Source organism: Helicoverpa zea, chromosome 8, assembly GCF_022581195.2.
Source record: "Helicoverpa zea isolate HzStark_Cry1AcR chromosome 8, ilHelZeax1.1, whole genome shotgun sequence".
Classification (NCBI taxonomy): Eukaryota; Metazoa; Arthropoda; class Insecta; order Lepidoptera; family Noctuidae; genus Helicoverpa; species Helicoverpa zea.
Genome location: NC_061459.1, coordinates 11472485 through 11544573, shown reverse-complemented (window position 1 = coordinate 11544573; position 72089 = coordinate 11472485). Strand labels below are relative to the sequence as shown.

The following is a 72089-nucleotide window of genomic DNA, read 5'->3' as shown; positions in this document are numbered from 1 at the left end:
ATTCATTAGTAATAGGTTTCTTAGGTAGTTTCGATATCTAGGTATATAACGTTTCTAATCAATATAGCTTAACCGATATAATAAATAATTTGAAACATTAGGTACAGGCCTACTGGAAGAGATTTCTCATGACATAAGCTGTGCCTTTGTACCATGTGTTCTATTTTTCTTCTTCTCTGTATTCTGTGTTTGTAACTGTGTATGTACATAAAAAATAAATAAATATATTTCAATATCTTTAGATCTCATAATCTAATGTACTTGACTTGGCGGGTTTTGATACTTTTCTGATAACAGGATTTTCTACAAGATATGTCTACTACCTAAATATATAATTAACAATTATAGTCTACTGTACCTACCTATGTTAGCATAAAATAAAATATTCCTATAACTAAAAAATACACAATCCTTCCAATACTAAGTAATAAAAATAAATAAAGTACAGAGCGCCCACGCCTACATGAACACTGAGAAACAATAATGACATTATTACGGCACAACCATTAGGAAAGAAATACACTCAAGCAGGCGAAAGGATTTGTTAGAAAAGTATCTATTTCTATTGTGAGCTTTATTTAGTGTTCTTTGTGTTTATATACTAGAAGATTATTTTATTTTTATGGTCTATTTTTCAAGTATTTTGGTCATGAAATGGTTTTAGATTTTTTTTATTTGACGCGGTGTCCATTTTCATGTCAAGCACACCTAGAAAAAACAGTAAAAATGAATACTATATAGAAATTATTTTTATTATCAAGTCCACATTACATTGAGAAACTTTTTTCTAGTTTTAGTCTCCCTTATTATCTGTAACTTTGTCCAAAATTTTTGGTTTTATAATGCAAAATATTAGTTTTTCATAAATGTTATGTGTAATTTTCTTGTCCACTCTTAGCATATTTACCTAAGAATCGACAAGGTAAGGAGGGATGAAGGTAAATCATTAATTTATTGAAACTAAAGAAATGCATATGCAAATAATGCAATATTTATGATTATCGCGATTTATGACGAGATCATAATTACATAACATCACATGAATAATAAAACAAAAAGAGTAGAAACCACAGGGAAAAGTTAGGTTGACAACTAGGTTGCAAACATAATTACTGTGGCTAGACACAATACCGTGTCTAAAGAATCGTCGAAGATTGTCGATAACAACTTAATACTGGAAAACAAAACACTATCGTATTTGTCTCGTCGAAGCCGTCTCAACAACTTCTAAGGCCGTAGTATCTACAACTTATTTATAGAAAGAAAGATATTTTTTGCTTATTTGTAGTTCTTAAAGAAAAATATCAAGATTATTCGAATAAATAATTCTAGAAAGTACGATTTTAGTCCTTTATATTGATGGTTTGACATTGGGTCGTATCCCTTCTCTTATAAGATTTATTCAAAGGTTTGAACGGGGTCAATGCTCGTGGTTTTATATTCTTGTTGGTTGCATCTGAATCATATTTTCATCTGAAAAATTCGACTTTAAGTGCTCAAATCCTTAATCCCTACTTAATGTAGTAACATTCCTTAATGAACTCGTAAATAAATTCCCATAATCAAGGCTCGCTGATACTATTCAGTAATCATCAAATTATCGGGGCTCGTGTGATTTGTTTGTGTGACAAACATGATTAAAATTTTAGGTGATTACTCTGGCTTCTACCAACTGATATTTTGTGAATTCACTCGCGTCTTGTGGAAATACAACTCATGTTTCAAAAAAAATCGCTTTTGTAAGACTATAATAAAAAAAAAATCTGTACCTCACTCAACACAATAAGATAACCAAGACAATATTCTATATACCTATATATATATACATATAATATTATATACCTCAAAAACACAAACAGCGAAACTATATAACCCGTACATTAAGCCTAAAAACCAAAAAACGTATTCGGGAACCACTAAACCCCGCATTTCGCCGAGGATTTGCAAAACACGAACGGTTTTAAACGCATTACATTTTTTGGCCCGAAAACACATTTAAAGTCGTGAACAAATCAGTTAATACTGAAAACATTATGGAGAACAAAATGACAAGTGGAGGAGCCATTACGGGAAATCTCCTAAAAAAGTAGCACGCCAAAATGTGGGTGTGTATGAGGAAAGTAACAGTCTGCTAAACGCCTTTTTTGGACCCTGTAATTTTATGTAATACCTACCAAAAATCGTCGACAGATGTCGTTAGTTCATCGTTCGGTCATGCCCACCGTACGTATAGGACTTAGAAAAAGGCGCCTGACCTACCTGCACTATGGTATCTCTGCTCATTATTCCTTATTCCATGGAACACATACATTCGAATTTTCATGTAATGGCTTTTAGCGTACAAAGAATGGTTGCAAGCGGTGCGCATTAAATTGGTGTTATACTGCTAAATATTTTATAGTTGCTAAACTTAATGCAATTTGGTTGTAAATCTGTTGGATGGGTAAATCATTGTGGGTGTTTTTAATACGGCGCTTATTTATCGCTTATTTTATTTGTATTCGAATATTCTTTTGGCGTTTCGTACTTAGTTTAAATCGGAGTATGTTGCCTTTTATTGTCTTTATTGGCATGTGTGTGTTTCTCTTTTTTGGGTTTTCTGTCATTTACAACTACGATAGCATTAAATTGATCTACTTAGACCTTTTATGGTTTATTTATTTATGTTATTTTTTCTAAATATATTACGTTTGTTACCGATATATAAATGGACCTCATATATCATACACGTGGTAAAAATATAAAGTAGGTACCTATACCAACGTTTTTACCTATAACCTATAACATGTTTTCATGTTTTCCTTTGACTGCGCCTGTTTATTTAATTGAAAGAAGTACGAACACAATTGTAATGAGATGTTATTATTTTCAAATTCCTACCCACGTCAGACTAAACAAAATTTTTATCCCAAACAAATTAGCATTATATTGAACCTCCAAATGAAGGATAAATAAGCTAAGATTATGTTCGCCTTGATGTTTTAAACAAGGATAAAAAACTTACCATACTTCTTCCAAAAATAAACAAAAATGCCAATTGAATCGAGTTATTCACGCCGTTAACAGCTAATCCGAATATACTGCAAACTAGTAACTATTAAGTGGAGAAATATGATTTCTGGGGCTCACCCCAGGGGATCGCATAAAGAAAAGTTTAAGGCGCCATTAGCCCCAGTTTTATTTGCCACGAGCCCGCGGGCTAACTGTGAGATTTACGCACGAACCAACGTCAAGATTTAACACAGTACTGCCTATATTTTAAACTGGGTAAATCCCTTTAGAAGTGCTATATTATGTTTTATAGCTTGGTATCAGTAAAGCAGGGCTTTCAATGTGGGATCCATTTTGGATTTTGTTAGCACTTTCGTGGTCTTAAAATCATTCTCTAGCAAGGCCATTAGTTTTCTTCAACGCACTAATGCTGTCCCCATAATTTAGTCTACAATTTAAAGTAAAAAAAGGGATGTTATATTCGATGATCTCCAGACAAAAACGACACAAAATCTTGTAACCCATAAAGCGAAATAAACAGCTCCTTAACAGAATTGAAGCTAATAAAATGCCAATGAAAAGTTCGAGAGCAGTATCGTAGCAAACTTCGCATGTTTATAGCTTCGTGTCTGCTTTTAATATTTTAGGCATAGCGGAACCCTTCGCTATTGTGCCGAGTTTCAACCCTACTTAAGGAAGACGAACTTCTGAATAAATTAAATGTGTCAAAAGTCAGTTCTCTTTGTCCGAAGAGACGTTTCGCCGTTGAAGAATTTAAAAATAGAATTGGAGTTATCTCATTTTTTTTTAGTTTAAAATAATTTGGATTAAGTATATTTTTGGAATTCATAGAATCGTCACATATTTTTGCATATGTAAGGGCTCATTAATTTTAATTACACTTTATTAAATAACACACAATAATAAATAACAAGATTGTTATTCAAAGAGATCTGTAATTTATTTATCAACTCCAAGCAAAATAATAGATACTTAAATTATAAATCAAATTGAAAAATTCAAAGCATAAACTTAAATGTGGTGCTTGACTGAAAATAGCCATGAAATGTGAATAAATAATATTTAGGTCGCGCACGTAGCTAACACTAATGACTGCTTCAAAACATAATAACAATGTGAATAGGTTTAAATTGGGTGTTAATTATTGTAACCATTTATAACTCAAGTCGTTTATTATATCGAGTTTTGTATACGATTTAATTTTTACTAAGAAACATCAATATACTTTGACCCTGAGATTCTATCAATCAATGCTATTGTACAGAATCTATACATATAATAAATCTGTAGAAAAGTAATTTTTGTACATTGAAGAAATTGACAAAAAAAATAGCCAGCATGTTAAAGGATAACTAACAGAACCCATTTCCATCATTTTTGTCATTTTTGTCTGTTTGTCTGTTTATCTGTTTGTTTGTTCGGGATTCACGTAAAACCTACGAATTAAATGCAGACAATGCTTATATACAAAAATTCTACGTAACTTGGGGTATTACTTAGTTTTTGTTTCATCGAAATCGATTCACTCTATCAAAAGATATGATTAATTTTGTGAATTCAAGATGTAAAATATTATGACACGCAATCTATTTGTCAAAACTGTACATTTGAATGTTGTACTTATTAGTTATTATTAGTTGATCGGCCTACTATTAATCTTTACACAGAAAATCACACCTTTATAAGTAACTTCAAAAGAAAAAAAAAATATGAAAATTTTGTTTAGCCAAGGTTAAAGTAGCTCCATCTGTGGTAAATAAAATACATCAAATCTGTCAAAGGAGTGAGGTGGTAAATGACAATATTACCATACATTCTTTATAGAGGATTATTATTTCAACAGATGGAGTTGTGTATTTTCCGTAATTCACCATATTTTAACACGTAGTGTAATTTTTCGATAGACATTTCAATAGTGTTTGTCAGTTTGCCGTGCCACATCAAAATCCAACTATAATTATTACCTTGATGAAAAGAAAATTAATAGTTCTCAGCCAAATTTACAACGGTGCCATCTAAATTATTTTTTGAACATTATGTCAAAAATGATGACTTTAGTGGAACAATTAATTATCATTTAAAGTTACAGATGGAGTTCATATCAGGATTTTTTCATAAACATAGTTTAGCTTATCTTCCACTAATGTGGTGGCCTTAAAACAAATTACTTTGAGTGAGTAGTATTAAGTAGACCTTAATTATTTTTTCTGATGCAAAATATGTAAACTTAATCCTAGAAGAAATGAGGATCTATCTCTCGCAAGCGCTGCTAAGCGTGAGGTAGGTAATGTAGGATTCTGTAGCTTTAAAAACAAGCCCAGATACAAAGTGCAGATAAGAAATGGGAGCTCTCTCTATTTAATACCATACACACGTAAAATGCTTTATGCGTCTGAAAACGTACAAATTACGCGCCGCATACCAGAGACATGCTTACTTTCAACTTCTGATCGCAAATACACTGTTCACGATTACGAACAGTCTCAGTAAGACCCGAGCCAAGTCTAAAAACCCTAAAAAACACCTTTTATATAAAACTACGTATTTAATCACAAAGACAGAATTGTTCTCTGTTGCAAATCCTATCCACCTATATCCTATCCTAATCCAGAATGCATTGCAGGTGTGCATTGCACAAAAACCAATGGTATCCTATTCGAGAAGTCAAAAGAGTTGACCTGCCAACGTCAGCTTCTGCGCTAAGCAAGTGTTCTTAATAGTACCATCAGAATTACATTCATCGTTGAATGAGGTGAATAAATTTTCAGAAACCACAATAACAGTAGGAGCCAAAGCGTATTATCGCTTCATAGAGCTCTGATTGGCCCCAGGTGACCAAGTCAGGTCTGATTTGTTCGTTCATCAGATCTTTGAAAGTGTTTCGGTGGATACTTACTGTCGTCCTGTTTACGTGTGACACAAAATATGGTATATAAACGTCCTCCGCAAGAGCGAAATTTTCCCGGTGTGCGGTAGTGAACTAGTGACGCACAGTATACAACACTTATGTTTCTTTTGATTTGCTGGCTCCACCAAGAAATGACAAATTGCGAGCGTACATTCTGAAAATCTTGGCAAAGCTGCAGGTTTCAAGTACGAACACATGAAGTGGACTCTCACAGATACGTACATTTTGCCTATTCGTGAACTAATGCAAACATTTCGGTGGAGTCCCGGCTTAGGCCTCCCCCACATTAGGCGTGCGCGATCCTCGGGCGTGTGAGTAGCGCGGGCGCCGCGCGTGCGTCGCGAGCGCGTTGCGTGAGCGTCGCGTTTTGCTGCCCTGCGGCATTTGCAGCGCGCTCGCGGCGCGCACGCGCCGCTCTCCTTGACGTTTAACTGCTAAGGCGTTTAGCGGGCGGCGGGGATAGCGGGCGAAGGGGTAAGAACGCAACTCGAGCGCCGCGTGCTCGCCGCAAGCGCGTCGCTTGCACTCTTCACACATGCCGCAGGGCAGCAAAACGCGACGATCGCGCACGCCTAATGTGGGGTCAGCCTTACCATGAGTAAGTGAAACTATCCTACCCTATGCGCCTGCTGATGATGATGACTCATTTTATCATCCATCCAGCTATTCCCCAACTATGTTGGTGTTGGCTTCCAGTCACCGAACTGTTTGAGTACCAATATTTTGCTTGGAGCGACTACCTATCTTCAATCCAGTCAACTACACAAGACGATATCCATATTATGGTAAGACTGACAGACTTTCTGGCTTCTGATTAGTCGCAGCAGCTGCAGAAAATGTACAAATGACAGCTTTGTCAGACTCAAAGCATGTAGACATAGATTATAGCTGTTTCCTGTGAAAATTACTTACGCACCATACGTAATAATTTTCCAAATTGGCTGAACAACGTCACAAACTTTACTTCTTTTGTTTAGATAAATGGTCACATCCACAACACAACCTTGATCAATGAATCTATGCGACTGCTAAGTGCAAATCCTAATTATACTGTCACGTGAAAGAATGCACCTACGGGATAAGTAGTATTTTGACTATTCTATATTGCCCACGCAGACGAAGTTGCGGGCAACAGCTAGTATATACTAATATTATAAAGCTAAAGCGTTTTTTTGTTTGTTTCATAATCTCAAGAATAGTAAATATTTTGAAATAAACATGCACAAAATTATCAAGAGAGGCTATAGACATTTATTGTCCAGTGAAACTAAAGGTAGATGCTATTGGAGACATTTACTATATGAAGACTGTAGTAAAATACTTACTTCCTTTGTAAGCACCACTTTCAAAGACGATGATCTCTCAAATTTTCGAAACTGAACAATTCTACAGCAGACACCCATTTGATTTAAACTTTTGGATACCATTCACACACTAAGACCAGACTTGCTACTCATACACATAGGCACTACGTACATATATAGGTATATATGTCAACAAACACAGCTTTTACCCACAAGCGGCTAGTGAGGCCATTGTTGTTAATATTTACTAAATCCGAGGCTAACAAAGCTTATCACAGTTTATGCATAAATAAAGAGATATAAGTCGTTTCGTATAAAGGACTGCCCTGAATGTACAACGAGCGTGGAGCCATGAGTATTAATTTAGGGAGTGGGCGAATATTGGTGTTTGTGGTGTAAAAATGTTCCGTGAAAATGCATGGTGCAGTTTGCCAACAAAATATTTTTTCCGTCCATTTATCCTTGTATCTTTCTTCATATTATGTTCTGTAATTAAAACTTTACAATTAATCACAGTAATTTTTTTTTAAAGTGTTCATAAGAGTCACATTTGATATAAAAATAAAAAAACATTTTATTGCTACAAATTAAGTCCAAGTTACTTACAAGAATTACATAACATGGGAACCTAAAAAATTATACCAAAAGAATATTATTATTTCCACAATGGACAGAAAAATATATGCCTACATTGCTATACTAAACCATGACAAAGCTACAACAATTCCTATTTCTATTCTCTTCATACCTCAACGTTCATGTCTCAGAAATAATTCACACATCCCTCGAGAACAAAGCGCCGGCTAAAGGGGTATTTTATACATATGAATATAACCAAAGAGTATACACTGTGTAGATTAATATTATAATGTCCCAGCTAGATTCCCAACTAATACAATTAAGATCAAACACTCTGTATAATGTCAATTGTGGAAGTAATAGACCGTTCTTGTTAGCTTTCCATACTTAGTAATGAGTGCATATTAAATACTTATCGTCATCTTAATAGTTAAGCACGATAGGTCTTTCAATTGCTATGACGATAATCCACCAAAATTATTGTAAGCGTACAATTTTGTTCTTACGGACATTTAAGAAATTTTCGCACTCGATTTGATACTGTTTTGCTAGATTGAGTACCGCGGATGAAAATAATGCGTGCGTCACATTGTCGCACACCGGTTCAATTCCGCCATTACAACTTTACGTTTGAAATATAAAAAGAAAAAACAATTCTTAATTACACAAATTAGTTAAAAATCGATTTCTTTGATGTAATATCATTGACACAGTTTACATTTTCACGGCAAAACAAGACAGCATTTCTCTGCTACAACAAATAATGCATACGCCAAGTAAACTCTCATACTTCTAACAATCTACAGTGCATTAGAAAATGTCTGATTCAAATACTTTTAAAGAGGCAAGCGCCATTCGATCTCTGATTGAGTTCCTGCCGAACTATGTCGATCAAAGTTAAGAAGCTTTTGTGATTGCGTTCCATGTCTAGCGCAGTTGAGATGCTCCGTGCTGCCTGAGACCTCATATCTCTCGTAATCAATGTGTGTTATCCAAAGATTTGGAATATTAAATCGAGAGAGGTATAGTTGAGATATTGATAAGGACTTTTGATATAGCTTCACGATAGTCTTCTTCAGGATTCCAGAGATATAGCTTTTAAATTATGTCTCTCATTATTCGATTCGATATGACAGTGACATAAAAATATGCCAGTTTGGAGGTATCTATCTTATTGCTAAAGTTCCAAAAAAACACCGCTTCTAAAACAACAAAAATGAATCAATGTATTCGAAACAGCGGACACCCAACAAAACTTGAGAAGCCCCTAAATCACAGCCAAAAGGAATCCGTTAAAAACAAGTTTGGACCATTCCAAATAACATTCACCTCAGAAACACGTTGTATAAGACATTTTTTGCGGAAACTGACTTTTCTCCAAGTGTGGCGATTTCGCAAAGTTTAAGTGGCCATTAGCGAACTTGTTTACAACTGCCCCAAGGCAACCGGTTCTGTTCCCGGCTACGTTTTATTACTAAAGCGTACGCTTGTCAGGAAATCGAGGGTAAAATAGTAATACAAGTCGATTACTAAGCTTTCCTTAGGCGTACGAAATAAATGTTAATTATGAAAATGGAGGGCCCTTCTGTGTATTAAAGTTGGGTCGTCAGATAGGATCGTTTGGGACTAAGTGCCGAAGCAGGAAACTTTCTGCCTATATCTTCATGATCGTTCCTTCTTGGGGGACGGCAGAATTCTAAGGGGACTAATGTTCCAATACTAATTATGAAGGCTTCGCACTTAACACTCGTTGTTCTAATTGTCTCTGTATAATAATGATCCATAATGGCCTTTAAGTTGGAAAGTGGGCTCTTTTGTGACAATAAAAGTTAATGTTATATTTTTACTTATTTTACGTTTCTGCCTTTATTCCAGCGTTCTTAAAATGAATTAACATAAGTATCTAGTCCTTTCTGTACTTTAATACGTACAATAAATAAGCTACAAACGTGAGAATGACCATGAACATCCATTAATTCCCTTAAAATCTACTCGTCAAATTGGAATTCCTCAAACAGATACCCAAATGACTACAAACTCAAGGGTCCAGCCACGTCAATAGGTTCCGTATAATTTGGCTCGCCAGACGTCCATTACGTCAACAGGCAACGTTTGACTGTTTGTTCTACCGGCCGGTTATGTTGTGATTATATTAGTGGACCAAGGTAAATAAACCTGCTAGGCTTGTGTTAACTAGGTTATGTACGTCGCTTCATATTCGGGGACTGGACTGAGTTAGATCTAATTAACACCTGGGTTAGGTAGATTGTGGTCTGCGTAAGCCTTGTCACCTCTTTTGTATGACTTAAATGAGTGAAATTGTAGGCTGGGTTTATGTTTGCTGTTGTATTTTTGCTTTTAATTTGGTGTTTTAATTTTTCGGCTAGTGAACAAATTAATACCAAAATCTATATATTTTACTTTTAGCTATAAATTGCCATGTGTAGGTAGACTTAATTCTTTTTATTAGAAGCATAACTATAACTAGCAAATATCTTATTACAAACGAGTTATCATGACAAGGATGCCAGTTAAAAATGAGTAGGTACCTACGAGTATTTGAGATCTAAAACACCTACACGTCATACTCAGAATATCATATCCCGTACTCAAAAACAAGAACCATTCTAATAAAATCTAAAAATACGACACTCGAACACCTTTCCTAGGAAATCAAATACGAAAAAAAATCCCGATGGGAAATGAAAAAAATAATCTATTTATTCGTGAAAAATATTGAATATCTGGTGACGACAAGCGTATTGCGTAGCGGGGCTTCGACGAGTAATCGGTGTCGATTATATCACATGATATCGGAAATCTGTCACGATCACGTTGCTTCCGCAACATATGTTTAAAAATCGCGAGACTTCGCTTTAAGGCGTGTTTACATCGCATCCGCCCTCCGGATGCAGAAGCCAGGGAAGCAGAGCTGTACGAGGGATACAGAGCTGCGAAGACCGCCCTCCAATTGGCCATCATCCAGGCCAAGGAGGTGGCCAATGCGGAGCTGCTGGGGTCTCTGGACAGGGACCCGTGGGGGCGCCCGTACAAAATGGTGCGGGGCAAGCTCCGCCCATGGGCCCCCCCGCTGACCCAGAGTCTTCGGCCTCAGCTGGTGGAGGAGGTGGTGAGCGCTCTGTTCCCTTCGCGCGGGGAACACTCTCCCCCGCCCATGGCTCTGCAACCCGCGGTGTCAACGACGGACCACACTTCCGACGACGACGATGTCCCCGAGGTGACTGGGGTGGACCTGAGAGTGGCGGTGGCTAGGCTGAAAGCCAAAAACACCGCCCCAGGGCCTGACGGCCTGCCTGGCAAGGCCTGGGTCCTGGCCCTTGAGGCTCTCGGGCCTCGACTTAGGGGGCTTCTCAGCGCATGCTTGGAGAGGGGCCAGTTCCCACTTCGTTGGAAGACAGGGAAACTGGTCCTCATACGGAAGCCGGGGCGCCCTGCGGACTCTCCGTCCGCATACCGGCCTATCGTGCTGCTCGACGAGGTGGGCAAGCTCTTTGAGCGAGTTGTCGCACACCGCCTCGTCGCGCACCTTGGGGGGATAGGGCCGGACCTTGCGGACCACCAGTTCGGTTTCCGCAAGGGGCGCTCAACGGTGGACGCCATCATGCGCGTGAGAGCTCTCACGACGGGGGATGCTGTGTCCCGGGGGGGGGTCGTCTTGGCGGTGTCTCTTGACATCGCCAACGCCTTCAACACCCTTCCCTGGAGTTGCATTAGGGAGGCACTCCGGTATCACCGGGTGCCGACCTACCTTCGTCGCGTGGTCGAGGCCTATCTGTCGGATAGGTCCATCATTTACCCCGGTCACAATGGGGAATGGAACCGGCGAGAGATGTCGTGCAGGGCACGCCACCATCGTGGCGGTAAGTCCCCTCTTTGAGGAGTGGCTCGGGAGGAGTCACGGCGCCCTCACGTACCGCATGACGCAGGTCCTCACCGGACACGGTTGTTTCGGGAGGTACCTGCACCGCATCGGTCGTGAGGAGGCGCCCGGGTGTCACCATTGTGCGGACAGCCCCGAGGACACGGTGGACCACACAGTCCAGGTGTGCCCCGCATGGGAGGGGCACCGCCGGGTCCTCGTTGAGGCTTTGGGCGGCGGCGACCTCTCGCGTCCGGCCCTGGTTCAGGCCATGGTCCGGGGCGAGAGGGAATGGGATGCCGTCGCCTCCTTCTGCGAAGCGGTCATGCTCGAGAAGGAGGAGGCGGAACGCCAGAGAGTTCGCACCTCTCATCCCGGCCGCCGCGCTGGACCAGGTAGACACCATGGGCGCCGGGTGTCGCGAGATGACTCCCGGCCACCGTAGGCGTGGGTCTGTGGGCGGTGAGTTCGGGTGGCTCATCGTCCCTCTGTCTTTCTAGACGACAGACCCGTGTCGACGGCGCGCGTTGTTCCACGCGCTCCTCAAAGAGATGTCAGCAACCCCAGCGGTTCCCAGCAGGGCCAAGGCCTGCCGGGGCTGCGGGTTGTTCGAAAGAGATACCGCGGCCCTGGTACATAAAAGGCCTATGACGGAACACGACGATTTTAGTCAGTAAGAGTCTGACACTCCCTCACCGCTGCTAACCCACAGCGGGAGGGGTCATTTGATGATTTTACGTCGATAAAAAAAAAAAAAAAAAAAAAAAGGCGTGTTTACATTTTGTTTTTAATAGTGTTTTCTTGCTGTAGACATTGTTTGTAATTTTCGAAAAAGTATATTTCTTATTACACAATTTTTTTTTAAATTACGTCACCAAACAACAAAAACAGACAATTTAAAGGGTAGTTTGATGTCCCTTATCTTTTTGTACCTACCCTTAAAATCCCTCCAAATACGTACCTACTATATTGATACACGTCAAAAGAACCCTCGAGTTTTACTACAAAAATTAAAAACAACAACATCCCAAAAGCCATCACCATAACAAATCGACAGCAAAGCATGATCGTCCAAAATCCAATATTGACCCTCAGGATTTTACGCGAAAGTCAATGTGTTATAACCCTAACACAGAGCACGTGCCCCTTCACATGACATGGCGTTCGACGCTGATTAAATTTGAAACCATAAAAAATCATGAACATAACGCGACCTGTTACCGGTTGCGTGTTCATACATTGTTAAATAAATTGTACCTTTTACTCCGGCCAAAGGTAAACATTGGGATCGTTGCATGTCCCCCAGCAGTATTTGGCTTCAGTTACTAATTCTAGATTGAATGATATTTTTTTTTATAGATTCCGAATTACGCAAGTGGTTTTTTTAGGGTTAAGTTTGTTTGGGAGTGGTAGGTTGTTTTTCTGTTTTCGTGCATTGCGAGTGCGTTTGTTATGTATCTACATCATATCCCGAAGCCTTGTCCCAACTATGTTAGTGATGGCTTCCTGTCTCACCGGCTGCAGATAAGTACCAGTGTTTTACAAGGAGCGACTGCCTATCTGACGTCAAACCAGTTACCCGGTTACCCCCAAACCCCTGTTATGTATCTGCGTCAATGCAAATTCTACAAAAAGATACTCACAAAAAAATCGCGTATCCATAAGTTTATAATTTCAAAAATTTGAAAATTCCCGAATTTGAAAAAAAAAAACCCTTAGCAAACATTATTGAACCTATGTATAATGATTTACAACACACATCGACCCCACTATATTAATATCACGAACCAACACACACTAATGTATATTTATAAACTTATACTGTATACCTCTAACAGAATACCATACGATGCAAATATGCAGTTTGTCGGCGTTTGGCGACCTAATGGCGTGTTTGCTTTAATAGATAACACTGTTGATATTTTGTTTGTGGGTAAAATGACCCTTGCATAGTTGTAGCAGAACATAAATATGCACGAAAATTCAGAAATTAATATTTGATACAAGTACCTTAATAAATTTTGTTGCCAAAGAAAATTGTCTAATAGGAAGAAACAGTGCCTATAACGCTTGTGGTTTGGAAAATATTGAATTGATCCGAAAACAATCTCTTTACGACTCTTTTGTCATTCATAAAAAAATCTTCCGTAAGTTTCCTTTAACTTTGTAATGATATCCAAAATTGGTAACTGAATTGCCTGTTATACCAAAATAATGTATTGCAGTTTTAAGTGATGTGACATCACTTCTATGCAATGTTACAAAATAAAACAATTCATGCGCCTATTTGGTTTAACATAATAACTTCATATTCAACTGTCTGCTTCCAAAACTACATCGCCCATACCTGCCGGCTTAAAATCACACCATGACAAACTTCATGCACAAAAATTTAAAACAACTCATGCATAATAAACTTTTAGAATATATTTTCATGAAATATTTTTGTTTTGAACGAAAAAAAAAAGAACTAAAAAGTTTTGGTACAAACGCACGCCTCCCGTTTCTGACGTCACCGAGTCTAGTAAAAATAATTTATCGTTCAGTTCAGACTCAACACTGACTTTGCATTTGGCCTGGCTCGAATAAGCACCGCAGAATTCAAGATATACGGCCCTATACTAGCTATTACAAAGCTGAAATATTTCCGTCTCGTTTAAGTGAATTGTGTGATTATTTTGGGCGAAATTTTGCTATGCATAACGTGTGAAAATGTGATTCTTAATCCAACAGGTTATGATTTATTTTGTTTATTATAAGTTTGCAGTTTTCTTACACTTTTAATGGTTTCTTAAAATAATTAATTTTATGGGTTTGTTTATACCTTATTCTTAGTTTATGTTAAAAGTTTTTCTTGCATCTGATTTAGCTAGCGGAAAAACGTCACACATCTCTACATATATAAAGCTTCATGTTACTAAAATTTGTGTACTTTCACATCTACTACTCGTACTTTACTTACGATCTTTAGATATGAGATATATTTATTCCACAAACTAAAACACAGAATCAAACTTCAGTAGCCATTACTAACTCTCCGTCAAAACATTAGAATGCCGGACACAACCTGCAAATATAACTTGAGAACTGCCGTAAAGATGCACAGCAATCCCGGGGCCGGGATTATTCCGGGACGTGCAACGCTGGCCTATTGTGGGACAATCACAGATGCAAGCTGCAACTTAGGGACTATTGCAACTTAGCGATTGCATCTACTTGGATAAACTTGCACTTTGCTACGACCGAATTAATATTGTACCGTTGTGTTTAGTTGCTAAAAATAAACAGGATGTTTTAGTCGGGTTTTGCTTGTGGTTGCGAAATTTGTGGGTTGTGCGTGCATATTTGAAAAGTTTTACCGTAGATAGGTGAGGTGAGACTATTGTTGCTTTTGCTTGTTTGTTTACTGCGAGGTTTTTGGGTTTGTTTGCGGTTGTAGAAATCAAGAGAATAGCTATGTTTTGATTTTAAAAGAACTGTATCCACATAAAAACAAGGTAAGGTTTAGTTGAATTGACAAACGTACCTACATACAATTTTTTCCCGTAAGTAGACATAGTCAGCATTTCTGAGTAGATGTCTCGAATTTTCAATCTAAGCGTTATTTGATGTCTTGCCTCAATCATTACCCACCTAAAGACATCAAATTAATAATAAAGTTATCCTTTAATCTCTCTGCTCTTTTCTCTAGTAAATTAAATAAAATCAAAATCCATGGAATATCTGCAGAAAAATAATAAAATTGGGTCATTTTACTCCATTAACGTGCAGAAATCAATAACATAAGGCAAGTACTGCGAGGCTTTCACTCCACGACGTAATTGCTGCGTATGAAATGGTATACAGAATTATGTGTAGAAGGTTTACTTGTAACAAAAACCTAGCAAGGAAGAACAAACATATAACGTGCCTAAAAATTATTTGAAAATTGACATCTGAAAAGATTTTTTGAAGGCGGCCCGACACTTTTTGTGTTAGGCATGGTAGGATATTTTAAACTGGAGACGAGGCGAGAAGTGGCACTGGCCTCATATCTATTTAAGGTGTTACGTGGTAAAATATGTAATCCTGATATCTTGGGCGAAATTCGGTTTTGTGTACCGGATGAATACGTGGGGCGACGGCGAAGACCGCCGCTGATGGCGGTGCCGCGCGCGCGCACCAACCTGCTGCAGCGAGCGCCGCTGACGCGCGCCGTTCGCACGCTTAATGCCATAGCCAACCGGCTGGATTTATTTACGTGCTCGCTGAATGACTTCACTGTAGTCGCTTATAAGGTGGTAAGCTATGAATCTAGTTAAGTTTGTATATGTTGATTTGTGATGTATGTGTTTTTTAGTTTAGTTTAGAATAAATTAATAAGAACCCATCTGCCGCATTAGGCCAGTCCTGTAAGGGTAGATGTAAGGTTGTGTAAATAAATAAATAAATAAATATTAATGTAGTAATGCAAATTGGTGTTAAATCATATCCTAATAGGAACATATTAATTTAAACAAAGAAAACTTTTTTTTCTGTCACCTTATGATAAGAGTGCAAAGGAGATGGCCAAAAAATAACCCAGAGTCGACAGAAACTTCGTATGTATGGTCGGATTCAGTATAATTTGTAGATTACAAAAAGTATTTCATATCATCTAAAAACAATGGGGTTCTCTTTTTACAAGGTTTTTCCTATTAAGATTTTAGTACATAAAAAAGCTTAACTTTTCTGTTTGCTGTTCATTAGAAGTTGTGCATAGGGTAAAAACTTTACACTCAGGTGTATGTCTGTTAGCACTATACACGTGTGAAGGTTTAGAGCTGACCTGATGATGGAGAAGAGAGAAGGTAAAGGGGTCTCGGCAATGGTAAATATTAACTACCTCGTGTTTGGGCTTATATTATTCACATTGACGAGAATTTTTCACTTATGCGAATAGTGACTAAAAAGCTAAAAAAAAAATACATTTAATTATTTTTTTTTACTAACGTTTGCCAGTTCAGAAGTTTACGCATAACAGGGAAACCTCTTCAAGTAGGTAAGGTCGGTACTTAATCGTATCTGGAGTGGTTCATGTGAATAGTGCAATGCGTGGGGGTCAAACTCAAGACCTTTTAATTACCAGGCAAACTCTGTAACTAAGGGGATATTACTATTCGCATGTATAATGTTAGTATACCTTGTTTTTTATGGTCCTTTATGTAAATAATCTTTAAAATCAACATAACCTATTTTTGTGAAAATATGATATAGCTCCTATACCCCATGGATTTCAGGCTTGACTTTTTGGCACCATCAAAGGTCTATCATAATGAACCCATTGGTACCCATTTCGTTGCTGTCGATTCTGGGTTTTTTTACTATGAAAATTTGGCCATCTTCTTTCTTTACAGTACAATTTCATATCATAAGTGACCGTGTTTGTACCATACTATCAATGATACAATCAGCCCTTCCTTCACCTTCTGCATATTCTCCACACAATGTACACACCCTTAGCTAAAAAGCATTACGTTAAAAGTCATCGATTTTCTTATGTGAAACCCTGGGAACGGATATAAAGGGCTTTTTTTTAATATCTACCGTATAAAGTGACCTTGGATTCAAGCGTTTGATGGGAACTCGATACCATAACGGTGTTTGCCTTTGAAGGTGGAAAGTAAAAGGCTCGATTTTCAGTAGTGAGGATTAGGTAAACATTTATGAGAATGTGTGGATAGGATATTGATTTTAAGACGGTTTGTTAGAGTAGTAGTATATTGTATAGGAAGAATGATGTGATGCCTAATGTGGCTTTAAGTTTTCGTTTCTACTCGGAAGAAGGAAATAGTGTACATAACATTGACCACAGTTGCCAAAAACAGAATTTACAAAATACATAATTTATTTTGCCTAAAACATATCTAATTCTCATATCATTTGTACAAATATTTATAAATCCACACTTGACTCTGACTCATTTCTTCTAACTTTGTTGGGGTAGGCTTCCAGACTAACCGGATTCAGCTGAGTACCAGTGTTTTTCAAAGAGCGACATGTTTACCAGGCCTCCTCAACCTAGATACCAGGGCAACCCGATACCCTTTGGTTAGACTGGTGTCAGACTTACTGGCTTCTGACTACCCGTAACGACTGCCAAGTATGTTCAATGACGTGACTCTGAAAAACATCACAAATTAGAAATGTTATTAAACACAATGAAACCAATCCCACTAAAATACTCTTAAATAATTCTAAAACCAGAGTCTAAAATGCACCATTAAGATTCTAAATTAGATAAACAATTATCCGCTGGAAACTGCACCCAACAACAATGCTATTCTATTGAGTTATGATACACGGAGTACAGAGCATAGAACTATTATATAGTAACTTCCTTGCTATGCCTACTAATACGAGATGTGAGTTTGTTTGTTTGTTACGTGTGCACGCATAAATATCTGGTACGGATTAATATAAAATTCGCCATGGTGCCTTTGACATAGAGATAGCGTACACTTTATTTAGATATTTACCTAGATGGTTATGGTATTGGAATAGTAGGTTGGATTTTTGTTACGCTTTTGAGCAAAAATGGGTAAATTCGGATGAAATTGTGATAATTTGAAAAGTTTATGTAGACGCTGATGGGCTTTTTTCATCCGAGAATTGGAAGAAGGCCCCTTGAGATGCTGGTATCATGGGATACAGTTATCATTTACAAAAATAAGTTACAGTAATGGTACCTAAATAACTATTACACGAAAACTCGTAGCAAAATCTAGTATAAAATATATAGAGGAAACATTAAAGAAGCCACACGCGAAATGTTCATATCTGCACTACGTTTTACAGCTACAAACACTGTGGTTGACGGCAGCGCTGAATTTTGTACAACATTTTCAGATAGTTTTATTTATAGTGTCGATGAAAACTGTTCTCGTTGGAATGAAAATGTTATTAGGAATGATATTTAGTTTTGGATATTATTTTTTAAGAATTATATGCAGGTGTATGTATATTTACTTACAGAAAAGGGGATTAGGTATGTACCAAAGAAAAGATGTAACAATTGTGTGAAAGACGATTTAACAAAAAAAACTGTAGAATAACATCAGGTCATTTACCAACATAAGAAAACGATACCAATACTGATAATCCCAAATCAAATTATATTGATATACTAATCAAATTAATAATTCTTCTCGATTTATATAAAAAAACTGCCCAATACCAATAAACATAAAGAATTAAAATGAAAATGCTATAAAAAAACGCTTGAAAATTGCTTGTCGTTATAGTGCTCATAAGCTATGAAACAGCAAACAGTAATCATAAGCTATTTGAGGCGTCCCACGATCGGTTCCCAGTAGTTATCAAATAATCAAATGCTTTCTTCCTTTGAAATAAGGAAGGATTTTATTAAATCATCATCATGCCTACGTAGTGTGATTATTGATATTCCTTTTCTCACACATAAAAAGTAAATTCTTAAGAAAAAGACATCCGACATGACCCTACCGGTCGGGTCATGTGACTGAAAGGAAAATTGATTACAATTTGAAAATTTCTATTGAGATTTTTTAAACAATTCTGATCTTAGTTGAAATAAGAATATTAATTATTTGTAGTCGTAAGCTTATTCGTTGCTAGACCCTAGCGGTTAGTAAGTATACCATGGATTAAATAAAAAGAGATCTAGAAACATTTAACTTCGATTTTTTTGTCGGCTACATAAATCACCATTGTTTGACTATTTTCATAATAAATAATGATAGAGTGCAGTTTTGTTTACTAAAGCTACAATCGCTTAGTTCCATTTTCAGTTCCGATAAATAAACATAAAAAAATGAAAATATAAATCACATGTTAGATACATTTATTTACGCAATGTTAACAACAGTAACAAAAAATCACAAATACTCACAAACCGACTAAAACAATAGAAATCTAAATAAAAACAAATTTGAAAAACAAATTCATTCTACAACGCCAGAAAAAAAAGATAAAAAATAAACAAAACTTTTTTTTTGAAAGATTACACAAATATTTTCCTAACACACTGTATGTACTGTACATATGAGGTTCAAAAAAATAAACCGTTGGAATAAAATAAACGTACCTTTTACTAGCGGTGGCATAGAACTGGAATATAATAGATACAGGTATATCCACGGAGAACAAAATGAATAGCGGAGGTGCCATAACAGAAAATCACCTAAGAAAATAACGCGCCAAAATGCAGGTGAGCGGGGGACGAGGAACGTTACTGTTTTCGCCCTTATATGCTTCTTTAGACCTGAACATGTTTTGTAATGCCAAAAATCTTTGACAGATGTCTCAAGTAACCCTAACGCCTTGGTAGTTCACTTGTTACTGGTCGTTTAGGTCATGCCCAACGTATAAATTTGACCTAGAGGAAGGCGCTTGATCTACCTGCATTATGCCATCTCCGCTCATCTTTCCTTACTCCGTGGGTATATCATATTCTATGGTGCTCGGATGATGGCGTACGAATTAAAAATGGTCAATAGAATGCGTGGGGCTTTATGAAATACAGTGTATTTTTTCGCTGTTCTTTTTGGAGTGTATGTGTACAGTATATTTCTGAGAAATAAAATTCCCATTGTCGTATTTACTCCTATGTTACGATATTTTTTGCAAAAAAAGTTTATTTTGGTATATGATAAATACTCGAATTCCAGATGCACAATGTGTTCTTTAACTACTCCTTAAGGTTTTTCGTTTAAATTTATTTTAACGAACTGAAAAATATTTATTTACGCCTAAAATCAAAATTCCAATTTTCACTGACCACCGTTATACCATTTGTCAAAGTCACAAATACCTACTAGGTCGGCATCGCCTGACATCAAAGGCGAAGCTCACGATATGGATTGTAAAACTGTGTCGCACGGACGTTCACCCAGCACTTTGTCAATATACTACACTTTCGCTTGCATTTAAATAGGATTTTATGCAGAAAGGAGAAATATCTGAAAAAGGAAATGTAAATTTTTGACTATAGTTTTTTTTTTCTTGTAATATTTGGAGCTGTATTTATGATACAAGCTTTTCTTGATAATGCCTCAATAAAATATCATGATGATATTTTTTTTTTTGTAAAAAAATTAAGAAAAATATGGCTAGAATTGGTAATAAACAAAGATAAAATAATGTAACTCAATAATTGAATTGGGGCTACCATGGGGTACATTTTTGCAAAAAGCAATGTCTACATACGACGCAAAGGTACATTTTACTTAAATTACAGTTAAGAAAGAACATTAAAAGAAATTGAAATGAAAAAAACTTTGCAAAAGTTGTGAACTTAAAAATTAACAAGTTCACTGGAATATCTTTAGCAAAGGTTACGAAGCATCTTTTTAAAAATATTAACACTTTTTTAACTAAGTATCTTTTGGGTTCGTTTGCTTTGTAATAAAAATTTAAATTAAAATGACTGGAAAGTTTAATTGGGTTTTTATTAACTTTTTGCAGAAATAATTTAAGAATTCATAATAATGGGCATATAATATTATTTTAAGTAGAATACTGATTATTTAATAGTTAGTCTTTGCCATTATGATGAACTCATTTATATCTTAGATCTAAGAAGAATAAATGACATTAATAACAAAATTTTAGTTAAACAAAAACTGACTTTGCGGTAACGATGTCACCATGATATGTGATGATTTTAAAAACTAAAGTAAGAAAGACAAAATATCGGAATCAGTGCAGAACATAAGTTACGGTGCCTAATGTAAACTTACCGTTCATGATCTGTACACTAAGGGCCAGAAAAAGTGAACCAAAAATATTCTTAGATACAATTTTATTTTAAATATCAATTTGTTAAAAAGCGTCTTGAGTAAGTTTCGTAATTCTATAAAACAGTTATTACTATTTCATTAAAAATAACAGCGTCATATACGAACAATTATTTACTCTTAAAACACACAAGCTTTCAATTCAACAACTTTCATTTATTTATTTACTATTTAAATTAAATTAACAACACATTTCCCGTAACTTCACACGCACAACCATGCATTTTACTAAAATGTCCCATTTACAACTGTAACCGCAACATTTAAACACTTTTCGATAATACATTTCAATTCCAATTTTATAAAATGGTAGTTTGATACGCGAGTATCGGTGCTATCGGAACAGTTCCGAGCCAATATAACTTTTAACTTATATTGGCCTCAAGTGTATAGAGTTACAGTATGTTGTATGGCGGTGCAACGACCACGTATTGTAAAGAAAGCGTAACAGAACCGGTTTAAATTGAGTTTTACAATGTTTAACTGTTTTTGTTATCAATGACTCAATTTTTGTGGAATACAGTGTACCGGTAATTATTAGATAATAGAAAATCAAATATGTCTCGTGCAAATATCTGCGGTACGGCTCAATTTATTTTGTATTGAAACAATCTCATTTTAAACGAGGATCGCGCACGCCTAATGTGGGGTCAGCCTTACCATAGTGAGTAAGTGAAACTATCCTACCCTATGCGCCTGCTGATGATGATGACTCATTTTATCATCCATCCAGCTATTCCCCAACTATGTTGGTGTTGGCTTCCAGTCACCGAATCTGTTTGAGTACCAATATTTTGCTTGGAGCGACTACCTATCTACAATCCAGTCAACTACATAAGACGATATCCATATTATGGTAAGACTGACAGACTTTCTGGCTTCTGATTAGTCGCAGCAGCTGCAGAAAATGTACAAATGACAGCTTTGTCAGACTCAAAGCATGTAGACATAGATTATAGCTGTTTCCTGTGAAAATTAATTACGCACCATACGTAATAATTTTCCAAATTGGCTGAACAACGTCACAAACTTTACTTCTTTTGTTTAGATAAATGGTCACATCCACAACACAACCTTGATCAATGAGTCTATGCGACTGCTAAGTGCTAATCCTAATTATACTGTCACGTGAAAGAATGCACCTACGGGATAAGGAGTATTTTGACGATTCTATATTGCCCACGCAGACGAAGTTGCGGGCAACAGCTAGTTTTAAATATATATAGGATACCTTTTTCTTAATGTTACCTCGTTTTATAGGTGTCGAGTCACAGGTCAATAAAACAGGCGAAAAAATTGTACTCGGAAAATCAAATACAGTAGTGTTCACTACTTTAAAACTAAATATCAAATAATATTCCCCACTTTTTTAAATACCTTCTATACCCTATCACAGTCCCAATAATGACAACTTACCCCACCGTATCGGAATGCGCGGGCCGTTCCGACCGACCGGACCGGAAGTCCGCACACGGCTCGCTTCCGGCACGTCACACCGGCACCCACCGGAGCTTTAGAGCTTTTTGTTACAATATCGTTTGTACACACGATAATCAATTCAAATCAATTGTCTGTCATTTGTTTTTTTTTTGTTCAAGTTTGACGTTTGACGTTTTGTAAGACCTGACATGATGCTCATTTTGAGACGCTGTTAGATTTTTAACAGGTTTTCCAAAGCGTTAGTTCGACATTTTGCAATCTTAGATTATATTGTTCCATTTGGTTTCCTCACAATTCATTCACAGAATCTTCATACAAAAATAAGGGAAAGAAACAAACTTCTAGAGTCATAAGATTACACATAAACTGCTCGCTAAAACGAAGCTTACATAACCTTAATATTCTCATTTATCAATATTCTGCATTAACCTTAACATTCTCCTAAAACAGACCACCACAATTTCTCCACAAAAGATCATTCAAACACAAATCCTGAGTCAATAAACATCCCCACATCTTGTCCCACTCATTAATCGCTCACAAATCTAATAAACGCCGAGATAAAGGAATCCGTGTTCAATACCCCATTCAGTAAATAACATAAAAGGCGTTTAATTAATATTTATGGGTGCCGTCGTCCGGTGCGACTTTATTGAATCAAATCATTGTCGGCTTTGTTTGAACAATCCGGGTTAATGTATTTTTGTGTGACTTCTTCTAGGCTCTAAATTATGTTGGGTTGGTATTCAATGTGTTTGGTTTTTGGGTTAGAAGTAGATCTGTGTTACAGTTGTTGCTAACTGCATTGCTATGTATTGCGGTTCTGAAGCGCTTCTCCTGGTAAATGGGTCCGATTTACGTAACGAAGGTATAATTGAGTCTCTGGGAGACAATTCAGAAGCTATCATATTGATTTGTTCTCAATTGATTACAATATTAACACATTGGCAAGAAGGTATTATTGCTTATATAATTTTCGCAAAAAACCTCCAAAATCTTGATTGAATCAAATGAATATGCATAAGATAATAGTGAAAGACTTCAAAACAACTGAGTTTTTACTACGCAAATTATAGTAATTGGTTAATATTACAACATATCATGGGCAAAGTGGATGCCGATTCAGTTATAGTTCTAATTACAATTTAACATTTATTATTATTAAAATCTATTTCCAAACGTTCCCATGACATAACGAGAATATAAATTTGGGAAACTTCCAATTCAGTATTCGTAGAATGCTTAATAACGGAAAGTGAAACGATACCTTGACGTTGAGTTTCGCAAGAACTAAGTACTCAACAATTAATACAAGTTTAACTATGAGAATTCTTGGCCTGTTTAACTGAGAAACTCCAAGACTCATTTATATTTAATTTACTTGGAGATAGACGAGACTGAATGTTTTATAAGCAATTGTTTCGTAAGAAGTTTTATTTAACTCTCCTGTTTGTTGTACTGGCTTTAAAATTAGTTTTTTTTTTTTGTCTTTAGCGTTTGGTTCTATTTGTAAATCTAACGTTTGTACATTCTAATAGATATACATACGTACATTACACGTCGAGATACTCCTCCGCATCACCGTTATTTCACATTACGATTTATAAGAATTCCGAAAGATGAGATGAACTTCAGCCTTTTATTTACTTCTTAGTAGTAGCTTTACACGGGAAATGGTTCACTTGTTTTTATCATTAAAACAGGAGGATAAAAATTCTAGTAAGACGAGGACTGTGTGCGTCTTTATTATTCTTTATGAAAGATTGTATTTTCAAACTACTATTCCAAGACATTCTGCAATCTAGCTAAACTCAAGTATCAATAAATAATTTCTCCAAAACATAACGTGAGCAGAAACCTACGCGCAATACTAAAACCTCTCAAAATATACCCGAAAATAGAGCTAAGAATACAAATCGGGGCTGCAGACTGAAGATAAAATTAACGCCAAGGTTTTAACTTACTAAGAAATGTTATACAAGCGTTGTACATTATTCGCATACTAAGTTGGCGATGTAAATGAACGTAAGGCGATGGGTTAGCGCGATAGAAGCCGGAAGGCCTAGTAGACGCTTCGCGGTGACATACGGCCGGCCAAATTTGAAGCTATTTCGGGTGTTTTTAGGGTTCCGTACCTCGAAAGGAAAAAACGGAACCCTTATAGGATCACTTTGTTGTCCGTCTGTCTGTCTGTCTGTCTGTCTGTCTGTCTGTCTGTCTGTCTGTCTGTCAAGACCCTTTATCTTAAGAACGCGTGGACGTATCAAGCTGAAATTCACATGAAATACTCGGGTCTATTGTCCCTTTAGGCTGTGAAAATATCAAGCTTCTAAGCCAAGCCAATCAAAAGATACAACCGATTATGTCGATATTTTCAACAAATTCTCGACACTCGCAAAGGAATCAAAACCTACAGGGTACTTCCCGTAAACTCAGAATCTTGAAATTTGGCATGAAGCATTGTTATATAATGCAAATATAGGAAAAATTGCGAAAATCTCATTTTTTTTGTTATATAATATAAAAAAAATATTTTTATAAAATGAAACTTACTACCTTATTTCTCACGAACGAATAAAGGTACCAAATTGAAATTTATACCAAATACCTAGGTCTATTGTCCCTTTAAGCAATGAAAAAATCAAACTTCTAAGTTAACGCGATCAAAAGATACAGCAGTTTTACCGACACCTTAGACGAATTTCCGTCACACGCTAGGGAATCAAAACCTACAAGGTACTTCCCGTGAACTCAGAATCTTAAAATTCGGCACGAAGCAACGTTATATAGTACAGATAAAGGAAAAATTGCGAAAATGATAAATTTGAAGTTACATAAAATATTAAAATATTATTTTTGCTTACATGACATAAAATATTTTTTTAATAATTATAAACTTACTACCTACCCTTTTTCACATGAACGCGTAGAGATATTAACGTTTTGAATAAAAAGTGAAATTCATATCAAACACTTCTTAAATATAATGGCCTCTAAACTGTGAAAAATTTTAAATCATTCAATGGTCATTGGGCACCTTAGTATGAAAACCATACCCACGGCGGATACGAACGAAATATAGCACAGTATAATGATAAAGGCTCTGATTTACTATGGCATTAGTCGCATCAATGTGAACCATGGGAATCTAGAGAAAATCAGGTGTAAACATTAAATATTTTCCTCATTTCAATGGGGAATTTAAACGACCAAGTTTGACGGAATTGAGAAATCATTTCTTTGTAGTGAAAGAGTATACTCGCCGTTTATTTCCATTGTCATCAGGTCAGGATCTGATGATGGAAATCCTGAGAAATCGAGGGCAACTATCAGAAATTGTAGGCATGCATAGGATTAAAACTTGATTCTCAGATGTATGTCTGGTGATACTGTCAAACAGTGAAGGTTTAGAGCTTACCTGATGATGGAGACGTGAGAAAGTCGAGAGAACTCCTCAACAGTATGTTTTAGTTACGTCGTGTTTGGGCTTATATTAGTCGTATTGACGAGAACTTTTCACAAAAGTTATAAAAATAAAAACTTTTTACAAAAAAAAAAAACAACTTCTAAAACAACAAGAAAACTGTTTATATGCATCGGTCTAGATCTCGGTGGTCAAATAAATATAGATGCATCCTCTAGACACCGACTTCTAGACCGATGCACCTAACATCTTTTTAATTTCTTTCTTGCTTTTGTTTTCTTGTTGTTTTTTTATATGTTTGAAGTTGGATTTGTTTGTAAAATGCTACAAAATAAAATAATGCCGACTTTATAAAACAAAGAAAGGGACAGAATTACACTTTTGTCAAGGCTCTAGAAACCAGGCGGAAAAAAACCTGAAACTGGGGCTCTTTAGGTGATTAATCCCTCAAAAATAAAAGATCCCATTCCTGCAATGGCTGCTTTAACCCAAGTTAGTAGTGAATTCTCATCACCTAAAATAAAATAAGCTCCAACACAAGGTTACGTTATAAATTGTAAAGGAGTTCCCATAACTATATCTGATCTTAGCTGTCGATCCCACAATGGCAGTCAAACCTATCTTTGTGGAAAGTCTTCGCCAATACGAATAAAATAAGCCCAAACACGTGGTAGTTGCAACATACCGTTCGGGAGTTCCCTTGACTCTCTGTAGTCTCCATAATCAAATCAGCTCCAAACCTTCAGTTTACCAGTACCCTCAAAAATACACTCACATGTCTGGTTATGACTCGATGCGTGCCTACAATATTCAAGAGTTGCCCTCGCTTTCTCTGGGTTTCCAGATCCTCATCAGATCCTGGTCATCCGGATTGGCACCTTCCTTCTTTATGAAATGTCTTTACCAATAAAAACTAGCATTGCAACCTGTACAATCCTCTGAAACTGCTTGTCTTTTATATTTTTCAAACGATCCTGGACATTCGTCTCCATGGAATTTTAATAAAATATTTATATTCAAAGAAACGTCATACCATTCTCCACGATTTAAAACGACTTTGATTCATGTCCGCCACTTTTTACAAAGCGGGTCAGATATGCCCCATGACCTTTAAGACATAATTATATAGTTATTTTCAATCAGATTTCTGAATGATGACTATAAAATGTTGTATATAAATAACTTCAATAAAATAACTTTTACAAGGTACTGGCCTACTATTTTAGTTATATTATAAAATAAAAAATATTAACTATTTTGACTCTCACGAAATTACCATAACTATGTTTAAATTAACCAAAAACCATAACGATTGTTCTAAACTGAACGGTTGGCGCGAAACTCACTTTTTATCTATACAGCATTTGTACGGAACCCTCGGTGCGCGAGTCCGACTCGCACTTGGCCGGTTTATTTTAAGCTGTGTTTACTTTTGGGAGTTTATGTTGAGGGTTAGAAGAAAGAAGAATGGTCTAAAATCCAGAGCATATTGATCATAACCTTCACAGTTTTCGTTTACGATATCAGTATCTGTTGATGTGCCTAGTTGTTGCTATCCCGATATGAATGCCAAATCTAGAGTTTAGCCCCTCTTCTGAACATTTATCGTTACTAATCTAGAGGTACAAGCATCCCCCTCCTTGAAAAGGATATATTAGTATATTGATATTTGTAAAAAAAAATACTTATGCTTGTTAAAAAAAACACACACAAAAAAAATACTTAATACCAACTCATCACAATAAAGACCAAAATCGCAACCAACTGACTTACGTGTAAGTATTAGAATAAAATTACCCAATAACAACACAATACCGAGTTCTTCCGATATGGTCTGGTTGCTCCCGGACGCCAGTTGGTCACGTCGGTTAGTTTCCTACCCAGGTTCGAACCCCACACACGTTGGGAGCGGTTTAAAGTTTTACTCGCGAACTTTGTAATATATTCTCTTTACGGAATATAAAGATACTAGTTTATAAGTTTGTTCTTTGTGACGGTTTTTGTTTCTAGATTTGGTTGGTGGCGCGAACGCAAGTGATTTATTGGTGTGCGGTTTTGGCGGTATTTTGGAAAATAATGTGGTGGATTTTGAAGTTTTCTATTGTTTTGCAATGTGAGTTGCCTATATTTTTTTTTTATTTTTGTACAATAATAACAAAAAACAAAAACTATTTTTGTGTCAACAATTTTTGGCAGGTGCGTTGTGTATGTTTTTAGTTGCCATTAGGTACGATGTTTTTAGATTTTGATAAGTAGATTTATCCTTTGAGCTACAGTAACCTATACATACAAGTTTGGATATGGACTTTTTTTTTTTTTTTTTTTTTTTTTTTTCCCTGAAGTATATGGACGTAGAAGTACACGTAAACAAATGACAGCTCATTGACCTAGTGGATCAATATCGACATTGGTAATATGAGAATCACATTGGTATCGATCAAATATGGGGTCCGACATTAATATGATGCTCTTGCTTTAATTATGTATTATGTCGTAGCAATATTTTTGCATTGAAATGAATAATGAAGCATAAGCTAGCTAAAACTTATTAATTCATAATAGTGGGCACATTACACCCTGTGTTGGATTAAACTTAAGATAACTACATAATATATGACTCACAATTTTCCAAGGATGATAGCTGATACGATAACAAATATAATTTTGAAGCAATTCACCTTCCCCGTGATTGACATAATTCTAGACATTATTATTACCAAGCTTTTCCGAAAATACATACGTAGGTACACATATATAATTCCTAGAGCCAGTAATTAACACTAATTACTTAATAACACAATACATGCTAGTTAAACCTGCCAGCAATGGGTGAACCACAATGGTTCAACGTTATGGAGTTGACCCGTTAACTATCGATTGACAGTTAGGGCTGCTGGTCGTCAAAACGTGGTAACGAAATATAAATAATGTTGTCACCATTTAAAATTAATTGACACATACCATGTTTTAAATAAGTATACAAAATAAACATTAAGATTATTTCTATGTATTTTTTTATCATTTTTAATGTAGCTTTTACGTCGCTATGTCATCTCAACCTCATAAGGTTACACAAATAGAAAATTTGCACAGTCAAAGGATTTGCAAACCTTAACCTAAAAACCCTATGTCAACAATCGCTTAACCTATGTAGGTAACTACAATCAGTATAAAAATTGCTCAATAAAGTACCAACTATTATGTTAACACCAGCAATCCACCTTCCTATAGGTACTACGGTCCAATGCACCAGTCCGTACAGTTTCATTGGAGAAACAACAAAGAATTTACAACACAATTCCAGCAGCTGAAATACCGAACATAATAATGTTAATAGAGCCCATAACAAATCAACTGCGTCGAATGCACAATAAACACAGTGTTCACTCCGAGTTCAGATCCGCAGTCATCGAAGCAATATAAAATTCAAATGTCGAACGAAATAGGAAGCGCCAATTATCGAATGTATTATTCATTGGTAGTGCAGTCGTGTCGTCCGCACCGTGTCATTGTATTATGACAACTATTTAATTTTAAATATGGAAAGAACTATGTGCTGATGTTCGGAATTTGAATATAATATTTATGGAATCATTATTAGGCGTACTTTTAAATGCGACTTTAATTTTTAATAGGTTATTTCTATTGTTGTAGTTATTGATTTTAAATTGTTCTTAATTTGAATTGTAGAATTTCTAATTTTTATTGGGATTATTAGTAAGATATAAAAATGAAATTCACGTAGAAGAAATAAAAGTATAAGAAACTACTGTTATTGATCAGTCTGGGAACTGAAAGTCGCTTCGTTGACACAAACATAGCTGTCATCGTGACATTTGAATGATAGACAATTTCTCCCTAACGCGGGCTTTTGAATAAGGCAATTCTTTACTTATTTATCGAATAATAGGTCTTTACGTTGAATCGATGGCCCTCACTAGTGGCTTATAAAATATCACTTATTTAATTATACCGTTCCGAGTTTTGATTTGTGACAATTCTGTTATTTTGATAAAATGGATGTTTATTGAGTGAATTACGATATTGTGAGGAATAAAAAAATCGTTTTCCTAGTGTAGCACGCACAATTTTCTTTTTAGAGCAGCATTAAACCTTAGAAGAAAAACAAAAGAATAGGGAAATTCCAAATTAAAAATAAAACATTCCTAATTTCTCAATCTCGAGTAAGAATGCGGACAAATCTACTAGAGGCTCGCATTAATTTATTCATTCTCACAATCAAAGCAAGGCGGAACCGTGAATTACGATTAAGACGTTGACTTGGTACCGAAAAATTCACTTACTCCCAAATATCGCGATTTCATTTACCTACGTAGAAAATGCTTCTACAGGTGGAATTCTAAATAATTGGATTCCGAATACCGAGGACGCCTCGATCTGCGAACCGTATAAGTGTTACCTCCTATAATGATAAATCATTGTCGTGTATTTGGGACGTGGAATTTTGTGTTACCGTATGATTTGGGAGTGAACGACGAAATGTGAAAGATGTTTTCGTTTATAGGAACGTTCTAGAATTTTCGATTGATGTCACACGCAAATAATAAAGTTTTATTATCATACTAAGTTCCTCTTTAAGATCCCATTAGAAAAAATACTTTAGAATTAATATTATATTAAACAAATCATAGGAATTGTTTTAAATCAAGCAACTTATTTCCTTTATTCTGTTCTAGACACAGTACGATTCAGTGGCCCTGAAACGTGAAGAATAGATTCTTAGACAAATGAGTTTCCTTCCTTTATTTCGTTCAAAAGGAGATCAAAATCTAACTAGACTCATCACCGTTTATAAAGCGAATTTCAATAATACTGCCTACTTAATGCAGAATTAGCAGCGTAGGACGTCCACCAACAAGGTGGACAGACGACCTAATAAAGGCTGCCGGAAGACGCTGGATGCAGGTCGCCTCCCACAAGTATCTGTGGAGATTTAAGTGGGAGGCCTATGTTTAGCAGTTGACGTCCTATGGCTGAGATGATGATGAATGCAAAATTATTCAATTTTTCACTCTCAACTAAAAATATTGGTGGTACTTCTAGTTTTTTTTCTTTAAAAGTGTTATTTCAGCTGTGAAAGCAGGAAGCAAAATAAATCTCAACATAATTCTCATACTGAAAATCAGTCACAACATGAAGGACAATAATTTAAGCAAACACTCCGTTACCTTCGCAAGTGAATCTCAACAAGTCAAAGGCTGGCATCAATTTTAATTGTTTCGGAATTGTATTCATTCCAACCGAGGAATAAACTTAAACATTAATGGAGTTCTACATTAACATCATGTCGCGTGCGGCAGATGCCTTGAGCTCAGTTCGCTTCACTGCATACTGGCATAGAATATGTTAAAAAACGGAAAGGACACTTTTCAAGAACAGGGATACTTAATTGAAAAAGGTTTTGATTTGCAAGGTTAATTTTAAGAAGTGAAACTATGAAAAAACATATTAAACAAGAAAAAAAGGTGAAACAACACAACTCGAGGAAACCTAGACTTTAAAGTCTAAAACGCCGACCCGCATTGAGCAAGCCTGGTGATTAACGCTTCTTAATCTTTCTCGGCGTGAGAGGAGGCCCGTGCCCAGCAGTGGGACGATAAAAAGGCTGTAACAGTAAACAAGATAATTGTAATTGAAATAAAGTTATTATACCCTACAACTTCGATGCGTGAAGAATCACTTACTATGATTCGGTAATAAAAAAATATGTACTTCTATTTTTGTATTGTTATCCAAGATCATTTCGAGCCGCAACCTGATCTGCAGTATTTCTTGGATAAAAAAAACTTTGCCATACCAATATTTTCCATTGTGTAGTAAATCGTAAGTTTATGGGCTTCTACAGTTATTTAATCTATGGCACCGCTTACACGAACAATGTACGCCTTGCTTTTAAATACCGCGACTGCTAATTAATGTGCTAGCTCGTTTAGTTCGGAATAAAATGACGTTTGCTTTTTGTTTCCTTACGTTAAGTGATGTTTCGTCACATCATTGTGACTTATGAAAGATTTCCTTAAATTAGGTTACTGGGTTCTTGCGTGTTACAAACGAGCAAACAACAATTTTTAATTTTAATTACAGTTTTACATGTGTTTTGATTGTAATGCCTGTTCGCATATATTTTTTTCTTACTACGGAATAAGGTAGACGTTTAGACGTTAATGTTAATTAATTCTACTGTTATGCTGTTAAATACTGCTTCTAGCCTACTTTACATAAGTAACAGAACGTGAAGACACGGTACTTGGTACTGCTGCGTAGGTTAAAATAAAATGATTCATCTTTTGCTGCGCATAATGGAACAACCGAACATTTAAAAAACCTTGACCGACTAACTAAATACTGCTCAAACAAAATCTCTGAAGGCTCATTGTCGTATTACTAACTGCTCCCGGCGGTTACACCCGTGTCCCAATGAAATCACTTCTTATACCCTTTTTAAAGTATGACAAGTCCTGTAAGGTCCTTTTACAAGCTAGACAATCTACCAAACATTTAATGTGTTCAGAAAGTTATTTTTTAATTTACCTATAATATGTGTAACATGGCATTATTATAAAAGTCACGAGTCCAATAAATATATTTTCCATATACTACAACCAATCAAACCTGACAAACGTTTAACCAGTGACGATAAAGACAAAATCAATTTTCCCATTAATTCCCCATATCCATTCCCTATGGGAGTCGTTAAGAGCTACTGAGGGGATATTGCCTAAAGGGACCTCTAACTCGCCCTCGTAATAAGACGAGACACCTTAATTTCCCTTAGGATTGTAGGTCTAAGTTGCATTAATAACTGAAGTAAGAATTATTACTTTTACTGCAATTACTTTGAATTGAAAGTACCTACTATCTGAATTGAGTATTGCATTGTCTTAATGTCTTTCTAATAGTTATTACACCTCTAGCTTTGTCCACGGTTTATTTCCTTACTAGTCACAGATATAATTAGCTTATTTTGTACATAAAAATCTTTTAGGTAGTTTCAGTTTAAAGGGAAAAAGTTAATGCATCTATATAACCTAAAAAAGCTCTATTTCTACGATATTATGTATTATTAAAACACGGTCAGCATTTTACATAATTACCTCAATAAAAACTCAGTGACCCAGTGGGCAAAATAACTAAATCAATTCAAACATTAAATATATATTACTAGCTTCCATTCCATCTAGAAGTACTGTGAGCATCCCAATAAAAGTTAGCCTATAGCCATCCTCTATAAATAAGCTATCTAATCCTGAAAGAATTCTGCAAATAAGTAGTGCCTCAGATTGACGCATTCATACAAACAGATATACGGAATCTTCAGCTTTTTAATATTATATCTTTATACTTAATCTAAAATCTTTGTTAACAATATAATTTGACTGCCTAAACTCGTGTTATTGAACATATGAAAAGCGGTAGAAACTTTTGATTGTATGACGAACTCCATTGTTAAACTAAGGCCAACATTTTGATTGAGACCCAATTAAAAACGAAACTCATACGTCAGTTCCGATATAAAAGCCAGCTAGCTGAAACTCGAAGCCAGTTAGAAGAACTGGATACATAGTAATGTTATATACTGGTGAAAATATTATTCACTATATCAACCAAAGTTCTTTAAAAGTTACTTCGAACTGTGGCAGTCTCACATCTCAAAATTATGCATGTTTATTTACTTTTATGTGGCAGTGGATTATGAAATATCGTATAGCTCTTGCGAGTGAATATACTAGTGGTTTTCCAAAAAGGCGGGCTATTTATACACCATATTATTTTGTTAAGTACTCAGTAAGATTACTAAGTTATTTAATAAATTCACCTCTACTTATAAATCTTAATAACCTGCACTCAAAATTAATAATCTAAGTTACCAGCAATATCTTAATTACCAAACTTATCGCAGGATAACGAGCAATTTTTCACAGAAGACTTAATTTGAAACTCATATAGGACTGATTACGTATAGCTGAGGTACCACCAGTTATTAAAACCACAGTCTCGCAACTTTTGACGACGCGACGAACAAACTGAGATTGACGTAGCTACATTATCACGTGTTATGCAAATCATGGAGGATAAGTTCCGAGGAGTTCCTTACTCCTCTGCTTTCGGGACATACTTTGGTAGTATGGCCACGGGTTTGGATGAGCTGGGATTTGTGGGTATCAGATTTAAATATCGAATTAAGACGTTATTGGTTTTAATACAAAAAAGTTTAACAGTTTTTCGTTTATTACGTGCCATTTCGTGTGAAGATTCCTCTTAAACACGTGTCGTACGTCAGACATTTAAGTATTAGTGGTTGGAATGATGAATGGAGTATTCTTCAAGCCTGAGATGCCAAAAAATATGAAATTATTTTAATTCTCAACAATTTTGTATGAAAAAGGATTCAGGAGGATTGCTTCATGAATAAGTTACCGTTAAAATCATAAGTGATTTTATGACAAAGATCAAGTCGTGTAACAAAAAACTTCATTTTATAAAAAAATAACTCCCGAGACTTATTTTACCCTATCTGAAAACCCGACAAAAGTTACTGCCAACATTATTTCGAATGAAAAAATCCTTTTGTGCTTTCTCGCAATAAGCTTTGGTCTGAATTCTTAAAGACGCGTCGCGTAAGTTAGCTGCTCCCTAATACGAAAATAAGGCCGCAAACGGAATCTGTGAGTCTTTAAAAATTGTGGTCGCCCTAATGCATGAGAAAGTTTTAACTCAGTGGCTTTAAAAATTCAAAGGCGAAACTGACATTGGAGTGTCGAACCCCTATTAACATTAAGCAAGTCACTTTCTCAATGTTCCACATCGGAAAACTTTATATTATTCTTTGGAATTTGATACTGAAGATTCTTTAGATGTGTATTTAATGGTTCCGCCTTCGACCCAGTTCGGGTTCATGAACGATTTTATAAAAGGAGCTGAAGATTTGCGTAAAGTGATGGGACTTAAATGTTTTGAGTGACTTCCTTTCGAATTTTACTATTATGTCGGGGCAAAAAATATTCTTTTTAAATGCACGTTCTAGAAAAATGGTATACTTTTTTCATATTTTTAAAGAAAAAGATTTCCACGCACTATAAAATTGCATTTTTTTTTCTGGAACCAAGCTTTTAATTATCGTACTTAAATCAAATCCTGACCTATGCAATACGGTCGTCTTAAGGTCGATCACACACGACGCAACATGCTATCCCGTGTACCAACTTTATATACAAAACACGCAAAGCAAGAACACTAAAGACGTATAGTTTTGAATTGCCACGCGAGTGCACAAAGACTCGTGTGTGATCCGCTTATCCTCATAAAAACAACATGCATCTTCGCCTTCACCTTTATCAACAAAAAAGGCCATGTGCACAACAGCGAGGATCCTGTGTTTTTTATAATCAAACACCTTTGTCCCGTGGACATCAGACCGTGAACACATGTCTTAGTACGAGTATAGTCGCGTGCCTTACGCGCGGCTCCTGTTAAATAATGCAGAAAAAACGGGAGAGGGGTCATGACTCGTGCGGGGCAATTATTAAGTGTTTCTTTAGTTAATGGTGGATGCACATTATAGTTTTTATTGATACGGTTCATAAAACTTACCTGTTTATTTTTTTAATAGCTGTTCTCCGCGGTTTCACCCGCGTCTCGGAGAAACTTCCTCCCGTACGTGGATAAAATGTAGCTTTGGAGATAATGTAGTTTCTCAACCGAGAAAGACTTTCAAATCAGCTCAATAGCTTTTGAGTGTATTCATTACAAACATACACATATGAATCTTTCCTCCTTTTAATATTATAGTGTAGAAGCGTAGATTGCATGGAGTACAACCATTTTTGAGTATCGAATAAATTATTATTGTTATATAGAATTTTCTAATATGCAGTAGTATTTTATTCATTCTGAAGTTTCGTCCGATTTATATGTCCTTGGACATACATATTTTTCTAAACAAACACTTCAAGTTTCTCCACGAAGATTACGCCACTCATATCCTATGAGATGAAGCGTATGTTCACAGCTGTTTATTAATAAAACAACCACAAATTCCACCGCATCCGAGCGCTCCGGAAGAGTTCAACTTATAAGGCTTCCAGTACCGTAGTTCCTCGGTACATTAAGGGCTCATTCCTACTACGGTTTGAAGTCACAACAGTTTGCATACGCATGGTATGTATGTAGTACCAAATAAAAGTTTGTCGAGATATGTGTGTATGAATAGGCTGCCCACCCAAGTAAGACCTTTTGTAGGACAGATAATCAGGCCAATTTTTATAAGTTGTTCGGAATTTCTGACCTACATTTTGTAGGACGTGTATGTTACACTATTGTTATCAGAGTGCTCTATTTCTCTCATACAAAGAATTGGTTACCGATTATTATCGGACGTGGGCGTGAAGCCTTATAGAGACTTGACAGTACTGATACTCAATTCTGTTAGGACTCCGTTTCCATACCTTTGACTCTATCGTCACAGCAAAATGTAGGATTATAGCTAGACTAGACATAATTTAAAAATAAAAATCCTTGCATTACTAAACTTAAAATCTACTGTAACGAAGTGGGAACGCGCCCTAAGACTGTGTGCGAATCCCTGTACCTACTTTTTAATTCGGGTGCACTCATTAAGATCAAAGAATTATTGAGCTGGTTAATTAAATGGCTGAATCTCAAAATGGGATTAATGTAGACCATAGGTTAATGGCATTGTGTTATAAATGGGTCAGTCTTGATCCTCGCTACTCTCATTTGATATATCAAAGCGCGGTTTCACTTAACACCGATAAACAGTCAGTTACCTAACTAATAGTTAATGCTATCTGCCCGATAAAAGCTGCTTATAATTTTCGCCAGATATTGCTATCCAAAATCTGTGAAACCAAAAGTTACAGTGTATTGGTCACATAAGTTACTGATAGGCTATGAGAGACTTTATCAATACCCGGCGATACTGACCATAATTATTTCTTGCGTATTAAATAAATTCTTCATTTTGTAATGGTCCTTTTCTTATACATTTTCGTTTGCGAAATAAATCACCGAAGTCTCGCTTCTTGGAATAGCAAAACATTATAGGTAACTAATGACATCCTCATAGTAATAGATCCATATATGTAGATATACCTACATCCGTTCATTTGTCATACGGTCACGTTGCTAAGGATGGCGGTGATTCTTTCCTATTTCCGCAATAGGTCTATTTATACTTGAGAGAATGCGGATGGAATCCAATAGTATCCCATAGTTAGGTAATATACAAAAACAGTTTTTTCTTCGAACAGTTTCTTTCACAGCTAGTTTACGAAGTTTATATCTTACTAAAAAACATAAAAATTAAATTATAAATTAAAAAAAAACCCCCGACCCAAAAAAAGCATGCAATTATTATGACAAAAGGTTAAAAACGCTAAACCCTATAAAAAGCAAAAAATAACTTTTAACACTACGTAAGTACCAACTAAAGCATGTCAGACTAAACTAAATTTTGTCGTGTCGGGGGACCGCTCTAATTTATTAGCTTAACGTTAGAAGTAATTATATACTACTACATTATATATACTTCTTATAACTTTTTATATAATTTTGTTTAGATACGTGTTTTTTTATACGACTGTTGTAATTAAGTAGGTATCATTTGATTAATGTAGTATTTTAAAGGTAAAAAGCGGTCCCCCGACACGTCAAAATTTAGTTTAGTCTGACATGCTTTAGTTGGTACTTACGTAGTGTTAAAAGTTATTTTTTTGCTTTTTATAGGGTTTAGCGTTTTTAACCTTTTGTCATAATAATTGCGTGCTTTTTTTGGGTCGGGGGTTTTTTTTAATTTATAATTTTATTTTATTTCATGCTTTTTGAAGGAGCTCCTTAATTTTTCCTTCTTTCATTTAATTTCTTTTATTTTCCGATGTGGTCGCTATATGCGATCTCGGCCAAAGGAAGCTGTTTAACAATCCTCATTACAAAGTGGCTCTGGGAGAATTGCACAGATTGAGAAACAATAAAGATTAACCTTTGGTCATTTTAGACTTTCAGCAAAAATACATATAAATCGGTTTATCCGTTTCATTCCGGCATTCCAGGGTTTCATCCGCCACATCCTATTTCCAGCATCAGGTTCTAGTCAATTACAAAATTGAAGAGAGCTAGTCAAGACAAATTCAACGAGCCCAAACTCGATGGGTTTACTAAAAGGCAGTTCAGGGTTACGTCTCCTATCTTCGTGTCCTAACAGCAGACCAGCTCAGTGGTTCCAGAAGACATTAGTGTTTCAAATTTCTGATCCCACATACAAACATAGCTAAGAACACTCCCGAATGACATTCCTTTCAAACAAAAAAAGTCGCATTACAATCGGATCATCCGTTTGGGAGCTACGATGCCACATACACACACACACACACACACACACACAGACACGTCAAACTTATAACACCCCGTCGTTTTTGCGTCGGGGGTTAAAAAGAAGAGTATATATTTTATGCTAATATCTATTCAACCACTCGATACTCACGTCAAAACACGAGGAGCATGTTTTAATCCTAGCATACCTAATATTCAGTTACTGCACGTCTAAAACATACCTACTAATTAACCATCGCACTCAAAAGAACATAAAAAGCCTAACAAAACAACAATACCTTAAGAACAATATAGCGCCAAAAGCCGACAGTTACTATCTCACCATCAGCGGCTTATTAGACTGCGCACGAGTCGGTCACACCCGATGACTCCCGATACAGATGTCCTATACTCATCTCACTCACTCGTACAACAAACCGAGGGGTGAGAGTACACCTGTCTCGTTCTAACGCACAACATGTGATTAATTCGATACCACGTGCCGGAAGGTGCGTGTTTAAATATTCACGATGGATAACTTCAAATTGTTGGACGGATCTTCGGTTAAGTGAGGACGTGGTATGCTAATCGATTGATATAATGAATTAATATGGGTAGCATTAAGTGTTGAGTGCAAATAATCGAGAATTCACCATTGATAGTTTTTTTGTCGGCATCAGAATTAACAGTTCCGCAGAAATTATATAACTACTCACTTATGCCTAGTGGTACATACTTTCAAATAATAGGTATTTATAGCATGGAAAACAACATTTTAAAGTATACGATGACGGAACAATTCAATGTCCTAATGTCCTACCATTGAGAAAGCCATTGTTAGTGACAACACCGCCAAGCCAACATGCCTAAGACATTTCAAAATCACCTCCCAGTTTCTAAAAGGCATGACCATACATTTATCTTTTATCTTTCTAGTAAAAAAGATAAACTGTAGTAACACACGCGCGTACCGTGACGAGGGTGATCAACGAAGCATGCGCAAGAGCAACGGCCGTGCAATACTTGCTGCTTTCTTGCAAAACATGTATCTGTTTGGTAGCATTGTTTATGATGATGGTTAACCGATTGCGTGAAAATGGTAGCGTAATTTGTTGATTAAAATGTGTTGGTGAGGACCTGTTGTGGTGGTTAGGTAATGTTAAACTGGAAAGTGACTTTAAAAACCAGGTATATAATTTTACCGTTTGTCCTAAATACACAAAAATATGCCAACTTTCATTATAAATATTCAGAACTTCATTAGCGTAAAAGTATTAAGTCCAGCTGATCTATTTGACTATTCAGAAACTCAAGATAAAAGTAATAGGTAACCATCCACTAACAGGATCTTTAACTCTAAATAAATCTCAAAACATTAACATACAATTTCTTCACTATCTCAACACGTCTTTCACACCCACTTCACAGTCTCCAAACTCCGATATTAATCTCAAAGCTTCTCAAACAATAGCTGTACAATCCATATATTGGAAATAGAATTTAAACCTTTGAAATTCAAGTCTCGATATCACCACTTATAGCCATCATAATTTAATGTCAGTATGGCATTGTGCCAAATCCCTGGCTATATTACTCTCTTATATTGCAATTTACTCATTTCTTGAAGCGAAACCCCTTGGTAAAGGTGCCTTGGCACTCTCAAAAGATCTTTGAAGATGTCTGGTGGTGAATTAGAAGTTAGAAGGATTTGTCATCCAATTTTTTTTATATGTCAATATCAGTGATGACAAGTGGGTCCTTTACTGAGAATAAAATTAAGGGCAAATAAAAAACATTAAAATAAATGAAGATTTGAAAAACCAGAAACAAGTAATCAAAATTCCTTTCAAAGCTTTTACTCAGCAGCTGATTATAGTACACTATGAAATTGCTACTTCATTCAAAACTACATACGAAATAATAACACGTACACCAACCCATTTTTAAAAAACACTCCGCTTCTACATTTTCAGTTGCGACTTAAATTCGACCACAACCAAAACGCAGCTCTGCAAAAATAAAAACAAAAAGTCCTTTGAAACCATCCCGTCATGTCAAACGTATATTTTTAATTCTTTTGTGGACGATACTGAAGATAGTGTAATGAGTCCGTCTGTTGACAATGGCACTCCTGTCACGGTTATTAACTCAGATAATATAGCTTCGTTGTATGCAATATGGCGGCGGACAACTTTCTGCGATGTGCACACACCCCAATGAACAGACGACGAGTTTTAATAAAAGTGTTTGTTCGAAATGATTTAAGTGAAACCAATCAGACCCTTATCTGGACGTTTTGTTCGGAAGCTATTTAAATGTTCTGTGTTCATTTGTTTGTTGCGTTTTCTGGTGTGGAAATTATGTGGAGACTGAATGAAAGAAATTGTCGTCAAGAGCTGAGTGGCTATTTTTGTTGAGGTTACGTCATTTGCTCAATTTAACTAAGTTAATTCAAGGTGAAAAATACGTAATACGAATTTCGTAATCTATTACAGCAAAAATATTAAACACCACATTCAAAAGGACAGCACAATTTTCTCAAACATTATCGAGTCAAGGTCCCCTAAATTAATTTCGCAGTTGAGATTTATACAAATTACGGGGACCTTAATAAATTAATTCTCTAACTCTGTATAATTTCGTTAATATACAGTCAAAACGGTTTCCAATAATAACAATGCTGAAATATTTGACGTAAAAACGGGATTGGAGCTCAAAGGCATCCCCGGAATTGATAGGAAACCACGAAACAATATTCCGGTGGATTCCTCCGTCGATAATATGATGTTTCCGCTAGAACGGCAGCCTAATGCGTCCTCCCGGAATCCCTTCAATTTTGTGCCAGATTATTTTGGGTAAAAATAAAAATGGTTTATACAAATATTCTGTGAAACTGATTTTCGTTAGCTTTTGTTCTGTTTTGATTCTAGATGTTTATTATGATTGTTTTTTCTGTTTCTGCAGTTTATTCATTTTGGCTAGTCAATTTTCCTGACAATAATTGAAGGCATGTCAGTACCTACTGTGAAATATGACTTTAGGGTGATTCTTTGAAACCGAGGGTTTTTGACTCATTGATCTGGCTCAATTTTTTTTTGCTCTTAGACCTGAATTAACGTAATAGTTTGACCCAGTGCCTTATGTGCAATATCATATATCGAAGGCATCGATTTGCATCACGTAGATTAGGATTTAAAAGGTGCTGATTAATTGCTGGGCCAGATTAATTGTGACAGAGGCAGATGAATGTGATTTCGCACCATATTAATTAGAGGTATACAGATTAATGATACTTCCTTTATTTTTCCAAAGGTCTTTATTATAAAAATAGTCGTTTTCCCGCGGTTTCACCCGCGTCCCGTGGGAGCTACTGCCCGCACCGGGATAAAATATAGCCTATGTTACTCGCAGATAATATAGCTTTAAAAATGAATATTTAAAAATGGGTCCATTAGTTTTTGAGTTTATCCATTTCAACCAAACGAACAAACAAACAAAGTTTTCCTCTTTATAATATTAGTATAGATTTTACCAAATATTGAAATAATTACTACTTAATTATCACTTTTTTTTGGTTGACACAAGAAAATAATTATGAATTAAGTAAACAGTAACACTTTCCTTCAAATTAATAATTTATTAAACCTCTTACGGTTGTTAAATCACACTAGCTTCAACGCTATAATAATTATATGAAATGGTAAACTTATCTTAATAAGACCTTAACTTAATAACACAAAACAAAAACGTATATTAGCTTAAAATAAAAATAAACTTCACCGAAAACAAACTCTAAATTAGAATGAAATAAAACTTACTAATCAAAATCAGACTTAATTTTTCAGCACGATAGGAACTCTAAGCTTGAGATAGTAGAAAACTAATTAATATCCTGCCTAAATTCCTAAATTCTACATTCCTAAGTCTATTAATTATGGATTTATATTTTCTAAATCAACACTAAAATGTTTACTTCCATCTCTTGAAAAAGTATCTCTTGATCGAAAATCAGGTTAGATCTCCCAAACTTGCAGAATGCTGAATAATTAAATTTGAGTTTTTCAGGAACCTTTTATGCAAATGAATCTCAACGACAGTCTTGAGAAGACTGTCGTTCCTATCAGTAGTTGTTTGTTTTCTTCTTTCCTGCGTATATAGTTTTGTCTATTCTTTTCTTGTTTTTCTTTCCATAATTCTACATTATTGTTTATTCTGTCATATCTTCTCTTATCCGCTAGTCTTTTTTTCTTAGTATTTCTTCTCTTGTTTGTAATTTTCGTTAGGCCATTTTGAAAATATGGATCTAAAAAAATATAAAGCTATTCTAGCAACGATAAAAAAACCCCCAAAACCTCTAGCACAGAAATTGAACTTCGGAATAAAAACCAACAGGCCATTTGCTTTATTATTTTGTATTACTTACTTAAGTAATCTTATTGAAATTAAAAAATAAGTAATACTAATAAAGATCTATGTCCAGAGGAAAATAATTATTTCCACGGTTTCCATTTGAACAAAAAAAAATGCACTAGAAGCCAACACAAATTAAACAAACTACAATAAAGAAATGTCATTAGACATACCTTCCTGTAACATTATGCCGAATTTGAATGAAATCTAATTCATATGTCCCGCTCAAATTCATCTGGCTTTAAGAGCCAGATGAATCCAGACTAATTGGGGCCAGAAAAATTAGGAATTCGCAGATTATCAAATCCTGCTCCTTTATTTATAAACGTAAGGCATCAAACATGCAATGAATGTTAGCAAAACCGTCTCATAAGACACTTTGCTTTGGCAATAAAACGATAGTAGATGCACACTATCAGTTAATTAAGACAGATTGATATGACTATGTGCCTTACAAACACCAGATGACAAGTTGCAATCGTATTTTTTTGGAAAAATACGTCCGCTCACGAGCACTCACTGTCACCGTTCGATGCTGACCGGCGCGATCACTTACAAGCAAATATTACACTTTCAAATATTTTTTATTTACGTATAGATCATGTTTGAACAAATCGAGCCAGCTTAATGATGAATTTAGTCGGGGACAATTTTTAAATTTATGTAATTATGAAAATACACTATTTTTTTTTATTTTAATATTAAAATATTAAGAAACACATATTTAAAGATCATTTGGATTCATTAGTTTTATTGTAAAGTGACCGTAGCTCGCAGAAAGTTAAATAATGCAGCAAAAACCGGCGTTGGGACACACCAGATTAATTAGGTTTTACTGTTTTCTGCTAACTTAATTATAATTTTTTTAATAAATTCTAATTAGTTACATGAGGCGTCGATGGACCTTTACCTTTTACATAAAACCTGAAACTTTCATTCCAATCGAAGGATATTGTCATGTGTTCTTCGGTCAAAAACACGTAAAAACTGTGTTTCGAAGAATCACCCTTTATCATATTTGATAAACATACATAAATATCCCAATTGTGTCACAAACAAAGATCATTTAATTTCCCATGACAATCAATGAACACAAAACTGCGACAATTAATAAAATAATTTAAACCGATGTTTCCTAAAGTTAACGTGCGACATGACAGGTGCCTACCACTCAACCGAACCAATTGGCTGGGTATTTATGAAACCCAGAGGGTTTGACCAGTGGCGCGCAACGCTCCCAGGAGTCCCGCGGCAAACTCTCCCGTTAATATTGATTCTGCCAATACCACGGAATGTTTTAATTTTTTGTCCTGCCTCATCGGAATTCCAGCCATCCGGGACACAACCCAGTTATCATGTCCCATGTCGGGATAGATTGGATGTTTTCGTAAAATTATTTTATGTCGACCAACCTAGAATTTGTTTGAGTAAAATAATATTGCACAATATTTTGCCGCGCTGAAACTGAGTGGTTACCAAAACTGGGATCGCTAACAATTCGGTATACCACAGAGGATTGGTTCGGTCTCGTGTTATATAGACATGTAAAATATCTGTGTGGGTTAGTTTTTTATTCGCAACTGTTACTTGGCAGGGATTTTCGAATGGCCTATTTACTTACATAAACAATCATTAGTCCTAAAATTAATTACTTACAGAAAATCACGTTTAACTGGGCCAAAATAATTGTATTCCTATGGAGGCTATTTAAAAACAAGTTTCCTTTTAATTGCAGGCGTACATTCAGTTCGGATCGTCAACATCAGAGTTCCCGATGTGATCCAGTACGGCACTAAAGACTCCATAACACTAGACTGCGATTTTATAACAAGCAACGTCACTGGTCTGGTGGTCAAGTGGTTTTATATGGACAAAACGCAGCCAGTGTACCAGTGGATACCACCGCAGAAACCTCAGGCCTTGGGCATTTTGAGGAACAAGGTAATTGATTCTTGAAATTCCACAAATTAGGAGTAAATGCTATACAATAGGGTACTGTGACAATTTGAGGACCGCTGTTGCTAAAATTCCTAACAACTTTTTCTATGAATCCAAGACACTGGAAAAAGAATAAAAAATTAAAAAATATGTGTAAACCAAGACCTAGTTTTTCTAAGAACATGACAAATAAACTAGTACTTTTATACATACCTATACATAATTTTGAAAGTTACATAAGCAATGTTATTTAATTAAACATTTCAAAATTGTATTAAATAGGTAATCAGTAGGTAACGTTCCAAAGACCTCCATAAAGTACATCTTCTTATTAAATACATAGTAAGTAATCAACCTCTTATCATCCAGGTGGACCTATCATTCAAAGTATCCCACAACCCGTATACTCAGCACCGGGCCCTTCACATCACATCACCAGTTCCAGAGCTGACTGGCAACTACACCTGCGTGGTGTCCACTTTCCTAGCAGAGGATGAGAAGACTAGACCTATGACTATATTTGGTAAGTATATATAAATAAGTTTATCTCATAAAGTAAGCTAACTGAGAAGGTTGGCATAGATACCCGGAGTAAGCAGCAGTAAAATATCGCCGTTTTCTCCGCGCAGAACATCCGAATAATAATTCGAAAGTTATAAATTAAAAGGATTTATGTAACAAAATAACTGCAGAAATCTAAAAACATCTTCAGTTACGTACTTATTTAGAGGTTGCCGTGTCTTGTGATTTCCGCATCCTATATAGCACTTTCATGTACATATTATAGTAGCCGGATTCAACACAATCAAACAGTGGTTATCATCACATTTTGACAGTCAACGCAGAAAGAGAAACCATGTAGTCGCTCGTTTTTATCTTATACTAGCTTTCGCCCGCGGTTTCACCCGCGTCCCGTAGCCGGATGGTAACAAAAACTATCCTTAAAACCTTCTCCCGGGTCTAAGTTACCTCCCCTCTAATTTTCAGCCAAATCGGTCAAGCCGTTTACATGTTATGTCGTGACAACGGAAAGCGAGTTTCATTTTTATATAGATTATTCTTAATGGCAAGGATTCTTAGAAAACATACTATAATAAACGATGACGTTTGTCACCAGTCACCTCAAAATTGAAAACAAAAATTCCCTTGCAATTGAAGCAGGAAATTACAGCCTATTAATTATTGACAGCACAAAATGAAATGCAGTGAACATAGTACCTACATAATAACAAGCGGGGAGCCGCAACAATAAGCTTTGTGCTGAGACTAAACGGAAATTACTTTGTGCAAGTTTATCTGCAGGTGCATCCAGGGAAGGAACGGTATTGTGCAGTTTGTTGGCTGTTATTGTTGTTGATTTTAGGAAGGGATTATGGTCTGTGGTTGGTTTTTGTAGGAAGGCTGTTAGTGAATTCTTGCAGGAGTGTTTAAGAGATGAACTTCGTCTTTTTCTTCTTCCGTGGCTACTTTTCACTGTCTCCTGTCATATACACTATATGTTTCAAAATTAAGTTCTCCACCGCAATTGAGCGCGATGAAATCAATTACTATTGCATGGATTTTCATGTGGTTTACTTTAATTGTTGTTTAGGTATGTGTATATAAAAGTGATTCATGAGGAAGGTCTAGGTTTAAACATACCCCGGGTGAAGTTCGTGATAACCGCGACTTTTGTATATGGCGAGGTTTAAAGGCGTGCGAGTATCTTCGCACAAGAAAACAAAAACTATGCTCACGAAGATCTTTTATAGTTCGGCCATTCAGAGAATGCGTTCCTGACACGTCGCGATTGAACTGACGACGTAACTTTGCAATGGCGTTGCAGTTACGATAAAAATATTTTTGCTGGTTGTTTACCGTTTTAACAATTGAGGAGCATTAAAACAACATTATTATATCAATAATCAATGAATGTTATAATTTTGTGCCAAACTGAGTGTCAAATAACTTGGTAAACAATATTTTTCTAAATCTATACTGCGCTATTACAAGGTTATGTCAGCGGTTTATATTTTGTAGTGCTGTGCTAAAAATAACAGGCAAGTATCGTAATCTGTTCTTATACAGTTATAATATAAAATAATACGTTTTGATTTTCTTTTTAAGAATTGGAAAATAATGGACTATAAGACTTAATTATAACTTTTATGAAATATAAAAATAAAACTATGACCAAACCGCATTTTTATACTTAGATTAAAAATGGTAACCCCAAATGGCGTTATGGGCCGCCATTTTGTGACGCTAAAACAGTCGTCCGTTGTCGTTTCGTGCGCATAGACCACGTTTTTCAAGTGTTTTCGATCTGTTTTTATTTGATTACCCGGCTTTTGTTAGACCGAGATATCAGGATTGATTCTGTTATTGATAATAATATAATTATACATGTAGGCGAAGATGATGATGAAGACACCACCTCCTCAAGCAAATCGGAGTCTGATTAATATTCTGTTCGCACATTCAATTCAATGTACTTGTAACAAAGAATAAATAAAACAATTTTATTATATGAATATTACCTTTTTTTGGTTTCCACTTAAATAACTAAAATATAAAACAAATGATTCCGCCAATTTAAAACGAAAATAATCTTAAAATAATGCGGCGGTTCATTTTGAAGGAACGGTAACGAACTCAGTGTTATGTTGTGCCCATCACTAGTCGTGACTAACTGATAGGTGTCAGGAACGCATTCTCTGAACGGCCGAAGTATAAATTAAAGTTGTAGACCAATAAACATAATGATTTTATGTTGGTAATTCATATTTGTCACTGAATCACTTAGATTCTATTCCAAAAATAATGTACAACAAAGTGATTTATTACACAGTATGATGTATTTTTTCTCACTGAAAAAAAAAACGCAAAAGAAACTAACTTACCGTAGTAATGAATAATTCGCAAAAGTCATTAATTTTGCGAATAATTTATACAGTCCGCAGTATTTTAGTCTCGAAAAAGAAGATAAAATATACAAAAGCAATACTAATTCTGTCTATCCAGCGAATCTTTTGCATATTTCATTTCTGAAAACATTCTTTGTATCGAGATTACGAAACACTAATGGACATGTTTTCTAGAAAAATAATGAAATGGAAATCCGATGGTATGGAAGGTACTGGAAACTTCCTTGAACCTAAAAGAAAAATTTTCTGCGGTTTTTTAATAAAAGCTGAGTTTAAATGTATTACAAGGTACGGTGGTCTGAAAGTCTACGAAAGCAAGCTAATGGAATACAAATGGCTGTTTTGCTTATATTAGAAAATCCATCATTATTTGAAGCAACAGTACTGGGGCTTCGATTTTATTATGAAACTAGATGTGGTATCAAACTTTTAGAGCAGATTTTAATATCTAAACAATATCCATCTTACCACAAAAACTTTTGAACGTCAGTTTCAGACTTGTCTAATAAAATGTCAGATTATGACGTTGACATAAGGTTCATTTTTTTTGACAAGTGTAAAACAGATGTTTAAGTTATTGTAGTAAGGCCATATTTGTTTTGTTCGTAGCTACCACGTTGATTGTTGATCTAAGATACATATATTCTTTGATTTCAACGATGTCAATTGCGCCTTTGCGCTTAGAAAAATAGGGTCATAATGGCAGTCTTCAATTAATTAATGAACAGCTGTAATCAGATTTATCTAGAAATCCTCTAACATCAAAACTAAAATTAAGTCATTTCAATAGAAAAACTAATTCTTTGTACCATAAAAGCAGTATCCATTACCGTTCGCGTGATCATAGACAGTAGATATTGTATTGCTAAAACAGTCGTTCGCTGCAGTCTAGCCGAAGATATTTACTTTATAGACTGATGGGGTATCTGTGATGTCACAAGTCTTTGAAAATGGGGTATTTTTAATGTTATTATGGAGTAGTAGAATGGTGGCTTTAGTGTAATAAGTAACACAGATATAAAGATGACTTTTATGTACCACTTATGTATCAGTTACATTGTATATTTATATTCTTAAATGTGACTCGATATTAACATACGTAATACGTAAAATAAAAACGGAGTATCATTTGCCACATTGAAATTTTGCTTAATTTGACAATTTACTTTTAAAGGTCGAAAATATTCAGATACCTAAAAAATTCTAATGACTTGACTGTCTGAGATATTAACTTTTTATTTTTTCGTAGTTCCAGAAACCAAGTTCGACATGATACAAGACAGACTGGATGAAAACTATCTCAACGTCATTTGTTCCGTTGAAGGAGTATTCCCTAAACCTGAGCTGGTCATCTTAGCTGGAAATAGGTAAGATTTTGAATACTTTAATTAAACCTTGAAACAAAATAAAAATGGTCCTACATTTTCATTTGATATTTTCTTGAATAATAGCAGATAATTGCAGACATCACAGTATAATCGTAAATGATTTCCAAAGTATGAAATAATTAAGAATCCAATAGTTTTGACCACCATGAAAATTAAAAAATCAAGGGTATTTGTTGTCAATACGTCCAAAACTAGCACCAATACTCTAGTAGATATAACAGATAACCATACATCGGCTTTCATAGTCTCAAACCATTTACCTTCAAAATCACTCCACACAGCAATTCCCAAGAACTTTAGGTACACTTCTCACTATGAACAATACATGGAAATAACTATCAAACAAAATCCTATCGCTAATGCAATATTCAATCGATAGGAAGGATCAGAACTCAAAGCTTGTGAACATAACAGTTACCTATACATACGTAACTTGAGTTACGACGTCATGGTAAATTGAACCTCCATTGTTTCATACGCAGTTTGGTTTATATCAATGCACAGTTTTGACGTTTTTGTTTTGTATTTGTTTGTACATCCAAAACAACTATCAATACTCTAGTAAATATAATGATAACAAATCGGCTTACATTACACCCAAACCAGTTACCTTGAAAATCCTTCCACACAGCAATTCCCAAGAACTTTACATTTCTCACTATGAACTATCAAAATTCTATCGCTAATGCAATATTCAATCGATAGGAAAGATCAGAACTCAAAGCTTGTGAACGTAACAGTTATACGTAACTTGAGTTACGACGCCATGGTAAATTGAACCTATATTGTTTCATATGTTGATTGGTTTATGTCAATGGTATGTCAGTGTTCTATGTTGTGTCAAAATCAATATCCACACTTGTCTAAAAAGTGTGAAATATGTACGGCTGTTGTAGTAGAAGTTGTTGAATACAATGGTCTATGTCATTTAAAACCTCCTTTCATCATTTTCATCAACGTGTTTTCATACTTATTGATCTCTTGATCATCTTCATAGGGGTGGCATATAGCCCAGCCTTCAACAAGACCCAACTTCTACCAACAGCTTCATACGAAGTTAGTCTAGGGGTGCTATTTAAAAATAATAGATATAATTATTTATTTTATGATGGATAACTTTCCTATGATACAGCATATTGCAATCATTGAAACATTTGATTAGTCTAGACGTTTTTGCAATACACTACGAAAGTTTCATAAAAACGCAGGCACACACAGATTAATAAAAAAGTCGGCGTATAGAAATCATTTCCAATATGATGTAGTAGAAAATAAATTCCAATGAATCGGACAGAACGGGGCACAACGACTGAAACTTCCGGACATCCGATTGGTTCGTGAATAATACCGGATACGATCAGTTGAACGTTCCTCAATCTTAAAACATACGGTCGGATATTGTTGTACAAAACGCTACTGTTACTGCAGTATGTATTCAACAAGATCCAATTGCAACGGTAAATAGAATTTCCTTATGCAGGAACCTTTGTAGAAACATACCCACCCCGTCATCGCCATACCTATATCTCGTCTCTTGGATTGTCTTCAAATAATGTCATCTATATAGATATAGCAGCAACCCATTGTGGGCACCTATGTTAAAATCGAGTATTTAATCGTTTGTGATTTTTTTATTCACAATTCGGATGAGATAAAAGTAAATAAAATCAGATTAAGAAATTAAGAACTTCCCAACCAGAAGAATTTTCTCCATATCTACAAGTTGAAATCAAATATTTTAAACGCCAAAATTCCCGTCTCAAAAACACCACCGCATGTGCTCCCACCTTAGAATTCTAGACTGAATAATTTGGATGCTCCGCGAAAGTTGGCTAACAACCCCGACATCGGGCTTGCGATCACATACCCACCCGAGTGGATTTAGTTTGTCGTACTGGTATTACCTCCTTTCTATAATCCTTCGACGTTCGTATGAAGGGCCGGCCTTTAATCTTTGCTTGCCTCGTCTGCGAACTGATTATGCTGTGGGAATGTGTTTTTATTTTTTGAACTTTGGGAACATATTTTTGACTGTGATTTTCGTTTGAATTTATTTATACTTCATGTGCAAAAAAATGTTACATTTGTAGACTTAATGCTACAGGGCATTCTCTACCAGTCAACCATCGGAGTAAAGGGAATTCGAACGACTACATTAGCATATCATGTAGTGTGGCAATCGGTAGATTGTTTTGCTAGTCTATCCATTAATGATTTAACTCTCTATATTTGCGACATTATTGATTCAACATAGGTACTCTTACCCTGTACATCGAGGAGACGAAATCTCAGCCTCAGTCTTCAAGCAAAACTTATCAAACTACCAAAATCTGTTAACAGGCCGCTGAACGCGAAGTCGTCGATCAAAGTCATCGAGGGCCGCTACACAGCCCTAACGAGTTCCGTCGTGAGGATAGACGCTCTGCCCCCCACTGTTGAGATCCTATGTGACATGCAGGTCCCACTCGCCAACTATTATAGCAGAAAAAGGGATATATTTTATAGAGGTAAGATTTGGTGGTGAAGTGCTGCGCCGATGCAAAATAAATTTGGGATAAATTTGGGACTAGGGAGGGGAAGATGATGATTTTGGTGGTAAAGCTTGATGGTGTTTAAAAAAAAGAATCTAATTGTTTGCGTAATAATAAGCATACACCTACTGTTTGTTGAGTAAATGGTAATACCTCTAGCTAGATGATTTTGAAGGATGAAGTAAATTGTTTGGATTCGATTCCCTGGTTATAAAAAAGTTGAAAATACTTCTGAATAATTTCAATACCAGTTCCAGTTCGTAGGTATAGTTCGGCCATTCAGAGAATGCGTTCCTGACACGTCGCGATTGAACTGACGACGTAATAACATTCATTGATTATTGATATAATAATGTTGTTTTAATGCTCCTCAATTGTTAAAACGGTAAACAACCAGCAAAAATATTTTTATCGTAACTGCAACGCCATTGCAAAGTTACGTCGTCAGTTCAATCGCGACGTGTCAGGAACGCATTCTCTGAATGGCCGAACTATAATCATGTTTAAGTGTATGTTAGCAGACTCGTATATATTTTCCCATAATCGGTGAATTGCTAAAACGTTATCCACAAGATGAAGTTTGCTTGCCAGTTTAGAGCAACTACGCCTTAAGCCAGCTTATTAGAGGCAACAGTATGTTCCAGGAATACGCGAAAATACAAGCTTTCGATCTGACAAAGCGCCCACTCAATCATCTTTAGATAACATAACGATTATTATGGATGTGAAATTCTTGGTAGTAATGAATCTTGCAGTACCTATACCTTCTACCTTATTATTATAACTACTTTCATCTGAGCCTTATTATTCGCCAAATTTTCCCTTTTCATGAATGGGTCCTCGTAATATACTTATTCATACAAATCCAAGCTCTAAACACGTTTTTTCCGTATCGAAAAGATTACATCTATGTTACAGCTTGACAACAAAAAGTCCTGTAATTGCCTTCCATGAATTATCACAAAAGACCTTTTTTTGTACTGAAACATTCTTTTTTAGAGAGAATTAATTTGTATAATAATTTTGTTAACAGATCCCCCGTCGCCTTCGCCCGAAACGCCTAATTTGGTACAAGTCGCTCCAGATTCAGGTAAAATGTTGTTATTTCTGCTTGTAGTATCTTGTACAGTTTTAAATTAATTATTATTTATTTATACATGAAAAGCTTAATTGAGATTATTTTTATGACAGCTTTTCTGTAGCAGGCTTACTTGCTAATAGCACTGAATTAATTGAAATATTTTTAGGTGCTTATAAATACTATGTTAAAACAAGTTTCGTTATGAATCTATATCGAGATCATATTTCTGCTTTACAAATACCATATTTCACCTCTAGACAAATTTCACCTCTAAACATATTTCACCTCTAGGACAGTCTATACCGATTCAAAATTTCCTGAAACCGTAACTGTATGGTAGATGTTCATAAGAGTTAGGAGCAGTCGTATCAGTAAAGTGAATATAAGGTCCCGATCCCTACTGTAAAACTAGGTAGCATTTTTCAAAGCTCAAATAAATGAGAAAAACCTAACAACCATAAGATTGTCGTTAGGTGGGATGGATACCTTATATTTACTTCACTAAAAAAATACGTTCCAAATATTTGTTTTTCACATACATAAGGAAATATGTGAAAAAAAAATTAACACCACCAAGCATTAAGATAACTTTTTTCTTTAATATACCAATAAATTATTTATTTCTTAAAATAAATAACAACCTGATTTTTATTGTTTCAGGTCATCATATCGTTAGTTCTTCAGTTCTCCTCATCACATCGATAGTCATCTGTTTAATTAGGCTGCAAGCAACTTGACGGAATTTGGAACTATTAAAAATATTTACTTCTCAACTAATTATTGGATGTATCTAATAAGAATGCATCTTAACGCAAAGGAAATGTTTGTACAGAACTGGAGATAATATTCTTTATACATAGATATATGATAAAATCAAGGTTTGAACCAAAATGTGTTTCCCAAAGCTTATCCTAATTTTTTATAGATCGGACAAGAGCTAGTTTTAATTCAAATAGTAATTTTTCGATTTGGATTTATTCCATAGTGTACATTGTAATATATTTTTTGTATCTAATTTTTTACATTATATATTTTGTTAAAATACTAGAATTAAATATAATATTGCTTCAATACAAAGAAAATAATAGTTGTGTTAAAAGTATGTAATTTTTATATAAATAGGAAAATAAGTAAAACTTATCGATCACTTATGGTTGTAAATAATTATCAATAAGTAGGTATATTATCTATTTATAGCAAATGTTTTAAACATTCCAAAGATAAGTTTTATCTAGTCTTTAAATAAATGAATAAACAATACTCATTTTGTTTAATTTTCCATCTTTATTATTTCAGCATTACATGAATTTATAGTTATATATTTGTACCACAGTATACCAATTTAAATTCACAAAATAAAACCATGTATTCACAATGGACCGCCAACAATTTCGGCCAACATTCTACGGGACTCGTTAAAACTTCACCCACAAACATAGACATGAAATATTTTGATCCAATTTACATGACAGACTTGTACACTGCACAATTTTTGATATAAATAAATAAAGTAGTAGGGTTTGTTTGCAGTCCATTATAGTTTTCAGGATAATTCAATGTATAACGAACTTATATTATTACAGAACTATATTATCATCAAAAAATTTGGTACTGTTCATTTACACGCAATTAGACGGGACACAATGAAAAACCTTTCAGCCAAAAACAACGTCTGGGAACTCTAAACGAAATACCCTCCTAAAAACTATGCGCATGTAACCTACGCCAAAACGTTGTCACATAATTTTCCATCTGGCTCGACAAACATTTATCAACGAACGCAAGCTCACACTTTTCCATAACAGTAATTGGCAAAAGTATGGGGAAGCATTGAACGTTATTTCCCACGCCGCATGTTGTGGGACAATGACTTTTTTTTCGACCAATCCAATCCTTTTGGTCGCAATATACTCCCGTGTGAATTGGAAGCGACCCGGCACCTGCTACTTCTGATAGGTCCGCATCAATTCTGATGCCAACATATACACCGAATGTTTGAAATTGGATGCTAACATGACGCCGATACTTTTAACGAGTTGCCTGTGAACATTGAAAGGGTTAAAAATGAAATAAGCGCGCCGAATGTTTATTTTAAGTTTCTGTGTTGTTATTTTAACTGAGGAATTGTCAATTTAAGTTTTTTTTTTTCAATGTGTCATTGTTTTGTTCAGCTGAATAATCTGAAAGTATATGTACAGAAGGTAGGAGAATGGTGAAACAAACAAAAATAAGATACATGTCTACGCTTCTGTTTCTCCGAATAAGAGAATGCTTTTATGTAATAAAAATCTCCTAGAACTTATCATATACATGACTATTTAAACTTCTACGAACTTTGCTCATATTTGAAACCTTTACGACTTTGAAATATCACGTCACATCATTCTTGAAAGTTTCAATAAAATTATTATTGTTGTGATGAGTAACCTTAAAATTATTACAATAACACACACTTTAGAAACACAGTTATCCGATTTACTTTAAAAAACATTCTCATGCAATATACTTTGACAGCTAGAATTTTGCTAAAAAATCATAGTTGGGTTCACCAACATCATCAACTTCCAAAGCACTAATCTTCATAACTAAAAACGGAACTTAGCAGACCATCACACAGGGGAAATCAGAACCACGCTGGACTATCGAGGAGCTCATGATAAAGACATAAAGCAACAGCTAATGCCTCGATGAGGGACACCAAGACAAGTTACAAGGCTTAGGATCCCCGCAAATAAATTTCCCATGAGGCGCGTATTTTACATCGTCCGCGACAACCGAGACGTAAGATGATCCGAAATATTTTTTTAAAAAGACGCTCCGAGACGCACTATTTAGTAGTTTTGTGGGGGATTGAAATGTTGAAGATGTTCATGGGTATTTTGTGGTATTGTCGTAGGTAGTTAGGATAACTCAGCTTTACCTAACTCGGTACAGTTTTTGGGTAGATGTCACCTAAAAATATTTAACTACTAACTTGACCATCATTGATCAAGAATAGAAATGATGAATGTTTATAATTATAGTAGTAGGTTGCTTACGTTGTTTGCAAGTATGTTATGATGCTCGAGGCGTACATGTAAATTATAACTATGTTTTCCCTAATTAAGAGATAATTACTGATCAGATCAGATCACATTACATAAAGAGACAGGTAACTCTATAATACATGCCTATATATCGCGTTAATCAATCAGAATATATAATTAGAATTACTTATACCCACATGAATGACAAAAGCAATTTGTTCAAGACATTTACATCTTTCATAGAAATGTGTAACTTCATTAAATTTTTCATCAAAACTGTACTTAGCATCTTGCACGTTCAATATAAATAGAATGACAACAAAAGTTAATATTTTTGTAATCGCGGCCCTCCAATTAATTAATTTAATGAATCCACTTCGAGAAAGGCCGGGAAGGTCGGCATGCCTTGCTTTCTCCAAACTTTTCTTATAAATAAGCCTTTGTTTTGAAATGAGCAGACAAAATTAATGGCGTTTCGTAATAAGCTTGTTCTAAGTATTTGTTGTTGTGCATACTTTTGTGAAACTGTGTTCATCTTGTAAAATAAAAATATTGTAGGTAGCTGCTTGATCAATTAGAATACGTAAAAAAGCTACTTAGTGTTGAAGAAGTGTTACTAATAGATTTCGAGTATTTTATTACGAAAATCAACTCTCAAAATTATTAATTATTTTTAACATTTTCAACAATTTACACTATATTGCAAAAAAAATGGGACAGCCAACTCACTCCCTGACATCACCTATTGTGCTCACCACAATAACACAACAGTAATAGAAATTACAATCGTACGTACATCTGTAGGTAACAACGGCTAGCATTTCAATGTATCCAGCCTGTGGTAGGCTCTAAATCAAAATAAATTGAGATATACGATCCTGTCACATGAAACTAACTGACTAACTTACTAACGGCTTGCCGAAGCCTGGAGCTTTGCTTAGATTGGGTTAGCAAGCATTCAGGTGACGTCATCATGTTATAATGGTGGTATAAACACCACTGCGGTGCTTGAAAGTGGCCATGCTTAAGTTGGTAATGGATATTTGTATCCAGGTTGATGATGGTTTCTTATTATTATGAGGTACGATAAGGATGGCGCGTTACAGAGAATACAATTTCACCTTGATAAAATTATAGTGATCACGGGTCGGATTTTAATTGAAAACTTTACCTTAACCCAGAAATAAACTATCCTGTTCAAGTAGTCTAGGCCGGTAAATACTTGAGTACCAATTCACGCCTTTCAGACGCGTTTAATGCTAGACAGATACAAATCCTACTAATGATATTCACAACACAACCATAGTCTTAATTAAAGTAATAAAAATTTAAAACAACCACGACAGAACGTCCCAAAATCCACATTAACGGATAAAGTGCAAATGGACAAAGAAAAAGAGTAATGTGCAAAGATATTTGGCACTCCAATGTACACTTAAGAAAACGTGTTTGTACTTGTTAATGGTCTTGTTTCGTTAAGTAACAGGCAGTTTTCCGACGCTTGGTCCGTTTATCTGTCCGCGAGTGTAAATGAAAATGAATTTTGGGAATAATTTATGTTTTGATACTAATTGTAAAATAACGAGGCATGGACAAATATTATGGCTTTCATTTTTTAAATCGGTTAAAAAAATCATTTTTTCGAGCAAAATTGAAGTAGTGTTTGGTTTGCCCTCATATATGCATAAAATAATTCAGCCTCTGGCTCTTCGAAACAATCCAGCAGAACAATTCCAATTAAATTATGTTAGTATTGAACTGTGTTCTAGTAACTCGCCCAAGTTACTCAAACAGTGTGAACGAGGCACGAAGTCTACCTACACAGGCCTGCCCAGCAAGGACTTCTTGATATAGGCACATATCTTACAAATGCAATATCGTGTCTGTCTTGAAACTATCGTATACTCTGATAGTTGTCACTACTAGGCTATATACGATGCAACACTTCGTTAGACTTAAATCAATTTTAAACCTGCATGGAATATTTGATGAATGAATTTGATAAACAACCAAAGATTTCATCAATACAGGAGATATCCTACATTGTACGGGACCAAACGAAAATAATTAAATTGCCTCGATATAGCGCAATATCTATAAGCAGGTTTCCTTGCTAAAGATAATTTATAAGTACTGTTAACCAAACTACACAATTGTTCCAATTGCATACAATAATATGAATTATTTCGTAACATACAATCTAGTATCAACACTACACTCCCCACTTGCACCCAGTTGACACAAATCTCCAGATTCTCCAACATTACTAATCGTACTAGCAGCAATTTCTCCAGTTCCCCAACAATTCCCAGTCGGGGTACAATCTCAGTGTTCAGGCAATCAAACAAACATTAATATAATTTGAAGCTATGATCACGGAACGGGATCATTTGGGAACGGGACAGGTATTGTTGATATGATTTATTCAGTTATACACGACACACGTTTTGTGATTGTTGATTTAGAAGTGAATGTCTGGATTTGTTATTGTAATGTGGAAGTTGAATGGTACAGTTTGATGTTTTCTGTTTAGTATTCTTGTTCATCTAGTGTGCTGCTTTTTAGGCCTACGGTTAGTTGTACGGGGTTTTTAAAACATTGGTAAATGCCATTTATACCTGGCTATCTTTATATCATCATCGTCATCATCTTCCGAGCCTTTTTCCAACTATGTTGGGGTCGGCTACCTGTACCTACATATTCGTTCCTTATTAAAAGTAATACTATCTGAACTTACCACTTACTGGTGCTACTAACAGAAAATAAAAAAATACGTAGCCTATTCAACTAGTCACTTCAGACTCAAAATTCCAATCTCAAGTCATTTCATTACCTCTCTCTCAAAAAATAATATATCTCAGATTTTCAAGTCAAAAGACGAACAAAATCCTTTTATCACAATATTGCCACTTGAAAATCCAGCAACAGCCGCCCTTACAATGGAAAATTCAAGTTGAACGAACTGGAGTTTCCACGTATTTTCATATAATACCTGTCAAGGCGAGTCTGCGAGATTTGTACGTGAGTCTAGAATATAATATTATTCTATTTTAATCTCAGTCTGCACTCTCCCTAATGTGTTGGACATATTTCTTGTCATTGGGGTATAATGTGCAATTTAATTTTGCATTTTCATGCATGATGTGACGATGTTTATGTTTTAATCTAATGAAAGCATTAAGGTATAATTGAAGAGGATGAAATAGAATTTAAATTCATAGAGCAATTTGTATGATATGAAATTGAAATGAAAATTAGTCACATACATTCGTTTCGTAATTTCACCTTGTATGTGCAATATACAAATTGAAATAACTTTTATGCAGCACATAAAGAAATTTGTACCTAAAGAAAGACCAATAATTCTATACTTGAAGGCTTTCATGGCAATCAATCATTAACAATTTTAAAAGGCTTTTCAAAGAAACTTATTCAATTTTCAATTCACTTGTTTAGCGACTAATAAAAAGTTCTAAACTAGTTATTAATTTTCTTTCAGCCCATAAAACGGCAATCGGATTTTATTTTTTACTTAAAATCGATTTAACTTTTAAATTGACCGCGTCAAAACATTGTTTAACAGGATTTATAATGTTCCAATTAAAACTCTGAACGATATTTTAAATTATGCCTTTTTTTCTCAAATTGATTTTAAAAGTTTTTCATTGTTACAAGTACTTACATAATGATGGTAATGACTTAGGTCATCGTCGACTTAGGTTAGGTGAAGACTTAAATTAATGATATGGGGCATAGATATATGCTCGTATGCCTTTGTGAATACAAAGTAAACTAATTATAGCTTTTTGTTACCATGGTTGCCTACATTTCGGTCTGAAAGTTTCTCATTATGCACCAAACCAACAGAAAAACCCTTGCTAAAAGTATAAAATAATGACGAAAATCCATTACTTGAAGGTCAACACTTTACAGCCTTTCTTTCATTATATTAAAAGCTTTAAAACTCGATAAAACCGGCTTCATCAGGTCTAAACTGGTTTAACCTTCGTATTATCGTAACATTAATCAGTATACCCAACAAACTAGACAATATAACAAGAATAGTTCGCAACTAGTTAGAATTTTGTATAATTTGTGCAAAACTTAAATTAATTATGGCGGCGAACACTCCTAATGGCTACACGGGATTATTTATTCAATAATAATTAGCATTGTTGCTGTTATAGTCACGTAGTTACCTTATCATCATGTGAGGAATGGGGGTTGTTAGTTTTACAGGTAATACGAAGACTCAGGGAATTTACTTACTCACTATATTTTTAAGCTTGTTGGCTGTAGTTTAATTTATCTGTTTTACTATTAGCTCTCACAACATAATGTAATCAATAACTTAACTCTTGCAAAACGGCCATGTCACATGTGTGAAAGGAGTGACAATATTATTACAATTTGACTTCTTCCCCATTTTATCTATAAAAAGATCTGTCTAAAGGAGCATGTTTGACAAACTTACTTATGTATACCTTTTGGAAAACAATTCTCATATACCTAATAAACCCACAAAAATTCCACTTAAACAGTTCACATTAATTCCAAATGAAATTGCGTGTACGAGTATCTTGATAGCTGAAATCCTCACAGAGTGACAGATAGTGCAATCAACGTCACATTGCCCTTATTTGCGAAGTGCATGAAACAGGTTTCAGGGTACAAAAGGCTCTTATGCTGGACTGAAAATGTACTGCGCATTGACTGGTGTTTTGAAAAAGTTGGGTTGGAAACAGATCCTATTTAGACGAGAAGCATGTAAGTATGTACTGTACACGTGTGTTTTTGTATTTGTGTAAGTCAGTCAGTTATTCGTTCACGCTAAAATTACGGGATGGATATGGATTGATGGAAATTGAATAACAGTAAAACTTACCTATAGCTTATGTTATATCAGAATTATTCATGTACAGAAAGTAGTTTCCTCGGAACATGAATGCAACTGTGGAAAAGGATATCAGAACATTTGTGATATGGTAGGTCCTATAACATCTACATTACCCTAAATATGTTAATCTTATATAAATATATTATCTACTACAAAAATGATAAACTTTCTCGAATCAACTATTGCAGCTAATGAACACTCCAAAAAGTTATCAAAAAAAGTTTCTCCATGTCAAACGTCAATCCACCGTTTACAGCCTCCCAAAAAAACCTTTCACCCCATCAATATGTAGGAATCAGTTTTTCCTTCGCAAACTGTTTCGTTATTCACATACGTAGAAGCAGCTTGCGAATGTAGGTGTAATATATATGCATGTGTATATATATCTACCATTTGCATATTGGATCATTCCGAGAGAGTTAACAAATCTCCCGTTCTTGTATGCAAAATACAATGCAATCGGCCGTGCTTGCCGTCCGTGCGTGCCGTTTATTTTCATCTGTTAATATTTATTTGAGGATCTGTTTTTTTGTAATGATGTAATTATGTGCTGTAAGGATTGTTGTAATTTTGAAAGTTGTTCAAGTGTTTTTGTGTGCAAGCAAGATAATCTTAGATTATTTGCGCTCTATCATCTCATATTGTACTAGAGCATGGTTATGCTACTTAAATGTAAATTATAGATAAGTACAAGCTCGGTTATAAAGAATATCCTTTTATATCTATCTTAAAATTGTGTGTACAAATATATTATGAAAACTGCTAATTTGTTTACTATATTTTAATTTCGATTTCATTACACTTCTGACTCCACAATTTTTATTCTCACCTTAGTCTTATGCCTATTTTTATAGTCTTATGGTCTTAATTCCCAAATTCAAGCAAGCGGCCATCTTGAATCAAGGCCAGCCATCACAAAAATACCACGCAAAGCCGTCAAGCGCGTGTTGTATCCAATAAAAATGTTAAGCCGCCTCTCGTTTCAATCTGTATTCGGTATCGAGGCCCCGGGCCGATTTACATGCATATAGAGTGAAGCTACAGCTTTATTTGCTTTATTCCAATATATCCATCGCTTGCAGTTGGTGATGCACCCTTTTGGGAACATACTTTGAGTTGCAAACATCGTATAGGTACGGTGACCGCTCCCGGCGAGAAGCCGGCGACGCGTAAAACCTTAGGTGGTGTGTTGCTGGGTGTAAAAGATTTTGTGAGCAACTATATAGTGGTTTCTAATGTTGTTTTCTTTTTTGCTTTCGTATTAAAATATACACAAAAATAGACCCATCGCTCGTTCTAGACATAATCGTGTTCATTGTAGTATATAATTTAATGTAATATATAATTATGCACATTATTTTCTATAGACTTTAGATGCTTGAGACCAATAAATGAATTGCGGGAAAATCATGTTTTCTTTATTTTATTTCAAAGTAGTTGTAATACATTCTTGATTAGTACTCAAAACACAAATAACAAATATTCTTAATCAAAAATTTTCTCGTTTACACTGCCTTCCCTCCACTAGGGAACAGCCTTTAGCACTAGCTTCCTGTCGGAAGGTTGCAAACGCGAACAATATTGCTTGCGAGCAACAGTTGCACCTTTGTGTAACCATAGCCTATTTTGTTTATTAAAAATATTTTTGTTTATTCAGTATTCACGACTGCTATATAAAGTAAACCTCGTTAAAATAAATGTGCTGCCAATATCATGTTCGTGTATTTTTTTTTATTCGTGACGTTATTTTTGTAAATGGGCAGTAGTATTAAGCCTTTTTGTTTTATTTTTATGAGTTAAAATTGTATAACAATGAAATATTTGACTTTTGAATATGTACAGTCAATAGCTCAGCAATTTTTGGTTTTATCTATGAGTTTTTTAATATAAAATAAAAATGTTTGTTAATGATATTGTATAACATGTAGATAATTATTCTGAAGTCAAAAGGAGATTGGGCAAGAATGTATGAAGTTTGGTCCAAATGTCCACCACGAACGAGACCTACATAATTCAATAGTCCACTTAATTTAGAGTAACTTTTACTAAGAAAGTAAAAAAAAAACAATGCCAAAAAAAAGTTATAGCCAAAAATGTATTCTTAATTTTCGGTAGTTTTTGTATGTTATCATTATTATTTTTTATTTTATTCCACTTCCATTTCCGCACTTTATCTAAAACTAAGATGAGTTATTTAATTTGCATATAAACAACGCATATTTTTTTGCCCGATGGATGACGAATCACTAACCAATTGAGGCGCCAGAAGTGCTTGAATATACTCAGCGGTGCCTGGATCTAAGAAAGTTCGATGTAACTGGCGGTATCTTCTCTCTAATAGTGAACAATTGTATTTTGTCAGAAAGTACGAAAATCGAACATTACGAAAAGTAATTGAAAAAATGAAATTAATAAAATCTATGCAATGAGTTTTTTGATTTTGCTATAACTTTTTTCTGGTATTATATTTTTTTTTACTTTCATAACAAAAAATGTTCCGTATTTAACTGGCTATCTAGCTATATAGGTCTCGTTCGTGGTGGACATTTGGACCGGAATCGCCCATTGTCCTTTAACTTTGTTTATTTGTAATTTTTCATAAAATCTGATATTTTGATGATTATGATTTTCCATACGCCCTGATTTCATGAAAAGATGAAATAAAAGCAATAATACAAAAAGGGACCTACTTACTCCACCAAACGACAGTCACAGACAAAATTTTATTTAAATCAGTTTCTTGCCGAACAAACAGTGAGACAAACTCAGTCAGTGCAAACAGCCCGCATACACTCATTACGTGGCACCCTCACGCAATTTACAATGATTTTCTTTGAAAACTCCCTTTAAATTATCTCGCAAACAACGCAGCGCAAATTAGACGTCTGGAACTTAGATTTTGAATGTGAGAATTGAACCTTAGCTGAAGATATCAGTGTTTCGAGACATGAAGGAACTTTTTGGATTACTGTTATGTCTGAAAAACCCCTTTGATTGTTGCTTAAATGAAAATAAAGTAAACACTTTTGTTGGTGATTGTACTCGTAATATGTGCGGGCTCATAATTCCCAAAGTTTTGTATAATTTTAATAGAACATTTACTATGAGAATCGGATGATTTGTTTTGTTTTTTAACATTATTTGTAACTTTAAGGAGTAGGTAAACTAAATGATAAATACCAAAAAGAAAACTTTAATAAAAATTTTCATTGTTATACGAAACCAAAAAAAAGTTCTTTGAATGCCTGGGCTATGAATAGCGACGATTTTAGTATTAAATTTTCATTAAAATGCCTGGTGTCATTTGAATCTGACTTTTAGTTTTGATGTGAATATTTTATTTATAACGCTGTGGTTAACCAGTAATAGCCTGACTGTGGGTTGCGGCATTCACTGAAATTAGATGTGCAAAAATGCTATACTTTTTTCACACAAATGTAATATAGTTTTGTAGTGTAAATAATATAAACTACATACTATTAAAAATTACCTTTCTATCAGTTTATATTATATTTCAGTAAATAAATTCACCCTTTCCTGAAAATATATAAAGTCTTTCATATTTATTTCGCTAGTCTGTCGCGTTCAGGAGTCACGACCTTAAACCCCGATTTCTGACGATTTCTGAACTCGGAATTTCTGTGCGCACTCAGTGAGGCGGTTCTAAGTCGGTTCAAACAAATATTCATGCATACCGACTGTTTTACCTCTGGTTTATTTGAAGGCAACTTAATTGAGAGGATGAGTTATTTCAAAGAGAATTATTTTATAAGATTAGAAAAGCTTAATAAAGCCTAGACCTTCATTAGTAAGTTCGTATAAAAAAGACGCTAGAAAAAGCGAACTATAGAGATAGATAAATGGAAGCCCACAGGGGGCCTTTGGCCAGCAGTGAGAGAATATAAGCTGAAAACGATTAAGATTACTGAACTTAAATCAGTAGAATTTTATACTTTCTATATGGAATAGGATAACTAGTTAAAAAACTGAAAAATAAATTACTGAGAAGTTTAATAAACCGAATTTTAGGCTTCATATCATCTTAATTGCTATTAAATTAACGATGGAAATCGCAGCAAAAGTTTTGCTCAACTCAAATAGGTATCCTATCACTAACAATAATATCTACCTTACCATTAGGACATCAAGAATTCCTTTTTCGTCAAAAAAAAACCTACCAACGTAAACCCATCTTTAACACAAGTGCAAGCTAACTCAAAGACGGCAGAACATTCCAGAAAGCGTGCAGTTAGAACTGCCACTGTAGAACTAATTGGATCCCAGCTAGATAGGTGCGACGGCGCCGTGCTGCCAGGAATTTGAAGACTGTGAGCTATGCTGCACGGGGTTAAGATGATTTGACACAGGTGTACCTGGGTAATAAAACGTGTATCGTTTTATTCTAAATGGTTTGATATTGTGTTCTATTAATCCTTGTAGTTCATAGCTTGTTATATTAAGATGAAGCATTATGGCACTGGTGTGTGCCGCTGTTATAACGCACCCTTCAGGGTTTTGTCAACAATCATATTAATCGAAACACCTGTGACATTCTCAAAAATCAGTACAGAACATTATTTATATGCATTTTCCCCAAAAACAACAAAAACGCACTCCACAGATTGCTATGCAGTTTCCTTCAATAGATAGAGAGATTCATAAGGTAGCCAGCCGAGGCGGGTCAATAATAACAAACAAAAACTTCTTTATTACAATCCTATCTAACTTTTAACAAACTCATAACAAAATCGCCATGAACTCACTATAAAAACTAACAATAAAAAATCCATTACCACCCTCTGAAAATCACACTTCATCCGCTAATAAAGAACTTGATTGAGTCATAAGAATTCTTTATAGAAACGCCAATGAGTCTAAATAATAGGGGGCATAACATTTGCATAGTCATAGTAGCGTGAAACCGCTTCATTACTTCACAATTTAATAATGAACTTTAATGAAACGCATTAAAGTAAAATTTAAGGTGTATATTTTATAAATAAGCACACTTGTATATTCAATGCACCGAGAGAATATTGTATTAGGAGAAAACTAGACACGTACTAACATTTCATTTGCAAATGCTAAGTTTATTGTATAACTAAGTTATTTTAACTTGAAACTGATCTAGCACAACTTAGACTCAATTTAATCTGAGAAAACTTAATAGATTGTGTAAATGCTAACTTAAAACTCAATTATTGTTACAAAATTAATGCAATTTGGACTTTGTTTGATCTACTTGATTTTGTCAAGTTTTTTTTTATTTTAAAGATGTAAATATAACATTACTGGCTGCTTTCGACAGGCCCACAGTCTGCTTTCTTAGATCAGAGTCTATTCTGTAATTACGATTACTGTGTGATTGTGGTGGGAAAGCCCGACAGACCAACAGAGCTACTTTCCATATTTATGATGTTAAATAAGATTTAGCAGAAGTAAGAATTGTCCCCAGAATATCAATGAAAAACATATGTAAAGCTACTTCATGTAAATGTACTGTTTACTTTTTAATAACCAAGTTAATAAATAAACAAAAGTGAAGGTTAATAACCCAACGTATATATTAACCAAAAAACAGACGATTTTCACATACGAGTACCATACCTACCACTTCATTCATTCCTCGCTCTACAAACTTCATGCGTACCGCCCGCAGCAAAACGCCTAAACTATTCTATGCATTTGTGATTGATCCGATAACCGAGGCCCTTCGTGTGTTATTTAACAGCAATTGGGAATGATTGGTACCATCCCCCGGGATGGGGATGGGGATGGATGATGGATAGTCTCGCGTTTTTACCTGCCTTTATCTGCGGGAACAGTGATTAGGTTTCGTGTTAAGTTGAATTTATTTGGCTGTGATATTTTGTTTTATGGGTGGCTGGATTTTTTAACCTTTTTTTGATTCGTTAATGGCCTGTGTAGATACTGGTATTCGAGTGAGAGAGCTCGTGCGCTTTTTTATTTTTACGTGAGCAAATTCTTTCTCGCATTATTGCATCCAATTAAATAAAACTTGTAGATGTCTCTAAGACATTGTAGATAATGATCAACCTACCATTATTAATACGCATTTTCTTTAAACACAGTAAGCTTCGACACCAAAACAAAAGACTGAATCAAAAGGTCTTATTAAAATTCAATTAATTATTATCAACCACTATTACCAACAACACTACAGAACAACATTCTAGAGGTAATTACTCCACAAAGACAGCAACTAATCACAAGAACAACCAAGATCAGCAAATATTATTCAGCAGAGATAATCTCAAACAAGTCGTAAGAAAATCGTCAAAAAGCGAGAGACGATGAAATCTTAGCATTACATAACGTAATAGACCCTTTAATAACGCTTCTGCCAGCTAAGTAATTACCAACGCTGCTAAATGAAATTTCGTATGCTAATTGACTAAATACAATTATGGGAGCGAACCTAAGACTGCGACTACCTCGTGCCTCGGTTGTGACGTTAGTGTAGTTTAATTGGAGTGTTCTAGATGTGACTTCAGTTTATATATTACTAGCTTCCGCCAGCGGCTTCGCCCACGTGGTGTGTTGATAAAAAGTAGCCTATGTGTTAATCCAGGGTATCACCTATCTACATACCAAATTTCAATCAAATCGGTCCAGCCGTTTTTGCGTGATTGAATAACAAACATACATCCATACATTCTCACAAACTTTCACATTTATAATATAAGTAGGATGTATTTTTCGCCTTTTATACCTTCCATATAGATTTTGACTTAATTAGCGGGAGTAAAGTCGTCTAGTTTTCTTTATTTGAGACCACATTCTTTAAGAAAACCTGAGTGTCTGTTGACTCCAAGTAATACTCTATTAGGCTCAGCTACCAAAGCAGAGCAGAGAAGTTTTTGAACATCTAATAGAAAGGATTTATCCTAGAGAGACTTTATAATAATAATATGAATTTGGTAATATTATTCTAGGTTGGACGTGACGAGATGTTCGAAAATCTATTGGTTGTTTAGAAATTCCTCCATTTTGGTGGAGTCTGGTTCTAAGATGATCTAGGACCAAACATACAAATAAACCAAAAAACAACCTGCCATATCCAGCACCCAAATCCAAGTTTCCCTGTTAATTAAATATCAAGTTTAAGTCTCGGAGCAGGTGGCGGGAGCGAGCTCGCGATAACGTGTGGCTCTCTATTCGAGACACGGTTTTTGAGGTAAACCTTATTTACGTCCACAACTTTACTTTTTAGAGGTCTATTCGGGGATCATGTTAATTTATTGCCGTTTGAGCTCTGCTTGATAAAATTAAAGCGAATTTGCTCTTTGCGGTTTGGTGGAGTTAGTTGTTGTTTGAGTGAGTAGCTGTGAGTAAGTTTTTATTCGTACATTTATGTACTGTTTAATATAACTAATACTTTGATATTTGAACACACATTTTTCGAGGAAATGATAGTTAATTTGTCATTCAGATCATAAAACCGGTTACTATGTTTGAATACTAGGAATCATCATCAATCATAAGCCCTTTGTTTAAAATCAAATGGTAAATGGTACAAAAATATTAATCACAAAGTGATTAATTAAATATTCGGATAACACACAATTATAGTCAACTACTATTCATAATCATCATATCAATATTTAGTCTGTAAATTGAAATTTAATATAAACAAGAAATTCTTTAATTTAACTCTAAAATTGCTACAATTATTTTCAAACCAAAACGTATTTTTTATATCTATCCAATTTACTTAATACAAATCTTGGCTACGAAAAAGCGTAGCAGTTGTACCAATGTAGCAACGCGACTACGCACGTAGCAAGACCAACAATCAACCGAATGACATTACTACGCCTATAATGCCGGCCATACACTCTACGGTCTACCGGAGAGGTAATCTGTGCAGGTATGCCCGCGCAGGTCAACCGAACATTGGTAGCGTGTATGGGGACGTTCCGGTATATCGGAGCGGTCTTCAGTTCTTTTTGCGATGGCATCGAATGTGGACGATGACACGCTGGCATTACTAGGTCTTGCTTTAATTTTGAAGATGAATAATACGAAAAAGAAGCGAAAAAAGTGGTGTAAGCATTGTTTATTGAAAACAAAAACATATAGTCATGTTAATTTATTAAATAAATTGAAATTTAAACCAGATTTGAAAGAAACACTAGAAAACAACTGACGCGACCTGCGCAGGCGGCCGGAGTACACGCACACACGCACAGGTACACCGTACTGTGTCTCACCGTACGGTACTCGAAAGAATCGATTTTCGATCTTGCGCCGGTTGCCTGCGCAGGTTCAAAAAACTGCACAGGTCTATTCCCACACACATTCCGGTCTACCTGCGCAGGCATACCTGCACAGGTGGACCTTTCCGGTAGACCGTAGCGTGTATGGCCGACTTAATAGAAAAAATACATACAAAAATCATGTAAGCATTAATATTTCATAGAATCAAATAAAATTAAGACGAAGAATTTCGTTGCGAATTCTATCAGACGATTGCTATTCGGGCCGGGTTGCGTTCACTATGTACTAATCGTAAATAAATCTTGAGAGAGTGGCGAGGTAGTAAATTGAACGCGTGACTAGGACTGGTAAGGGTGAGCGCATATGTACATACTGACTTTTGGGTGACGACTTTTTATGACGTAGAGAATTAAAGTTCGCTGCCTTATGAGTGTTTATTCAGCCATTTTCTACCAAGCTTACCTTTGAAAACTAAAGATACTTCTGCCTTAACTTAAATTGTTATCGGAACATTGATAAATCGATATATTATTTTCATTAACAAAGAAAGGTTCAGTATTTCACCGTCGTGGAATAATACAATGTTTTCTTTTTATTCAAAGCATAAAAAGAAAATACCATAACCAAGTAATGTATGTAGATTGTGGATTTTAAATTTTAAGTTACATAGTTATTAAATCTTATAAATAAAGGAGTAAGTAAGCCACGTTTCGTAAAAAATAACGGTCTAAATTAAATAAGTGAATGTTTATTTTGCTGCAAACGATAATGTGCGCCCTCCCTAACCTTAAACGTAAATAATCAGGTGAATAGTTAAGGGTTTTATGCTTTCACAGAAAGGCATAAATGAGCCTTTATCTACTCGGGCCTGAAAAAACTTTTTGTACGAACCACTTTGTTAGAAACATGATAAAAATAACATAAAACTTTATCGCTTTGATAACGGTACATTTTTACACTATTCCAGTTAGTATAAATTACTAAGATTTTGTGAGAAACTGTAGCTTAGTAAAGTGTTTTCTTTGTAAAAATAATAATGTTAAAAGTACTTTTTCACAATATTGTAGGACGTGTATAAATCTTGATTAAGAGAAAAACTGAGCTAAAAGATAAAATTAATTTCTATCGCCTTAGCAAATAAAAGAGCAAATAATTCTATTTCGAGTACATACACAAAACAATTCTTTACCCAGACAAGAATATCAATACAGACATAACAGACATTAGAAATAGACACAAAACAAAAATTAACGCGATAGGGCAAAATCATTCATTCAATATTTTCTCCGAACTTAGAATTTACTAACAAAATCTATTAACCCATTCACTACACCACAAAAAAACCCATTCAATCTTATCCCAAAAGCTACCGAAGCAAACAATATAAATTTTTACCGTCCAAAATGACAATAACAATATACTCAAAACGGTCTCTTTTTATATCAGTGGCGTTTCCTCAAAGTAATATTAGCCAATTGGCTAGTTCTGCCGCATCGTGAATGGGAGTCACGTACAAAATGGCCGCCGGTACTGATGACTTCATGCTTCTTCTAATCGCCGGGAAAAACAATCTCCGTGGTGTAAGTTGGGGTGGAGAAGGTTATTTTTGTATGCTTTTAGAGAGGAAACAAATACATTTAGTACAATTAGGTCGTATTTTTAATATCAAGCATGAAAAACCTTGTAAGCTTAAAAAATATTTTAAATCTAATATATTGTTAAACCTTAGATTTAATAATAATTCTCCATTTTACAAATTTTCACTTCAGTCCAGAAATATTTCTATAACGAAATCGGCTTTTTCCCTTGAAAGAACCACAAACATAGACATTGCCAATCGCATTTAAAATTCGAGACTAAATACCTATACGTAGAATGAAAACAACCAATAACATAAAGCAAACTCAAATACACAAAAACAAAAAACTTCTACAGCAAATGATAAGAGGCGATAACCACTTCTTTATCCACATCACCAAATCTACCATGAACCATATATTTATACGTACAAAAGTTCCAGCATTAATCATTGTTCCCAAAGTTTACGGCAAAGTTGATGCTTCATAAGGCCATAAATCCTAAGAGTACCTTTTAGCTAATCCTTTGTTTGTCTATATAAGGAACAACAGGTTTTACGAGGCTCTCGTTACGGTCAAGTTTCGTGGTAAGATGTTCGATCGCCGACAAACTAATGAGCAAGGAAATGTAGGGGAGTGGGTGAACGGTTTGTTTTATTGGTGGTTTCCTGATTTATATATGTTTTGTTTTATTATTTTTGTGAGCCGATAAACTGAAGAAGGGGAAAGTGGTATTTTTGTTTACGAATATACACATATACTTTATTTAGGTATCTCTTAAAATGCTCTGATATTGCAATCTTGTAATATTATCAAGTATGTTTTTTTCATGAGCCCTGTAGCTTTAAGATTTTGAATACGATTGAAAGCTAACACATTTAATATTTAGAATTTAAAGGACTACACTTTAAATTGGCATTCGAGAAAAAATATATAAATAAAGCGGAATTATCAAGTTTAATTGTCGAAAAATAATACAAGAGAAACTAACAGAAGATAAACAAACTAAAAGCCAGCATATCAAACAAGAATTTATTAATCTGGCGTAATGTTCAGAAGGATTGTGACTCCATATTAAAGCCGTATATCCATCTGCGTGACGTTACAAATGTTGACGTGGCACAGACAAGTACATAACTCTTGTGCGTTGCAACTTCCATTTGACTTCTAATAAAATACCTTCTCTTTGTTCTGTGCTCCTGGTAGTTTTGTATTAACCAACAAAACTAAACACAGCTGGATTTGAAGGACGACTCGTTTTCATGGACATACAAAAGAATGTCACATAATTAGCATGTGTGTATTTTTTTTATTTTGGTTCGTAGTAAAACCAACTTACTAACAACAGCAGTTTGTTGTTACATAGCGTGTCTCTCATTATGAAGATACGATATCCATACATATA

General features: G+C 35.1%; 1 protein-coding gene across 1 annotated transcript; it reads left to right on the top strand.

Annotated features, from left to right (window-relative positions):
• The first annotated feature begins 28224 nt into the window (after nucleotides 1-28224).
• LOC124632456 lies at nucleotides 28225-54203 on the top strand. The gene is made up of 7 exons (XM_047167307.1): nucleotides 28225-28454; nucleotides 44835-45040; nucleotides 45407-45560; nucleotides 49193-49310; nucleotides 51672-51838; nucleotides 52896-52952; nucleotides 53604-54203. The coding sequence occupies exons 1-7, from the start codon at nucleotides 28418-28420 to the stop codon at nucleotides 53678-53680; spliced, it is 816 nt and encodes a 271-aa protein (XP_047023263.1). The 5' UTR covers nucleotides 28225-28417; the 3' UTR covers nucleotides 53681-54203.
• The last annotated feature ends 17886 nt before the right edge of the window (nucleotides 54204-72089 follow it).

Excerpts from the sequence above, each read along its gene's own strand:
- LOC124632456 (XM_047167307.1), top strand. The coding sequence starts at position 28,418 with ATGTGGTGGATTTTGAAGTTTTCTATTGTTTTGCAAT. Across the intron at positions 28,455-44,834 it reads GTTTTCTATTGTTTTGCAAT|GCGTACATTCAGTTCGGATC; the intron begins GTGAGTTGCCTA and ends TTTTAATTGCAG. Across the intron at positions 52,953-53,603 it reads ACAAGTCGCTCCAGATTCAG|GTCATCATATCGTTAGTTCT; the intron begins GTAAAATGTTGT and ends TTATTGTTTCAG.